The 72,089-nt window shown below is 31.5% G+C and overlaps 2 protein-coding genes across 6 annotated transcripts in view; one reads left to right on the top strand and one right to left on the bottom strand.

The window, feature by feature from the left end:
- The window catches only part of LOC108903703 (zinc finger protein 665), a 21,703-nt gene extending 11,915 nt beyond the window's left edge, over window positions 1–9,788 (top strand). For all 5 annotated transcript variants that reach the window (XM_018705969.2, XM_018705968.2, XM_018705970.2 and 2 more), the window contains 5 exons: window positions 1–75; window positions 2,260–3,004; window positions 4,860–5,095; window positions 5,178–5,429; window positions 7,994–9,788. The exon at window positions 1–75 is cut by the window's left edge and continues 265 nt beyond it. In XM_018705969.2, coding sequence (XP_018561485.1) covers window positions 1–75; window positions 2,260–3,004; window positions 4,860–5,095; window positions 5,178–5,429; window positions 7,994–8,697 — 2,012 coding nt within the window. In that variant the 3' untranslated portion in view covers window positions 8,698–9,788. The remainder of the gene's footprint in view (window positions 76–2,259; window positions 3,005–4,859; window positions 5,096–5,177; window positions 5,430–7,993) is intronic.
- A 12,680-nt stretch (window positions 9,789–22,468) lies between these two features.
- On the bottom strand, window positions 22,469–62,689 carry LOC108903702 (major royal jelly protein 1-like). Its single transcript, XM_018705967.1, has 2 exons — window positions 61,937–62,689; window positions 22,469–25,137 (listed from the first exon to the last, which is right to left on the bottom strand). Exons 1-2 carry the CDS (start codon window positions 62,544–62,546, stop codon window positions 23,804–23,806), a joined length of 1,944 nt encoding a protein of 647 aa, XP_018561483.1. The 5' UTR covers window positions 62,547–62,689; the 3' UTR covers window positions 22,469–23,803.
- Between the last annotated feature and the right edge of the window lie 9,400 nt (window positions 62,690–72,089).

The following is a 72,089-nucleotide window of genomic DNA, read 5'->3' as shown; positions in this document are numbered from 1 at the left end:
ATAAGGTTAACGTGGATGATCTAAATCAGTTGTTGGCGTATCACGAGATCTTCGGGAAACTACAGGGTGGGCAAGGTAAGTGTATTTTGCCTAATTTTCAATAATTCTTTAAGTATCATATAAGAGTAATTCAAAATTTTTTAATATAATGAAGGGCTACCTAGCGATATAATCTAATATCGAACAACTTCTATGGAAGGTATGAATAAGTAATTAATGAGCATAATTTATTAAAAAAATATATAGTATCTTTTTTATTATTTAAACGTTTTGAAAGCACATCTCAATTACTGTAAATAGTATTAAGATATAACTGTTTTGTTACCGTTTTTCTTTAGTGTTTATTTCAGTGTTTTTTTTTTTTATAAATCTAGCGAGATAATGAGGATAGTTCAAAATAGAAATAATTTGTTCTATTGCATATTTTTTTTAATTTTTTATTTTTTATACATTGTCAGATGTTTTGCATTTATTTTTTAAATGCAATTTATTAACTAACTTAGAAGCAGAATAAAATTACATAAATTTAAAAGATCCTCCGACTATGTTATAGGTTGTCAAAACCATGTAAATATATATTTTTTATTCATTTATTCCTTAAAGTAACAAATTTCTTAAAGTATTTATTATTCAGGGAGTACATATCGATTTGGATAACATGAAATACATATTAGGAATTTCATAAAGCCTGAACTAACGGAATTTCTCTAGCTTTCATGCAATTTTTATTTACAAGATACTGTCACTGGATCGCTTAATACGCTACTGTGGTATTTTGATTGTACAGTATCTATTTGCATGCGAATAACATGTGTTGACTATTGTTAAATAAATTTAATTCAGTGCAAAAGCGCCGATGGGGGTTTTGATGGTTTAAATTTTGTGTTCAAAAATATTGAAAATTATTTGAGTCTTGTTTAAAAGTAACTCAAAAATTAAGCGAATAAACTAATTACTTGTCAATAGACGATATGCTGTACAAATATTGTTCAAAGTTGTTCAAACGAAGGTCAAAATTATGTTGCCAAAAACGCCACACCACACATTCACTGAAAACCGTTGCTAGAACCGAGATCTCTGTACAACACGAGGATTTGCGTCACACCAATAGTTAATGTTGTGAAAATCTAGTGTGCCGTCTCCAGTAAAACAACATTCATCTGTAAAAAGCACCTTGCTTGTAAAATCCGGATCTTGTGCTATTTGATGTAGAAACCACTGGCAAAATTCCACACGGAGCTGAAAATCATTGTTATTATTTATTCCCTGAATTCCTTTGCACATGATAGGGGTATAATAATAATTCCCATAGTAACGCCACAAGGTACTGTTAGTTTAATATGTCAGTTAAGTAAAACTGCAGCACACAACGCATGTGCACAAGATGCACAGAATCGGCTTACATTTAAGGTTAATTTTCTTAATTAATTTTCTCGAAAACGGAAGCATTTAAAGCATCAGTTGCTTAATAAAAGTTGCTCATAGATTACACTTTTTTCAGTTAAATTATTAATTGTTTTTCGAAAAATCATGTATATGATGTACGAGTATAATATTGAAAATGGGTACTCTCAAACTAAATAATAATGGAAGAACCTAAAAGAACTGCACAAAAAACAAGCATAGATTATTAGACAAAAAATAAAAAATTAAAGTGTAAAGAATAACATTTTTTCCCATTTGGTGAAAATTTTTTGATTTCACTATAATTTTTTAAATTGTCGTGCTTTGTTAGATACTGACAAAAAAAATTGTAAAATGATCATTGGAAAATTTTACCAATTTTTTTTATTGATGTTTGATATATCTGGATTATTTAAAAAGGTACCTGATGCCTTGATAGCAGTAAAATTGCCCATATATAGTATGATTTTTCCATTTATCTCCAAGAAAGCATATCAAGAACACATGTTTGAATAGTCTGAAATATAAAAAAAATTCATGTGAAAACTACTACATTCACTCCCAAAATTACATCCCTGTATTTTAAAAAAAAGTAAGGCATATACTTGCTGTTGTGGACAACTAAAAATTTAAACTTGTACCATTTATAATTTAAAAAATTATTTTTTATAAAGCCTTATCTTGAAAACGGAACGCTTCTAGACACATATTTCCTTAATTTGTTATGTAAAATCTGCCGAGCATTTTAGTTACAATTAGTATTTAGCAGTCATTATCAGTCCATTATTTTAAAACATCGTCTTCAATTTTCATTTTAGCGTTGAGAGATGTAACCTGAAAATTTTCCTTTTTAAGGGGAGGTGTCCAACAGCAACCAAAATATGGTGCAAAACAATTCGAACAACATAAATTCCTTACAAAATACAAGTGGCCTCGCTATAATAACTAAAGACGAACAAGAACCTTCTACGAGTAACCTCAGTGAAAATACCCCCACCGTCGGCTCCCACGTTTGTGATCTTTGCGGGAAAATGTTTCAGTTCCGCTACCAACTCATTGTGCATAGACGTTACCATACCGAGAGGAAACCGTTCACTTGCCAGGTCTGCGGTAAAGCTTTCACAAACGCCCAGGAACTTAGTAGGCACGGGAAGTGCCACCTAGGCGGTAGTATGTTTACGTGCGCCGTTTGCTTCCACGTGTTCGCCAATGCCGCATCCTTAGAACGCCATATGAAAAGACATTCGACTGATAAGCCTTACGGTTGTACCATTTGCGGGAAAAGTTTCGTTAGGAAGGAACATTTAGACAACCACACGAGGTGTCATACGGGAGAAACTCCATACAGGTGTCAGTATTGCGCTAAGACTTTTACGAGGAAGGAGCACATGGTGAACCATGTGAGGAAACATACCGGGGAAACTCCTCATCGGTGCGAGATCTGTAAGAAGTCTTTCACGAGGAAGGAACATTTTATGAACCATGTGATGTGGCATACGGGGGAGACACCTCACCACTGCACCATATGCGGTAAGAAGTATACAAGGAAGGAGCATCTATCTAACCATATGAGGAGCCACACAAACGATACGCCTTTTAGGTGAGTGTATTTTTGTATCATAGGCTGTGGCTGTGACAGCAGATTCCCAAAACTTTTTTAGGGTAAAACTGGAAATATACCTTTTTTGGTTTAGTGCTTCAGAGTATTAAAGCTGCTGAACAATTTAGTGTTGTCAGTGCCAAAGTTGTATAAGTTATTTATTTATTTACATGTCGGGCCCTATTTTTATTTTTTATATAAACCACTAAAAAGAACGAAAACTACTAATGCAATTAATAAAAAATTTGGAATTAGAATCAATAGGGTCTATTGTGTAAGCGCCTGGGTTAAATTTGACGGATGGTTAAAATTCTGGATTTTAACGTTTTCCTCTATTCTGTAAAATTCTTTTTAGCGAACTACATAGTTAACAGTTAAAATTTTAGCGTGTCCGTTAAAGTGCTCGTAGTTATTCCGAAATTGTAGTTCAAACGCGCTCAAACCATTTCACAAAGAAGAAGTCGACAAAGTATTGATATTTAACTTAACTTTTTATTGTTCCTGTCTGAACCCATTCATTATTTCTTCTCTTTCATTAACGTTGACAGATAACTTTACTGCGGGTTGGCTCACTGAAAAATTGTATCCGTGACCAACTGAGAGCTGATAACTTCCTTGTTCAAAAAAATTCAAACTATTAAAACTTGACCGTGTGGAGGAATTCTGGTTGCTCTTATAGGCTGTTTTAAGTGTACAGTTAAGCTATTGATTAGTTGCTGACAAGAATGTTTATTAAGACGAAACAACTTTAAAAATGTTACGTCTGGCAACTGGAATGGATCATTATTGTCACAAAGTTGCCTCTGATATAGTTTGTTTTCTCTTCTGGAAGGAAATAGAAAATCGGATTATCTGACCTCATTTTGATAATTATATGAATTTTTCAAAGTAAACTTACATTTGTCTATTATTCTCGTCAATTTCAACAAGTACTAGGTGAATAAATCCATCGAAGCCATATTTTATCTCTTCAGATTTCAATTTATACAAAAAAATCTAGTTTAACAGCACCAATTTAGGAACTTTTAAAATTTACTTTTTAATGTCTAAACTTAACGGAAATGCTTAAAATTTTACCGAAAGGGTCTGCCAAGGGTCCTTATGTTTTTTAACAATTTGACAGTTGACAGCTGCCAAGACGGTGTCATATTGACGAAGCGACTTGAGATCTTGGTAATGTTGCTGGTAAATCACCGATTCCGAATCTGATATCAGAAATACCTCTTGACAGTTGACAGCTGTCTTATTGATGCTATCAAAATGACAATAAATTTGTTTTTCGAGAAAGTCATTTCCGAAAGTTATTTGGAGTGGGGATTCTAAATTTGACATTGAAAACAATTTTTTACAGCCGACAGTTGTCATATTGAAACTGTCAAAGCGAGTGATTTTTAGAGAAAAAAAATATATAAATAAATATTAATGTTGTATTTAATTAAAATTATAATTTATTAAGGAAATGATATTTACTTTTATTTTAATTAATTCATTTGTTCTCAAAAATATTTCTGGGAGCGGGAATGAAAAGGAACCTGGGAATAGTAACGAGTAGTTGACTGAGGTTCAACTTCTCGCCATTTCAGTGAAAGCACATTTAACTTGAAATTGAAAAATATTAAATTGGTTTAAAGTCATTGTCGAAGTTTATTTTATTTATTTTAAAGTGGTAAATAATTGTCACCATGCTGTTATTTATATTCGTTTAGGTTATGTTATTATATTTGAAGTGATGGCAACAATGCAGTTACTTTCGTTTTGATTAAAGGCAGCTGCCTTTACTCAGAACAAAATGTAATTACACCTGTAAAATACTTGTAAACACGTTGGCCACTTGCTTATGCTGAATCTTTCTTAGGTGTGAGATCTGTGGGAAATCGTTTACCAGAAAGGAACACTTTACGAATCACATCATGTGGCATACGGGAGAGACACCTCATCGCTGTGATTTCTGTTCAAAGACTTTTACTAGGAAGGAACATTTATTAAACCACGTTAGGCAACATACAGGGGAATCACCTCACCGGTGTGGATTCTGTGCAAAATCCTTTACTAGGAAGGAGCATTTAATTAATCACGTTAGGCAACATACGGGTAATTTAGAGTTTATTACATTTTTTGGAATAACGAAAAAAAAGAATTCGTTTTAAAATTATGTGTTTATTATGTTTTTTAGGCGAAACTCCGTTTAGGTGCAATTTCTGTCCTAAAGCGTTCACGAGGAAGGACCATTTAGTTAATCACGTCCGACAACATACAGGGGAGTCGCCGCATAAGTGTACCTTCTGCACTAAATCCTTCACTAGAAAAGAACATTTAAACAATCACGTGAGGCAGCACACTGGGGAATCGCCCCACAGATGTCATTTCTGTTCGAAATCGTTCACTAGAAAAGAACATCTGACCAACCACGTCCGAATACATACAGGTTTGCATTTTGTAAATTATTTTATTCATTTATTTTTAACTTGCGTTGCAACATGCATGAACACAAAAACTGTTCCAAAGTCCAAGATAAGGATATTTAATACGGTGATATACAAGTTGAGGCTAAGTTTATCAGTATGACCTTGCAGATAGGGACTTGTTATTTTCCAGGTACTTCGAAAGTAAGAACTGTATCATCCCTAGACAAAATAATTTTTAACTTTTGTTATGGGAAAGAACTGTGTGAACTAATGCCGTGATCAGAATTTAATTATAGCATCTGTCGAGTAGTAGGTCGCTCTTTGTCAGTTAAGTCATACTGAATTCTTAGGCATTGACCCCTCTGGAACAGTCCGCTCTGGGCAATCGCTCCCTACGCCCTTATGAAAATACGTCGCTGCACTTCGTTATTATTACGTCTCACCCAGTCACTTTATAATGAGACTAAGTTCAAAAATCTGTATGTGTTTGGTAGTTCTGCTGAAGAATTATCGTAGCTGTTTACTAGTCAGTCAAAAATTATCTCGTCTAGTGGCGAGACAACTTTTGCTCATAGATGTAATATCTCACTCTTTTTGCTTTTGATAAAAAAAAAGTAAATGAAAAAGTTCGGTTATCTTTAATCCGTAAGATCCTGTAATTTATTTGTGGTTTTTTGATGTGACAGACGTATTTTTTCACCCGCTGGTTTCAGGTACTAGACCGCGGCAAGTGGACGATTACGTGGACGATACATTAACTTTGTGTAAGCCTTTGCAGTCCCCACTCTATAGTTTGTCTCGTACAAACACGTTGGAATGCGTGCCCTTTTTATGCAGTTGTTTATTTTTATTTACACGTTCATTTTGTTGTGTTATTTTTTTTGACGATTTATTAGGTGACTGCATTATACAGGGTGTTACGGAATTCGCGGACACAGACTGTGGGATCATATTAAGCTAAATAAGGTGATAAAAAAGTGATTTTTCAATCAATATTTTTCGAGATATAGCAGTATCAAATATCCAAATATAATAAAAAAATATATATAAATTTAAAAATTTCCACTGTCTTGCTGATAAACGTGCTTCAGCACGTTCTGCTACTGCTCGAATGGAGTTGCTTATCATCTCTGGTGTTATTTGCTGTATTGATTAAAATAGGCGGTTCTGCAATTCATTGAAGTTTGTTACTGGAATTCTGTACACCAAGGTTTTTAGGCATCCCCAAAAGAAAAAACATATGTCGTTAGGTCTGGAGCATGTGGTGGCCAACAAAAGGAACCCCCCCGCCCAAGCAAACCCCAGGGAAAGTATTATTTAGGTAATCACATACAATTAATGTGAAATGGGGACCTACGCCATCTACATAAAAATCATATTTTGACGCACATTTAGGGGTGTCATCCATGAATTCCAAGAGTTGTTGCTGTAGGAAATCGAAATATGGCGTTTAAACAGTATGGCATAATGTGGATGAACTAAAAAGTGTTTGGAATGATTTAGTAATAAATTATTCTTACTTAACACTCTATCACCTAATAATCCACACCATACGTTTAAACTAAAGCGACGTTGGCGATTTCTGGATCTTGTTAAATGTGGATTTTCATTACCCCAAAAGGGTGTATTTTAAAAATACCATCTTGTGTAAACAAACTTTCATCGGTCCACAGACACTTTTACTATACTCTAACAAATGTCAAAGTGTTGATAAGGCTTTCTGAATTGTCATCAATTGTTATATTTTTTAATTGCTATTTCCAACAATACAACAAATAACGCCAGATATGCTATGCAACTCCATTCGAGCAGTAGCACAATGTGCTGAAGTATGTTTAGCAGTGGGTGGTGAAAATTTTGAACAATTCGTCTGTCATTATTTTTTATCAAATGATTAAAAATCGAAAATTTGTATTATTTTTGGATATTTAAAACTGCGGTATCTGTATCTCGGAAAATATTGGTCTGATTGAAAAATAATAGAGACATTTTTTTATGACCTTATCTAGCTTAACGTGATCCCACAGTCCGTGCCTGTGAATTACGTAACACCCTGTATAACATTCTAATCAACAGCGATGATAGTAACATTCTGACTTGGATGAAAATGAAAATAATGAAGAAAATTATGATGTGTATGAGTCAAGAATGTATTTTGTTTTATATATTTTGAATAGAACAGATTCTTTTTTTTTTAAATGCTTTTCTTTTCTATTGTTGAGCAGTCCTAGGTGCACAGTGTGACGCGTTAGCAGCCAAATAATTTTTTATTGACATTCTGCAACAGCACATCCGCGTAACATCTTTATGGTTCAACTGCGAAAAGCGGACGAACAGGCATAGGCTGCCCAATGCCTCACACGCAGCACGGAATGCAAATCCACGTCCTGCAGTGAAAGGGTTAAATATCTTAAAAGATATATCTGAGAATTGTTTACTTTATTTCAATGGTCTGTTGACGATGTACCTTTTCCTAATTTCGTTTCTTGTTTATCTTTGACCATTTTTGATATCTCTTCCAAGATAGATTTATCTTGGACAATGCTTAAAGCATCATAAATCTGTTAACATTTTGTATTTTCAGGTGAATCTCCTCATAGGTGCGAATTCTGCCAAAAGACGTTCACTCGCAAAGAACACTTAACCAACCACTTACGGCAGCACACTGGTGAAACGCCTCATTGTTGCAATATCTGCTCCAAGCCCTTCACCCGCAAGGAGCACCTGATAAATCACATGCGTTCGCATACTGGCGAACGCCCCTTTGCCTGCAACGAGTGCGGAAAGTCGTTCCCTCTGAAGGGAAACCTCCTCTTCCATCAGAGATCCCACAACAAGGGCGCCGCCGCCGAGAGGCCGTTCCGTTGCGACCTCTGCGAGAAAGATTTCATGTGCAAGGGACATTTAGTGTCTCACAGGAGGTCGCACAGCGGGGACAGGCCTCATGCGTGCCCGGACTGTGGCAAAACTTTTGTCGAAAAGGGCAACATGCTGAGGCACATGCGCAAACATACGCCTGCGGAAGTGAACGATCTCGCCAACCCGCAAGTGAATCAGGTGCAGGTCCAGCAGCAGCAGGGTAATCCCCAACAGCAGCAGCAGAACTCGCAGAACAACTCGGGGAGCATTCAAATACCACAAGTGCAAGTGAGCCAGGCGCAGCAGCAGCAGCAGCAACAGCAGAATTCTAGCAGTAGTATCGGGCAGACCTCGCACTTGCCCATGCACCCGCCTAATAGCCATCCCGCTGTTGTGCCTGCAAACGGTAACGTTATGCCCTCCTATTAGGTAGGATCTGTTTGGGATTAAAAGTTTTTTGTTGATTATTCAGTTTTTTAAGTGCAGTACTTCTCGTTTTTATTTAGATAAATTTAAATTTCTGTTGCTGGGAAACGTGCATATAAAAGTTTTTAATTTCTTGATAATACGATATAAAGAAATTTTATTCTACACTTTTTACCAGAGCATCCTGGTTAAAAAAGGGTAAAGAATGAGACGGAAACAAATTCATTGAACGAGATTTTCTCTAAAACTATCACTGATGTATTGTAATTAAATCAATATTTTTTTCTTGCCATGTCAAGTTTTTGTAAGAGTTTGGGGCAAATGAATTTGTTCGATAACATTCGTTTATTATACATATACAATACATACCATTAGGTAGCTCTGAAATGACTATATTTTGCAGTGTTATTCAATGCAATAATAAATTACAAACAAGTTTGTCAAATTGTATAAATTCAATTTTTATCTTCACCAAGAACCAATAATATAGAGCACGTTTCTCTTGAAATAAGGAGAACCAAAGTGAGAACGAAAGTTGCTGGTAGCATTCGCAGAAACAAACAAATGTCATTGCATTGTATATTTAGATCTTATTTTTCGTACATAAATATTTTTTTTCAATTTTTTTTTTTTTTTGAGTTACGTTCTAATTACTTTAGTTCGTATTTTTTGTTCCAATTTAAATCTAAATCTTCTGTAGATTTGTAAAGGTAATAGAAATAACTAAGTGTTGTTCCAAAGAACGAAAACGAGAACGAGTCACTGGCTAAAAGACAAAAAACGTTTTTCTTAAACGAAAATCACTTAGAAGTCACATCACTATGTCTGAGAACGAAAGTCACTAGTTACATTATTCACAAAAAAGCAATAATCACTTAAAAGTATTTAATAAGGTTAATAAAAAACAAAAATGAGAATGAAAGTTGCTGGTTAATATTCACAAAAATGAACAAAACGAAAGAAGTTGAAATTATTGTATGTAAGATGTTTATTTCTTACCATATACTGAAAAGAGAGCATGTTTTGTTATTTTTTCGTTCTTATAAAATATATCTTGTTTTTATTTTAATTTTTCTAACATTTTGATTCTGCTCCTATTTTTTATTCATTTTTTTTAATTTAACATTTTGTTCTTTTAAGAAGAGACAAAAAAGTTTCTCTTAAAACGAAAATCACTCTGAAGTTATGTCTTTGAGAATGAAAGTCACTAGTAACATTATTCACAAAAAAGCAATAATTGCAGTTAAAGGTCGTTAATAAAAAATAACAATGAGAACGAAAGTTGCTGGTTAACATTCACAAAAACGAACAAAACAGAATTAGTTGCAATTATTGTATGTTAGATGTTCATTTCTTACCGTATACTAAAAAGAAAGCATGTTTTGTTATTTTTTTGGTTTTCATAAATTATATCTTTTGTTTCCATTTTCATTTTTCTGTAACATTTTAATTCTGCTCCTTTTTTTATTCATTAATTTTTTCATTTAAAATTGTTCTTTTGAGAAAAGACGCAAAAAATGTTTCTCTCAAAACGAAAATTACTGAAAAGTTATGTCGATGAGAACGAAAATGACTAGTAATGTTATTAAAAAAAAGTAATAATCGCAATTACAGGTCTGTAATAAGGTAAGTGCTTACCATATGCTAAATGGTGTTATTCCAAAGAACAAAAAAGAGAACGAAAGTTGCCGATTAACATTATTCACAAAAATTAAAAAACAACTAGTTGCAATTATTAAATGTAAGATGTTCATTTCTTACCATATATTAAACAGTGAGCATGAATTGAATTGTATATTTCAAAAGTAATTCATTTCCTTTTTGTTCCTATTTTCGTTTTGATAAATAATGTATTTTGTTTTTGTTTTAATTTTTCTGTAAGATTCTAATTATTTCTGTCCCTATTTTTTATTTATTTATTTTTTAATTTAAAATTTTTTTCTTTTGAGAAAATACACAAAAAACGTTTCTCCTAAAGCAAAAATCACTACAAAGTATGTCTTTGAGAACGAAAGTGACATTACTCACAAAAAAGCAATAATTGCAGTTAGGTCTGTAATAAAAAGTTCAATGTTTAGCATATATTAAATCACGCAGTATGTTCTCAGAAATAATGTTACAAAATTATTTTTATTTTAATTCCAATTTTGTTCTTTTGAAAAAATAAATGTACGAAAATGGAACTCACTACTAACGTTAACGGCAAATAAAGAATATGAGAAGGAAAGTCATTGGTAACATTCACAAATAGAGAACAAGATACAAGCAAATATACCATATCCTAAATGGCGTGCATACAGTTGAGTAATCGTAATGTGTTATCATCGTTTAGTTTTCATTTTAATTGATTAATGTTTTAATTATTTTAGTTTCGGTTTTCATCCATTTTCAATTTGGTTCTACAAAGAACGAAAATGCGGAAGTCTGTCTTTGATAATGTTATTCACAGAAAGAAGTAAAACAATTCCAGTTTTGTTCTTTTGAGAAAATAAATGCATAAAAATTGTTGCTCCTAACATGGAAATTATTAGAGGCATTACTCCATTTTCGTAGTCGAGGGAACAAAAATCTGCTTCCAATTCTTGATATAAAACTACATACACTGTGATGAATCTTTAAATTTTTGCATTTAGATCATTTACTAGAAGAAATTTTCCACAATTAGAATGTTCTACTTGTTAAATTTCACACTGTTGGACATTTAATACTTTATCTTTGATTGAGGTGAATTGTCACTTCAAACATTTTTCTGTTACATGTGTCTGAAAAACTTTTAATCCCAAACACGGTGAAGTAGGGTTAAACGAGTATTTAACGTGTGATATAGATTTTATTGTTAATACTTAATATCGCGAATATTTTAAATTTCTATCAGTATTTTTTTTTTGGGGTTTCTAAACAGACGAAGGAATTGGATAAAATTACAAAGGTACTGCCATCGGTGATATTTTTCTTAAACTCTGTGTTTAGAAACACTACATTTGACGCCTACAATAGATTTTAGGGTACTGTAGTGAATAAATATCTAGTACAATATCTGCTTTTAATATCACAAAACTTGTATTGCATTTCCTTTTCTAAGAAGCTACTTAAAAAAAATGTGCAATATAAAGATTTATCCTAGGCAGTAAATAAAATAATTCATTTAGTTGTAATTTTTATACAGAATAGTTTTTATTTTATTTATTAGAATTTTTTATTATTTAATACCGTCGTCTAGCAAGTTATTAAATTGTAATAAATTTTAACGGGAACAAATAATGAGATATATTGTTAATTCATATCATATAAATACTGTACATTTTGTAATTTAAAAATAGCGGTTTTACAACTTGTAGCATATTTGATGTACCATAACGATTACCGTTAATGTTAACTAACAACCGATTAGATCAAAAATGCTAGAGGTCCGAATAAATTAGGGGTAGCTGTCAATCGAAATGTTCAGGCACTTGATCTCTCGCATAAACATTTAAGAAATCAAAATTTGAAAATATTTATGGAAATAATATCACAGAATAAATTTTTGTTGTAATATCGCAGCAGTTAAAATTGTATTTTTTGGCGGAGGTCTCAAAATAAATAATTACAATTTTGAAACTATGAAAAAAAAACGGTAAAGGAGAAATCTTGTATTGCCTGAACAAACAGGTAAAAAATTATAATTTTTTCCCTGTAAATTGACAGAAAAAATGCTGTGACTGACTATATGTTGTTATTTATAGGTTTTATATTGAAATTTTTTACTATTGCTTTTATTTATAGGGTGCAATGAAAAGACCTTTTAAAGTAAAAAATTCAACTAGTTGTTACACGTCAAAAAAAAATTAAGTTGCAAACGATCTGTTTTTCAATTCGATATCTTTCAAAATTTTTTGTTAGAAAAAAAAATTAGGTCTGTTAGTGGTTGATTGAAATTTTAGGATTACTGATGCTGATTAATTTATATTTTTAATATTAATTTTTGAAATAACACATTTGTGGATATTATCATCATACATATACAGGGTGATTTACTTAAGAATGCTCACCATTCACATGTATTCAAAAATGCAATAATATAGAGGTGTAAAATTGGAAAATATGAATACCCAGAAGAAATCGATTTGGTGTAAAATTTTGTTTTAACCAATTTTTTGTGTTACTAGATCTAAGAAAGAAAAATGATAAAATCTCTGGTGCGGTCAGGTACAAAATTGGATAAATTACAAAAAAGTTACTTTACAATAGGCGCATTTGAATGATGTCTTCAGTTTTCATTTTCTATTGGAATTTTTGTTGCCTAACATAGCCAACTATGCAAAAGATATTTTTGTTTAAATGTGGCTGAACATTTTTTGATATACAGGACAACAGGGTTTGTCTAATTGTTGACGTTGCCCACAGTTTTGGAAGTTAGGTGATCAGGGGGCAGTATGGTCAATGCCGTCGGATCTAAACGTGGCGGAGGGAGAGTAATTTGGTGGCTCTAAGGACTTCGATTGCAATGCGTCAAAATTCGTGGGCAAGTTTCAGCTTTTACTTTGACGTGTCTGATGGTGTAACTAGCTTATAAAATCAATGGTACCTACAAATATACATACACAATAAAGAAGTTGATTATTTTCAATAAAAAATCTAGAACATTAAAAAACCACTCAATGCAGGATGTTAATTTAAGTAATGCTCGAAAATTTAAATTTTGTAATTACGAAATTATTTAAAATGAAAAATTGGAGTTTTTCGGAATTTTTTTAGTGACCTAAGAAAGTTACAAAAGAAAGGCATCTTTTAAGAGCACTCATTGTCACGCAACTTTGTTTTAATTTAACCAAACCTACTGTTTCTGAGATTTTCTTTAAGTGAATAACCAGAGTTTAAAAAATGTGTAGGAGGTATTGCAATATTTCACTCATAAAATTCTGCAGGTGATTCTCTGAGCAGTGACTTGGGACACCATTTTTTGGATAAAGAGAATTTTCATGAAAAAATTTTTGATGAAATTTGTAAAATAAATTAAAATAGGGGTGGGCATCCTGGTAGCTCCAAAAAAGAGTTGCACCTATGTGTTCAAAATATTTTTATTTTTTTTTTTTAGTTTTAGTTTCAAATTAAAATTTAAATAGATATAACTTTCAAGAAAATTTTATTTTGTGAGAAATAAAAAATGCCTAATTGTTGACTACAAGAAAAAAAAATTGTACATATACGTGCAACCATTTTTGAGATCCCAGAGTGAACATCCCTTACTTTAAACTTTTATTTCACAAATTTAATTTGAATTTTTTTCAGCACAAAAATTCCTATTTATGGGACTACAAATTACCTTGAAAAAATTGTATGTTAGGCCAACCAATAGAGTGAAAAAAGAGGCAGTTTTTACACTCAAAATTTTACACAGCAAATTTTATGTATTACCTTTCGAAAAATACTTAGTAAATTAAAACCCAAGTGATTTCCCCAACAAAATCGTGAACAATATTTTTTAAATAATAAAAACTGCAAAAAATTTACATTTTTTGTTTTTTTTTTATAATTATCGAAAAATAATGATGGAATCATCTTACTTTTAATAGGACTTTTGTAGAGAATAAAAAAACCTATAAAATGGTTTTTTCTGTGACCCGATCGGTTCATTTTTTTACAGAGAAATTCCGAAAAAACCTCTAACATAGACCTTTTTTCAAATATTCATAACTCCATCAAATTTGAAGCTGGAAAAATAAGCTTGCAGAAAATGACAGATATGTAGTTTAATCGTGCGTAAGATAGTTTCTGTCTGATGCATAGTTTTTGCACAATTGCATTATAAACAAATTAGGGTCTTTTTTTGCACAGCGTGGCGATTTATCAAAAATGGTCCAATTTAAATTCTGAAAACGGCATCTGAAAGTAGACGACAAAATCTCCAATCTCTCGGGATGTTGCCCGAAACGATCGAAAGTACCCAAATTTGTTTATAATGCAATGGTGCCAAAACTATGCATTGGACAGAAACCATCTTGTGCACGATAAAACTTCATATTATTATCTGTTATTTTCCGCAAGATTGTTTTTCCAGCTTCAAATTTGACGGAGTTTTGAATTTTTGAAAAAAGGTCAATTTTAGAGGTTTTTCCTCTAAAAAAAACGATCGGGTTGCAAAAAAAAACCATTTTATAGTTTTTTTTTTTATTTTCTACAAAAGTCCTGTTGACAATAAGACGATTACATCATTATTTTTCGAGATATTATTAAAAAACCAAAAAAGTTAAATTTTTTGCAGTTTTTATTGTTTAAAAAAAATAAAACCACTTCAATTTTTAATAGTCGCCACTGAATTCTCTGAACAAAAATAAGAAAAAATATGCATGAATATAGGTTGGAGAGAACTTCATTTCTGCGATACAAGGATTCAGTACATCGAACCCCTTTGGTCCTTCCAAATTTTTTTGTTGAGAACATTATCTCTTTATTTTATTGCTTATCTATATGGCTTTTTAGTTTTGTTATTTTTTTATATCTGGATGATATTCATCAAAATGTGTCTTAGTCACTTAGGTCGCATTTTTTATATTACAGTTTCCAGTAAAACAAATTTTTAAAAAATTGCATTTTGAGCGAATCAATGAATTATGTCTGCACTTTTTTAAATTATTAAACATTCTACCTGATTCGGTGATTTCCATCCATCTTTAATAAAAAATAAGTAAATTTCATATAATTCCAAAAAAATTCGCTAGTGTCTGTGATATTTTGTATAACATATATCCACAAATGTGTTAAAGATGAAAAAAATTAATCTGAGAGCTAGACTTGATTGAAAAAGAAATATGGATTGGAGATAATATTGATGCATTTTTTTCTTATTTAATTACATGGTATTAACCATCGTTAATATATATAGTGTCTTAATTAAATTAACTATTCTTTTTTAATAGTTTAACGTAAATCGTTTTTAATAAAGTGATAATATTATAGACAGATCGATACTTATTTGTTCCAAAGAATTTCCGATACATAAAAGCATTAATACATTTCTATAGGGCATACATGACTGCTAATGAACGAATTTGAGCAAAGCTGTTAAATAGCTTTTTAATTTTTAGGGATTAAATATTTATTTTTGCACTTTCTGTTACTGAATAAATAGCGACTACTTTAAAATTAACAGCTTGCTATTAACCTGTATATAATTTAGGGAATAAAAATAATAAATATAAATAACATAATACTTGTGTAAATTTGATAGAAATCGTAACAATTATTTTTGTAATTGTTACGCGGTTAGTTATTGAGAAAGTTTGTAATAATGGTTACAGATACTTTTGTATATTATTCGACTTGTATATTAGAGTTATATGTAAAGTGTCTGTAATAATTGTAAATACGTTTCCAAAGTACTAAGTAAAATTTATAGATATTATATACATATATTATATACTTATTTAGTTTTATGTTTCAGATTATTTTGTAATACAACCAAATGTATGTTTTTTTTTAATAAAATTCATACTTTTATTGGAATCGATAGGGAATTTTTCATTTATAAAACACTTTTATCGAAGGATAATTTACAAAAAAATACTTAATGAGTAAATTAATTTATCTATAATTATTTTATAAATAAAAGGATTTTTAAAAAGTCGACTTTATTTATTTTCAACACAATGTGCCATTTTTGTAACATTGTGAAGTTATCACTTCGTTCATTCGTCGGCAGCGAAGTGTGTTGGATCTTGAGAGTAACAGAATTACGAACACGTCAATATGTAACACTACTACCCATAAAATTAGAGAAATTCAATAATTTAATTAAAAAATTAATATTATCTAGTTCTTGACGTAAAACATAAATCAGTACTCAATAAAACAAAATACACAAATATTCTACAACTTACTGTCAAGATCCAATATTGTGCCCGAAAAAAAAACAATTAAATGTTGCATAACTGAAACAAGTGGCCATGGAAATTTTCTTTCTACAAAAATGGATTTGTCGTATCTTCTTATCCCCCAGTACCAAATTTCAGCTCTTTCTGTTGTGAAATAAAGACACTAGATGGCATTTTCTAAAATCGCTGTTTTCAGTTTTTTCACAATATTTCGGGAACGGCAGCAGATCTTTGATCTGTTTGGTTTATTTTAATGGCCCTGAAAAGGTGTAATTTTTTCTAATTTGAGTCACCCTGTATATCTTACCGTTTCCCAAATGCCAATGGTGAGCCATGAAAAACGGACCACCCTATATACAGGGTGTCCCAGAATAACGTGTACAACGAAGGACCACAGATTGGTGGACTCAAAATAGGCAGATTTAGGCTAATTCACCTATATCCGAAATCGCTTCGTTTAGCCGCTAGATGGCTTCAAAGTTCGTGAAAATTTTTTGAATTTTGTAAATAACGAATACGTATTAAGCGATTTTGATTATTTTTGGGGTGTGGACTTTTGCTTTCAATCTACACATTTTGGTGTTGTGTTATACAGAGTGTTTTTAAAACCTGCAATTCCTACAAAATTAATGTATGGTTATAATATCTGTTCATAACTTTTTCCTCTTCCTGGCAATAATGACAACTATTTTTTATCTGATAGGTGATACGATTTGGAAGTTTTTGGGCCTCTTGTAGAATTTTGATTAAATGAAGGGTTTGGGTTCAAAAAAATATTTTTTAAATATCCACATTATCATGCCACCCATATTATAATGGTTAATAAATTGTTAGTAGGCACTGATTTTGTAGGTTGACTGTAATTTCACTCTGATCTTTAATTCATTGTACCTGAGAATTCTTAGTTTTACAACGATGATATATCACCTGTTACTTCATTTTTCGATATGGATACACACACATACGACGAATTAGAATTATTTACAACATGCCTAATTTTATTCAAAAATTAAAAAAAAACATTCAAATACAACGCACTAATTGCATTATTATTGACCTTGTTATTCTACTCAATAGACTGAATGGCGAATTTTGTTTAGAATTTTTGCAAAACACTACCCAAGTTATTGGAAAGTGTGCCGTTATTGCTCAGAGCTAACGTGGTTTATGCATGATGGAGCTCCGCCACATTTCACTGTCAATGTCCGGCAGTATCTGAATCAAAGATTCCCTCATCGATGGATCGGTAGAGGGAATAATGTTCCTGTTAACTGGCCTGTTCCTTCACCAGACTTAACACCTTGCGACTATTATCTTTGGGGTACTTTGAAAACAACAATGTATACTTCCACATCTAACACTGAAGAAGAGTTATGGGAGGCATATCCAAATTGCTATAAATGTTTTAAAATATTGCCCTCAAAAACTGCAAATGGTGTCTTTTAACTTTCTTCGCCGAATTAACCTTTGTTGTAGAAACAATGGTGGTAATTTTGAACAGTTTTTATAATAAGTTGTACTAAATCTAATAACATCAACTTTGTTACTTTTATCTCCAACATTTGTTATTGTATTTGATTGTTTTTACTAATTATTTCAATAAGATTAGGCATGTTGTAAATAATTAGTTGTCTTTGTATCCATATCGAGGAGAATTGGCAGGTACAGTGACTTAAAGATCAAACTGAATAATAAGATAAGCAAAATAATGTAGACATTTAAAGAATATTTTTTGTGCCCAAACCGCTCATTTAATCAAAATTCTACAAGAGGCCCAAAAACTTCCAAATGGTACCTATCACCTATCAAATAAAAAATAGTACCTAGTCATTATTGCCTGAAAGAGGAAAAAGTTATAAACGGATATTATCACCATACATCAATTTTGTAGGAGCTGTAAGTTTTAAAAAACACTCTGTATAACACCAAAATGTGTAGATTGAAAGCAAAAGTCCACAACCCAAAAATAATCAAAATTGAATAACATGTATTCGAGTTATTTACAAAATTCAAAAAATTTCACGAACTTTGAGGCCATCTAGCGGCCAAACGAACCTATTCGGGTATAGGTGAATTAGCCTAAATCTGCTTATTTTGAGTCCATGAATCTGTGGTCTTCCGTTGTACACGTTATTCTGGGACACCCTGTATAGGCCTACACTACTGTCAAGCTAGGGTTAGACAGTGATGACCGATTACGGTGTTAAGAAGCGAAGAACAACAGAGTTAGCGAAATGGTAATTAGAAATAAGCAGGGTATAGATTAGGGAGCAGGGATCAAGCTAGAAAACTATAGGCTTGGTTACTATCTCTACATAAAACAAGAAATATAACATAAGAGGGCTTCTCAGGACTGGCGACCGGCTGATAGGGCTGAAAAGAAAATCGAATCTATCACATTAAAATTGTCCTCTTAGCTATTTGCAAAAACCTCCAAAAAATTTTCTTTCCTGAACTTACAGCGGAAAATGTAGAAGATTTCGGGCGACATTGGAATTACCCACATTGTGTTGGTAGCATAGATGGAAAGCATATTAGAATCCGTTGTCCTGGCAACACAGAATTTTTGTTTTTGCTATTCTGTAAATTTACTTGCTCTTGTTGACCACAATTTCAATAAGTTCTTGGCAATTATTGATGTTGGATCTTTTGGTATAAAAGAGGCTGATGTGGGATTTTTTGCTAAATCTCCCATTGGAATAGTCATTAATGAAACACGCAACTTCCCACTCCCAGAAGCTATGTGTGATAGTAATATTAAAATGTAGGTACCTTATGCCGTGGTAAGAGATGAAACCACAGAAGATTTATTAATCTTCAGTGATGAAACGTTTAAACTGACTAGACCTTATTCTCAATACCAAACAAAAATTGATTGAGACATTTGTCGAATTCAATTTCGGGATATTAAGTCTGCCCGAAGAACCTCTAAATTTTCAAGGTCATGCGTTTTCCTAGCACTTCTGAATTTCAAGGAACAATCCATTTATATAAAAATACAGACTTTCACAAGAACAATTTTTGAAATTTGATACCTTTTTGAAATAATATATATTCACGAATTATTTACCGACGGTATAAATAAATTGGAATAAACTAAATATATTCTATTAAATTATTGAATACTGTTTATAAACAAAATAATCGTTTGTGAAGTTTACCAACGATTCAACGAATTTTAATTTTCCTCGCTGTGTTATGATTTTTTCTTTATCTTTATATCCTATATACGTGCAAATCCGAAATCGGGGACCGTATAGCTAATTCCCGGTACAATCACAGAAAATCCTGGCCATGCCTATGTGGCAATCCTATATAGATGCCATGAAAAAATATATATAAATAAACTTACCAAATTGACAAGCTGCAGTCAAAGTTCTCAGAGTTTTTAAAGTTGAGGTCAAGTTTTTAAAAATATTGTCACGGGTATCACAGTAGCACTCATCACTTTAATGTTATTTTTGGAAAACTAAATCAATACGACGTTGTTTCGTATTGGCAAACATTTCAATTACTTTTTCATTGAAATTAATGTCATTTTTAATTAAAGTATTCTCTATAGACAACATGGGAAGTACCGATAACCTGTCCTCACCCATTGAATTTCTTAAAAAGTTTTTCACTGGTTTCAAAGTTGAGAAGCATCGTTCCGCCTCTGCCGTTGACATTGGGATTGATACAATCTCCAGTAATTTGATGGTCTCTTTAAATGTTTGTTCGAAATTATTAACTCTAATCATATTTAAAAAAGCTACAGCCGCATTGGTTTCACGAAAATCAGGCCTCATATAAATGATAGTCAAACTCAGTTCGCAAACGTTCAACTTCAAATACTGGATATGCTGCAACTGTAATCTTGAATACATCATCGGGAAATTTTTTGGAGTACTTATAGCAGATTCTGATTCGAATTTAAACAGTTCTTCGCCTCTCTTAATAACAGATTTAATATCTTTTCGAATTTCGAACACAATACATTTTTCTTGTTTGTAGCTGGTTATACAAAAACAAAACATGTGATGTTGCTGAAGACAGCCACGGATTCAGATTCGGGAAACGAATTTTTACACCGGACAGTTTATTATTGAAAATGGCCTAAAATTTTTAATATTATTCTGCTTCTTTAAGTCTTCACAAGTTAAATTATTATATGTTATAAAAAATAAAACAAAGTAAATTTGTTAAGGTTATTACTTTTTAACCTATCACGTTATTTCACAAAAAAATCTAAGGTTTTACAAATGTTACAGATTCAAATTGAGATTTATTTATATCCTAAGGAATTGTAGGTACATATCGTGGAAACGGAAATATTCTGGATTTAGGAGGGTCAAGCGATTTTTTACTCTTCAGGATCGAAAAAAAAAACGTAGATCCCGCAAATACGCCTGTTACAGATTGAAATGTATACCCAGATTTACTTATGTCCTAAGGAATCAAACATATCGAGGAAACCGAAAAATTCAGAGGCTACGAGGGTCAAACGATTGTTTTATTCTTCAGGGTTAAAACAGCCGTGGATCTCGCAAATACGACTGCTTCAGATTGAAATTTATACTGAGATTTACTTATGGCCTAAGGAATCACACATATCGTAGAAACGGAAAAATTCAGAGGCTACGAGGGTTAAACGATTTTTTTTCTCTTCAGGGTTGAAACAGCCGTGGATCTCGCAAATATGACTGCTACAGATTGAAAAACACCGCATGCCTACCGCTCATAACAGCCACGCCATCGTAAGCTTGAGTAATCAATTTATTATAATATTCTTTCAATAATGGGTCAAGAACGGAACGAATAGAATGTGTTAAAGATTCAGCACCGTGCTTTTCTGGATTTATGAATCCCCAAAATCTTTCCATAAGACTGCCTTCGTGTACGTAACGCAAGACAACAACCATTTGAAATTTTGAAGAAATATCTGTAGTTTCCTCTGACAGCAAGATAATATTTGACGAATTAATTTCAGTTATTATGTTGTTTCTACACACTTCAAGCATACACTGTAGTAGATCATTCTCCATATTTTTGGAAGTTCCTTTAAAAATAGTAGCCTTTTCTAGATGGTCTTTTGATATGTCGTCAAGATCTGCACTAAAAATTATGAGTCCACGAAACACACCAGGGTTGTCCGAATTTTCTGTCTCGTCGCCGTCGTGTCCGAGAAGTGCTAATTCGAAACCTCCGCAAAATTTTATGCAATCTATGATTCTAGTTAAAACATAACGATTTTTCGTTACCTGTTCATTGTGTTTCCGTATATTTTCCCAATATGGAGAATCTAACTGACTTCTTATGTTTATTTTACCTAAAGACTTAATGACTTAAATCTTTCACACCGTATATTGTCCATGCTTTATCCCCACCGAAAACAAAACAGTGCATTTTTTATATCACACCCGCACACCCACTTTTTGTGTATACACTAACTTCAATATTTAATTGTAGTGTTGGCCTACCTAATTCTTTTATTTTTAGTTTATACTCATAAGGCAGAGAACCAAATAAAGTTTTTTGTAAAAAATCTCTAATTTTTCGAAATATATTTTAAGATCTATAAATGCATTGTTTTTTTAAATTTATTAAGGTTTCCACATTAAAAAATTGGCGAAATTCAAAATTACAGGAAACTAAGACAATCCATTGATTAAAAAAGCATGTGAAATTCGATTACAAATAATTTCCTGTATAATTGGAAGTGTTAAATGGAATAAGTGGAATATTCTAATGGTTAACTGAATACTGTGAGATGCCCTGTTCATACAGAAGAAAATCTTTTCAAATAACATTTTCACAACACAGAACTACTGAAAGTCTCAATAGTTGTAGTAACATATATATTTGGGTTTTCTATGTAAATTTTATAATAAAAGTATAAAATACAGAAATTACGTATAAGGTGAAAATATAATTGACGGAAATGCTAGCTATTTAAACTTTATTTTATATAAATATTATATAACAAAATATACAGTGTACACTAATAATTACTTTGGTAAAATACATATTTAAAGATAGTAAACGGCTGCATCTTAATTTAATATTTCCATATGAGTTAGTTTTCTATAAGAATATGCGGCTACCATCACAAAATATCTAAAACGTTTTAAAAATAAGTAAAATAACTTAAACTAGTATAATTATTTTATTCCTATTTTACAGAAATAGCACACTTACATATTGCTTATATACCCCTGATATTGGAACTAAAACTAGCTAATATAAGACAAAAGAAAAAACAAATAAGATAAACTATCTTCCCAAACAATTTTTATTTTCTCACATATTGAAATATTGTTCCATTATCAACTATATTTTAATATAAATTTGTAACCATGAACACCTGTACCTAATAAAAACAAATGTCAATACCTATTTATTTAAAAAGACACATTTTTCTGTACAAGTATTACCCAATTAAATTTGATTACAGCATTAAATGAATTTTATATGACAATACACATAAAATTATTTATCATTTTTAATTTTATACACGACGCTTATTAGGTAGGCAACATCTCTTGTACCTATAATAAAAAATAATTTTCTGTGATGTCGATTTAATTTCACCTCTTTACATTTTGCACCATAAAACAAGTAAAATAGTTTCTTATTTGTAGGATTTGTAAATTAAAATTAAATATGCACATTAATGTACTCCATTAAAAATACTGTTGTCAACAAGATAAGTGACATTGAAACTATTAGTATACCATCACATAACAAAAACTCACAACTTGTAATATTATTTTACCAGCGAACGTTTCTACGTTTTAAATACAATAACCTCGAACGTATCTTTAGACCATAACAGCCTCCAATTTTGTATAATTATAATGTTCAGTCAAATTTATTTTGTTTTGTGTTCAAACAAAAGTTCCAAAATTACGGCAATTACAAATTTTCTATTTTTATGGCACGCCAATGGTTCAGTGAAACTCTTTGTTAATATTATTCAGTAATTACTTGATAGTTTAACAAGATAAGCCACTATTCTAGTGTTAGGTGTTAGTATTAATTTTTTTGTGAAGGTACCTTGATCTCCGGAAGGTAACATTGTATTTATGTTTTTATCTGTCATTATGTTGACAATATTAAACTAATAAATATTCTGTAAAAAAACCTTACTGCCGATTGCTTGGCGTATCTTGAAAAGGTAAAGCATTTCTAACAACACCCATTCCTTACTTACTGGCCCTATTGATCAGACAATTCTTCTTATAACAAGTAGTATCACATTTTATTAATAAATAGAGTCACAGAGCGAACAAGGCACCAGCAAACAAAACTCCTACGAATGTCGCAACTAATTTAGTGGTTCCAGAAGTGCCTTCGTTCAGCTTCCGTGACATTTCAGCATTAGCTGAAGCTATTTCATTTTCAGAATCATTACGGACAGTACTAGTTTGGTTTTGCTCCATATGGTCATGATTCATGTGATCATGGTTCATGTGATCGTGGTCCATATGATCACTGGCCGGGTGGCTATGGATCGGTTGGTCATTCATAGGTTGCTCGTTCATGGGTTGATTATTCAAAGGTTGCTCATGCATACGTTGATCATTCATAGGTTGATCATGCATAGGTTGGTCACTCATAGGTTGATCATGCATAGGTTGGTCATTCATAGGTTGATCATGCATAGGTCGATCATTCATAGGTTGATCATTGACGATTCCTTCTTGATGGTTATGCTCTGTCTCATTCACCATTGTGGTGTCATTTGAATGATCTGCTGTAGGTTCTGGCGTCGGTTCTGGTTCAGGAGTGTGTTCAGATGTCGAAACAGGTTCAGGAGAAGGTTCAGGAGCAGGTTCAGGGGCAGGTTCAGGTTCCAATTTGCCTTCTGGTTGTGGAACTGGTGTGAGGTAAGGATCCTGGTCGGTACCAGGCAACATGTGGGGTTCGGGCAAGTCAACAGGTGTTGTACTGGTGGTGCTTGTATTCTGATCGAACCGGTAGTCGTACTCTTGGTCGTACAAATAGCTCTTACCGCCGACATGGGCAGTGATGAGCCTGAAATTTACTTCATCTAGATTGAGTTTGTCGTATATAAATTTGTTGAGGCGGTTGACCAAAACAGTGATATTTCCAGTTTGATCAAAGGTGAAGGAGTTTGGCCATTCGAGGAAGTTGTCGTCTCTGGCTATAACCTTCTGGCCTGATTCGAAGGAAGTGTGTGAATCCCACCTGGCTATGCTGTAAGTGGACAGCAAGCTATAGTACAGTATTCCTTGGTTGTCCATGATCATTCCGATGGACTGAGATGCTTTTAAGCCATGGTCTTTTAGTTCCCCTTGATATTCGCCATCATTCATGCCATTTTGTTCGTTCCTTAAGACTGTTGTGTTGACTGAGTAAAGATGTAGACTGGACAAGGGACTGAAGAAGACTTCTCTGTCTTCGTTGACGATGATGCGGTCGTCGCTGGTGTGGATTTTGGGACCGAGGGCGATACCGGCGATGTTGATCGGGTCAGAGACGATCGTTTCTTTAACTCTGAAGGTGGTTGCGGTTGGTTCAGCCTTCATAGTTTTTGAGTGACGGATTTTCCACGAGTGGTGGTCCTTGACAGAGAACACGATGATTCCTGGAAACAGAAAAATATATATTTGCACACTTTTTTACTTCTGTATTAAATTTATGTAAACATAATAAATGTAGAGAATAACAAAATGATTATTTATGTATCAACTGCGGAAAATGTAGTTTTTTAATATTAGTGTGAGATACTAAAGATTTTTAGATCTAGTGCGAAAAAGTGACAACTGGAATAAATAATGAAGTTAGAAAATAACACTGTAAGGAACCAACTTTTATTTATTACAAATAAATGTTAATAAAACAATTTCCTGTACTTTAACAAGTAATAGTTAGGTAGTTATCCTGTGAAGCTTCTACCGTTAAGTGTTGGGGTGTTATTTCAGGTTTCACTGTTGCATAGACTTTCTCCATTGTCTTTGGCTTCATTCCATGTTATACTTTATTTACTGTCAACATTTCTTCTGGTTCCAAGTACACCTAGTCTTTCCTCTTCTTTGGCTTCTCATCCAACATCTTAAAATTGTTTTATTAAGTTATTTTTTGGAAGATGTCCGATGTCTAATTCCTATTTTGTATATGAATGCTGCCGCTCCTAAGGTTATACTTATTCCAACATTTCTTGACCATTCTTCAACGCCATTAATTCCCCTTATCTCTGCCGCAGTTATCTTAGATTTTAATTTCTCCGCGACTACACAGAATTCACACCCATACAAGAGTATAGACAGGAAAACTATTGTATATTTTAATGTCTGCATCTTCCCTTATTTCTTTTATTAAAAATATATTTTTTAATGCATGCATGCGTGAATATCTCGTTTCAAGTTGTTTCTTCCAATTTGTTAGAGATCTTAGGTAGGTATTTCAAATTTCTTGTTGTTCTGTTAACAGTTATTACGATAATTCAAATTCAAATCAAATGTACCAGATGGTAGCAAAGAATATATATACGACCCTGTTGAGAATTTTGGAAAAAGTTTGGATTTGATCTTTTATCTTACTTTTTAATACTTTAAAAGTGCAAAACTAATAAAGAACAATTCAAATCAATGTTCTGTATTATAAATTAACTTCATTGGTATTACTTTTTTCAGAAATGCGATAATTATTATTAAAACACACGGAAGTTCGTTTTTCTTTTTGTCTAAATTTGTTTCTACTACCTTCACTTTAGTCTCCAGAGAGTTTCTTATCTCTCAACTTTTCCAGCAACCAATAAATTATGTAATTTGTGCAAAGTGTTTTTTGGCACTCTATTTATTGCCAACAATTTTCACGTCACTTGCCAGAAATTCTTACTTTTTACACTTATTATTGTATAATAGTTGTTTGAGATATAAGTGTAAAAAGTGATTCTGTATTGCACAAAGGGTGTAGTTATGAATACGAGTGAAGGGAATGTTTTCAAATTTCGTGTAAGGGAAATAAAGAGACTGTTTACACATGTGACTTACAATGATTTGTCTTTGATCGTTCAAATTTTCCTGAGAAACTCAATTTTTATTAAAGAAAATGAAAATTACAATTTCAATAAATATTATTATTATTAAATTTATTGGAGCAATAGAATTCAGTTTTAAAATAACGTTCTCTTCTAATGATGCACTCTGGACTGCGATATAACTTTCTGCCAACGTAGAATTTCCTCGAGAATTTCCATGTAAAATCTAGTTTCAAAATTGATTCATATTTTCCACAAAGTCTTTGATATATCCCTCAGCTACAGAAGACGAACGCCACCCACCGTGTCTTTTAATATACTATTATATTAGTGTCTATAAAATATTTAAAAATTGTAGTAAAAGTTATTATTGTATGCATGGTAGTAGAAAAGAATCAAAAATATAATGGAGTTTACTTTAATTCTTACTACATGATTGTCATTTATGGTGTATAGTTACCGGGTGATTCATTAACAATGGGAAAATCGAAAGCTGAAGATACTACACGTGAAATGGTGACCATTGGCGCAAACATGCCTCATCCGAAAGTTGATAGTTTCGGAAATACAGGGTGTTGAAAGTTAAAATTTTAAATCGTTTTTTTACGATTATCCTGAAAATATGTAGGTTAGGAACTTGAAAATTTGTGAAACTATATTTTTTTGGGCGACGAATAAGATGCGTGTTGTAATTTCAGCATTGCTCGTAGAGGGCGCCACTTACGACCAATTTTACCGAAAATTTAGTTAATAACTTTTTACCCTGTATGTCTAACATGAAACTTGAGTTTGAGAGCAATCATTTTTCCATTAATTGTGTATTCTTGTTTCATTTCGGTATCTCGATCCGTTTTCGAGATAACGAACACTATATTTTGATAATAATTAAAAGCGAAACAAACTTTATACGGTTGTAGAAGTTCCACTTTATTTAAGAAGAGACATGTGGTTCATGCACGACGGAGCTCCACCGCAATTTTCTTGGCCAGTGCGTGCATATTTAGATGCAGTTTTTCCAAGTCGCTAGATTGGCCATGTAATCATTTTTGATTGGCCATCCAGAAGTCCGGACTTCAATCCTCTTGATTTTTATATTTGGTCTCGAATGAAAGATATAGTTTACAAAGAATCTATTGGCTCGTGTGAAGAGTTGTGGCAAAGAATACAAATCGCTGCCAACGAAGTCAGACGCAATCCCAATATGTTGTTTCAAACTCGAAGATCTCTCAGAAAACGTGTAAAGTGTATCAGTGTCAACGGTGGATTCTTCGAACAATTACTTTAAATCATAATTACGTATTTTATTTGTTTTATTGTTAATTGTTGTAATAACATGAAGAAACACTTGGTTTGTTTCGCTTTTAATTTCTCATATTATCAAAACATAGTGTTCGTCAAATCGATTTTTCTCGAAAACGGATCAAGATACCGAAATGAAATAAGAATACCTAATTAATGGAAAAATGATAGCTGTTTCAGCTTTTGAATCAAGTTTCATGTTAGACATACAGGGTAAAAAGTTATTAACTCAATTTTCGGTAAAATTGGTTGTAAGTGGCGCCCTCTATGAGCAATGCTGAAATTACAACAAGCATCGTATTCGTCGCCCAAAAAAATATAGTTTCACAAATTTTCAAGTTCCTAACCTAACTATTTTCAGAATAATCGCAAAAAAACGATTTAAAATTTTAACATTCAACACCCTGTATTTCCGAAACTATCAACTTTCGGATAAGGCATGTTTGCGCCAATGGTCACTATTTCACGTGTAGTATCTTCAGCTTTCGATTTTCCCATTGTTAATGAATCACCCTGTAAGTAACTATATACCATAAATGACAATCATGTAGTAAAGAATTAAAGTAAACTCCATTATATCTTTGATTCTTTTCTACTACCATGCATACAATAATAACTTTTACTACAATTTTTAAATATTTTATAGACAGTAATATAATAGTATATTAAAAGACACGGTGGGTAGCGTTCGTCTTCTGTAGCTGAGGGATATATCGAAGACTCTGGAAAATATAAATCAATTTTGAAACTAGATTTTACATGGAAATTATCGAGAAAAGTCTACGTTGGCAGAAAGTTATATCGTATTTCCGAAACTATTAACTTTCGGATAAGACATGTTTGCGCCAATGGTCACTATTTCACGTGTAGTATCTTCAGCTTTCGACTTTCCTATTGTTAATAAATCACCCTGTATATATCATGCAACTATTCAATTCACTGTAGTTGATAGAAGATTTATAAAACACAATAAGGATAAATAACAGTGAACTTGAAACTTTCAATGGCGTTTCATATTAAAAAAGTAATAATATGCAATTTTTGTTCCTTTCAAATTAAAAATATATCTTCTTGTTTTGGTTATATAAAATCAATTTATTCCAAACTTTTTTAATTGCATTCGGTAATTGATATTTTCTCATTATAACTTAAAAAGACATCATTGATCCTTGACCATTCAGTTTATAATGCTTGAACGCAGATATTTTTTTAAATTTTAAGGTAAACATAATTTATTTTGATGAATTCAAATACAAATGAAACTGTAGTATCCGAACAACAAATTATCAACTATTATAATTTAATGTGCGGTAACGAAACCTTGCTGTTTAATTAGTTCGAAAGATTGTGCGAATTCGAACGTGACAATTGCTCTGTTGCGGTCAACTACCTCTAATTAATCCATTAATTACTAACTGCAGAATGAATTTCTCGAAAAAATAGTACTACTGATTATTGTAATAGGATTAATGGAGTCTGTTTGTCGAAGTTACAAAAAAATATCCTTCGCCGTTTTTTAAGATAATGCTAAGGTTGCTTGGTGTTTAACTTAATGACAGTAATTGCGTTTCAGTGAAGCGATGCTAGTTGTGGGTTTAAAAACAATCGAATCGTCAGTTGCTAACGATAAAAAATTGTGGTGTGAGGTACAGTAGTAAAAGCGAATAATATCCTGTTCTAAAATTAAACTCGATAAACGTGAAGTACTTATTATTAATTATGTGAAGACTGTATTGGAGGTCACGTTTCATATACAGAGTGTTTTAATAATGTTTATTTTTAAGATCTTCAACGCTTTAGAAAAATAATAGAAACGCTGATATCCAAGGCCTATTCTAACTATATTAAAAGTATTAGAGAAGGTATTTCAGGAGATAATAAGCAATTTTGTTACTTTATTACAGTAAAAGGGGAATGTTGATATCTTGATTTCCATTTTATGTTCTTCATTCTGTTTATTATTAAGTCAACTAAGCATTTCGGTTTAGTGGCGTGTAATTAAAAAAAATATATGTTATTTTAATGTTGGTTGTCGAACAAAATTATTGGAAAACAGTTGCTGCTGTTGATAAGTTAAATGCCTAGCACTTTTGGCACTTATTTCTCGGACACCCTATATAGTAAATGTTTTTTTTACAATACGACCCTAGCGTTTTTACACCAAATAATATTGATGATGATAATGGTTTGATGATGATGATGATGATGATGATGTTCTCTAGTAGTTTTAATAATTTACTATGTGTTGATGTCAAACACTTCACTGAAGATGATACAATCTGACCAAGATGCTCTAGGGCAGGGGTCGACAAGTAATTTTAGGTGGAGTCCGGATACTTTTAATAATTTTTAAAGAGGTCCAGAAAAAACTCATATGTTTTATTTTAATTTGCACTCACAAAATAATATGAAATACAATAGATAGGCATATTTGTATTCAAAAATCAATGGGAGAAATTACATTTGCGGTCTTGAGTCTGTTTTTTTAGTAACCTACTAACCATTAAAACATGATAATGGTGGCACTCAAACGTATTGTTATCTATAGAAAAAAATATTTTTAAATAATTTGAGTAATTATACTTTCAAAAAATTTTTGGCGGTCCAGTTTTTTACCTTCCGCGGTCCATTAGTTGCCGACCGCTGCTCTAGGGTTTTTGCAACTCCTTTGCTAATTATTAATTTATCGTTACGTACGTCGCACTGTCCTTACTGTTGGCAAGTAACTACAAACTTTGCTAGTCTACCCAAGGTGTTTGAGATTACATTCCAATGTAATTATATCTAGATGTCCACAAAAAATTTAAAAAAATGTATTCCCACCTTATCCATATGGCTTCATGGAAAAGCGTTCAACAATAACTTAATCTCAAATTTTCTGACAGGTGGACCGTTAATTATACAGGGTGATTCAGAACTTATCCAAAAAAAAAATCTGGATGTACAGGGGACCCTTACAAATACAATTTTGTAAAGAAAAAATCAAAAAGGTCAGTTCGAAATTGATTTAAAAATACACTTCTGCACGGCACTGGAAACTGGTCCACTGTAAAATCTGACCTCGCACAATGCGACCGGTATGGCGGCGTGATAAAAACGGACAAAAACTCTCGCAAGGAAAGAAATATGTAAATAGAATTTTATCGCACCTATTTTATATCGGCAAATTCAAATACTTTTGCCTTTCTTAATTATTATTAATAAAATTAATTTGTGTTTTTAAATAATAAAATCATTTGACATACCCGATGCTGCAACAGCAATTGTTCAAAATTTTATCCACTCACGTGTAAACACATTTGGGTCCGTCTTACTCACTTCCTACGAACTAACACAAATGATGTCTTGCTTCACCATAACACAAATACTTCACCATAATACAAATGTTGTCTTGTTTCACCATAAATTAAAACGATATCCATCAACTCTGCTATACACGCAAGCCATTTTTGACACTAACTACTAAAAAGCTGATGTAAATACCACAGATAACAGGTAAAAACTATCGCATCGACGGATTTCAGTATTAGAAGTCACATGGCTCTCCACGCGTATTGCGAATGACGCTAGAGACTACAGTTGTCCAGCTATGTAGTGGTTTAATGTGATATAACTTCAATAATTTTTTTCTCAGAAACTATAAGGATTTTACAAAATTTTTTTACAATATTGACTCCATTTCTCATGCCGCATCTATTCCCAAATTTTTTTGGATAAGTTGTGAATCTCCCTGTATAATTATCCGATAATCTATTACTTATTGAAAAGATCGACTTTATTTGACTTATTTGCAGTTGAATATGGTGTTCCTCAGGGGCCTAACCTTGAACTCCTATTATTTTTAATATTTATTAATGACCTTACAAAAATTATTAGTAACCTATACATGTATTTTCTTATTTTCTATATAACTCCTAGTTAAGGTAAGGTTAGGTAAGTTGGAATATTCTATTTATGTTATTTTTTTGCTTTTTTATTTCTTATAGTAGGTATTTGTTTTTGTTCATAAATTTTGTATCCTGTATTTTTTTTCTGCTGGGCAAATAAATTATATTTCATTTTGATTTGATTAGTTATTAAATATTAGTTATGAAGTTAAAAGATGTTTTATTCATTGTAATTTTTGGACGTGAACAAAATTATTGACAAGTCTAGTTAGTTGGATGTCTGTAATGTTTATGACTTGTAAGAACTTATATTTTCATTTTTTTTTGTTGAATATGCAACACGATATACTGGTAGGTGAAATCGTAAATCTTTCCACTACACAGACAAGACGTGTCTTCATAGTTGTTTTTATTCCTAAATCAGGTGTAGTTTATAAACGAGGAACTTCCGTACTTCCTCTTTAGATAGTATTTCGACATACGTGATTACTGAGGAATATTTCAGGCTACAACATATTGAAATATTCGTATAGTAAATGTACTGGGTGGCCTAGAATTAATTTTTGCCGCCATTATAGGAAAACGGAAAGAGCAAATAGGAAAACGAAGGTGAATATTTTTATGGCATGAAGTATTTGACTTGAATTCGATCTTTCGATTCTTTTTTAAGTTTTACTCGAAAATCAGGCTTTTTTCGAAAAACGTAAGAGAGTAGTAATTTGTAGAAAATTGAAAGATGCATCCGAAAATATCATGGTCGTTACCGTAAAGCAGTGGCGTACTATTTTATTTAGAAAAATATGCCACCGATACCCAGTACCTCCGCCACTGGAACATGTAAATTTTAGGAAAAGTCCTCAGATTTTAGACAATGTTTACATAAATACATGTGCCCAATTTCAAATTATTTCACTTACTAGTTTTAAAATTATTTAAAAAAATTAAACATATGTTTTGAAGTTTAACACCCTGAATCTTTTTAACGAAGCGTCCTAGATAAAAACTTTATAGGAAATACTCCCCTTAAAATTCACCAAAGAATACGAGGTTTCATTTTTAGTCACCATTTGTGAATCACCCTGTGTAATAAAATACTATTCATGTTATTTTCTTAGAAATTATTCTTAATCTTTTTCATAAATTTCTTACGAGGTGATATACATATAGGTTCAATGACAAAATAATGAATTATCGGAATTGTTATTAAAATATTTGTTGAGGAAAATTTGGATACATCCTAAACGTTTTGCAACTATATAGGTATAGTATATTAGGAAACAATCAAATAAAACATCGATCTAAAAGAACATAAAATTTGTATATAAATATCAAATTACATAAGTTGTTTAAAAAACACATCCTAGACAGAAACCTGTACAAAATATGAGCAAATGCGAAGCAGTTATAAACGTTAACAGTTCAAAACTGACCTACATTGCAGCCTAGTCGTCTCAATTCAATTAATTATTTGGTCTTGAACACCTTGTATAAAAATTCTTTATGGTAAAAGTAACAATACCCTCGCGGTTGTTGCACCGGCCAGTTAAAGACACAGTTCTTTTATAAATATTTATGTTTATTCCATATCGGAGTACTATACGGTTTCGCGAGTAGATTAAGTTATTGCTTTATCGATTTTGATATAAGAATCACTATACCGATAAGAAAATATTTATTTTATTCAAGTTCATTGACTATCTACACTACTGGATTATTCCTTTTGTGTTCCTCCCAAATAAATCAGCAAATGAAAACCATAAAAATATTCATGTTAATTAATTAAATTTTAAAATTTACCGGACTTTATGAAAGTAAGTCCATGATAATAATGTAATATCTTCAATTTTTTTATAAAATTTTTTGTTACAAACTAAATATAAAATAATTTGTCTAAGAGCGTTGTAGTAATTATCTTGAGATTGATATTAATTTAGCCTGAGGGCTTCTGGCTCAAGGGATGAATAGGGGTAATATAATCCAGTGATGCCTGTGGTGCATACAAGATTTTATTTTCCACGAAAAATAGATTTTTTCAACGAGAAATATGTTATTTTAAATCATGTATCAGAAGTTTCTGATAATTCTTTTATTATCAAAAGATTTATCTCTTACATAAAGTACCTAGTTTTGGTGATGGGTGTTTTTGAAGGATTAAGAAGGGATGAGCTTATATACAAATTATTGTGGACAACATGCACGATAAAGATACATGTACTAAAACTACTGTAACAGGTCCGAAAATATGTTTCATTTAGATTAAAAGAATTAAAAGAACGAAAGTTTTTCTTTATATACGGAAACAGTTGAAGCACGTTCATTCTCTTGGTAAAAATATAAAAGGAAGTGTGCCTTCAATTATTACAAAATACTTGAAATTAGAAAATGTAAATCACACTTTAAGGACAATTTCAATAACTCTTTTGGTTGCGGGTCGTTCGAAACTAAAAACGTACGGGAAATGGAAAAGCGCATCTGACAGAAGGCATAGAGAGCATCTCCTCCGAAAATGGAGTATCCACTGTGACTTCAGATTCAATTACGGCATCAAGTGAAGCCTCGTTGGGTTATCAAAGTATCAGCTTTGTCCTAAAAAGTTTCAAGAAACAGGGAACACTTCGGATCATATAATTGATTGTTAAATACAAATAGCTATTTTTTCCGAACTACATTCAGACATACAATATTATAAAAATTAAATAAACAAGGATGCATAATGCATGAATGGTAACCGTATTCAAGGCGACATCAACAAATGATAGAGAAGTGAAAAATAAGTGTTTTAAATAGAAGTGGCACCAAATTAATTTATTCAGATATTTTTAAAACATTTTCAATTGTGTCCCATTTCTTTTGGGAGTTACCTACCTACCTTAATTTTTTCAAATGGTACAAGTATTATTGACTTTAACGTTGAATTTCAGATGTATTTCGATAAACCAATAACCAACATATGATAACAAGAAGCGGTTTTAATGTTTCATATGTTCAATGAACAAAAAAACCTATTTTTTGAATACTACATTACTGATTTCAAATAACAAATCACGCATATTTTGATTCTTTTTATGCCAAGTCTACTATATACCATATTTCTATTATTATATTCCGTATAATAACACAATTTTCAAAACTAAAACGAATAGTGAAAGTGATGTCCAAATATCGTTTAAGGTAAATATTAGAAAAATAGTTACGAAGACTTGCAAATAAATTTCTTGTCAAAAAGTATAACATTTTTATGAATAGTATTAAATATAAATACTAGTAATAAAATAATTAACAAAAAGAAAATATACGAAACTATTAGATAAACACTAAAAAGTCTAAAGTAATAATTATTCAATATAATATCTACCATCCCTCTAAGTCTAAGTAATGCTTGTTATAAATTCCCATAAGCGAAAGTCAAATTTTATTACATCTACGAGTATCTAGCCAATTATTGTGCCTCATCCCAGTTATGTGGAAAATTATAATTTTAAAATAGGCCCTAATATACCCTGATTAGATCGAAAGAGAATTAAATTTTACATCTGTCTGTGTTAAATTTAACATAGTTTCCATTTACGAAAATTCACGTTCCAGAAAATTTTAACTATCTACCATTACAACTATTTTTCTGTTTGAAATGCATTATGTACGTTAAGTTAGTATAAGATAGATTTTATCAAGCTTGAACGATTGGTGGAAACCACATCTAGGCGTCACATTTAGTTTTGGAAATGATTAATATTTTTGAGGAAGCCGCAAACCCAATAAAAAAAAATAATAACATCAATTACTTACTTTTTAGACGCAATATCTGTTTATCAAAGGTTTTATAACAAGGTTTTACATTCAATAAGAAATGAAAAATATGCGATAATATACAGAGCGCGACACGTGAAGAAATGAAGTTAGTGTTACCTAATTTTGGATTTTCTTCTTATTCTGGATGTTTCCTGCCTTAAATAGGACCCACTATATTTGTAGTCTATCAAAATTTACTGAAATACTTTATTACTATTTATTTCTTTGATTTCATTAATAAAATTTATAATTTCGTTGATTATCTCGAGGCTAGAAATGTATATAGATAAAATCTCTAGAAACATATTCCTTAGACTAATAATCATAATTTTGCATGACCCTGAGGAAATAACCACACAATCCAATCCATGTTCTACCTGCGATAGACCTTTTAGTCAGGTGAGATCAAAACATATGTAAAACTAACGCCGCCGCCTCTTTTTAAAGTTCAAAACGTTTAGTATTCGAGAAAGACGCAGACAGTGCAACGTTTTTATTTAAAACATGCATTGAAATTGATTAGCGGAATTAATTTCAGTCACGTATGAATTCCAGAATACTTCCATTGTCCGTTACGCAATACCTATATGGAAGCAAATATACTGTAATTATATTTTCATTCTCTTAGAAAGTTTTACTGTAGTAGAAACGCCAAATATGTATTAAACACGGTTAAATTATAACAAACGTTATATATTTACGAGGTCTGTTCAAAAAATAACCAAACTTTATTTTTTAAACTATATTATTAATTTTATACATTATTGTTCCTTGTCTCCTTCAAATTCCCCTATTCATAAACTTTTCCCAGCGGTATTTCAATTTCGCGTAGCAGTCATTTGAAATGGCCTTTAAAGTCTGTGACGAATTTGCTTTGATGTCATCAATAGTCTGAAAACGGCGTCCTTTCAGCACTGATTTTAATTTCGGAAATAAGAAGAATTGCAAGGGGCCAGGTCTGGAGAGTAAGGAGGATTCTTCAAGCAGTTGCCGACAAACGTCCAGACGGTATTTTTCTGTTGTTCGGTCATCAAACGATGCATATTCAATTTTTCAGTAAAAATTTCATGGTATGACCCAATTGAGATGCTAACTTCTTCTGCAATTTCTCTGACAGTCAATCTACTAGATCTTTGACTTTCTGAAAGTGGGGATCATCACTTGGAATCGAAGGATTTCCTGATCGAGAATTATCTTCAATTGACTGACGATGATCATGACAATCGTGAAAACCATTCGTAACATTGCGTACGATCCAGAGAACATGTGGTTACAGAAGAGGTTATGCACAACACAATGCTACCAACAATATATCATTAAATATCTGAATTAGCGCATAATTCAAAAAGTTCGGTTTTTTTTTTAACAGACCTCGTATAGTAAATTTAATAGCTGCTTATGCACTGTGGTCATGGCAATCTTAATTTTATATTGTTTAAACTATTAAAGCTAGTATACGACAATGAATATCATTGCAATAAGAAAAAAGAGACGATTCCAAAAAACGGAAAAAATGCATTTGTCCCATTTATAAAAACCCTAATTTGTTTGTTTTTCTTTGAAATCTGCCATTTTCTACTAGATATAAGGCCACAAAGGAAAGGGTGGTAGAATGATGTGTAAATATCCTTATTTTATATTCTTCAAAGCTATTGTATTATGTTCTGCTTATGTGTAAATTGTGACATTTGTTACCTTGAAGTAATGGCTAAAGGCTTAAATTTATGTTTCTAAAATATCCTTGTTGGTTTTAAATACAGTTTATACAGAGTGACAAATAGAAAATATGGTTGCACACCGTGCTAGTCTTCTTTTTTACTGGTATTCCAAATAGTAGAGTAGATGGGCAAAGGAAAAAAAAAACGGTTTAAATTTTTGACATTGTTTATTACACATCCTGAGCCGAAACTAGTAAATATGAAACGATTGGACCTTTGTCTAAGCGTCGTTGCTCTTCATTACAACTATGCAACTTCTACTCTTTTTAGCAATTTTAGGTCTTGTAGTGCTCTCTGTGTAATCTTACTTTACTTTATCATGTCTGTTCATCTTTGAAGAAGACTTCCGAAGTACATAGATCTAGAGATGATAGCGAGTTAAATTAAAGGCGTTCTTTTTTTTTACTTAATAAAAAGGTGAAGATGTAAGCAGTGTTTCGAAATTTCAGAGTGGTTGTTTAAAAATTCGATTCGTTTTATTTGTATTTCTAACTGCACCGTTTCCCATAATATTAGTTTTGCTATTATTTTTTAAACATTCTCGTAAGATCATGTGGGAAGTATTACTTAAAATTTCTAGGAATCTGTTTTGTCAGTTGACTGTGAGTTCACAAGCCTTTTAATCCTTACTTTAATTAACTTGGCTGTTTCAAGGATGTTATAATTTCATGTAAATATCCTTGCTTGAATAAATAAATTACTGCCATATTAATTTTGCTGTCAAATATGGATATGTTCCATAAATCTGTTTTAAAACGCTTTAATTATCATTAATAAAAAATATTATTTAAAAACACTAAAAAGCTGTTAACTATTTTAAACCTTACATTCGAAAATCATATAAAATTTAATTTCTTAATACATAATCCTCATTAACTTTAGCTCCATTGTACCTACCCTTTTCGAGGATATCAAAAAATACCTTTTGTAAACTATAAGTTGTAATCTCTCAAGTAGGTTTGATAAGAAAGCAGAGAAACAATTTTGTGACATTCTTAATTTTATAAAACACGATTATTTCGGAATTTGGTGAAACTATGTAGATACAAATAAAAATGGTATTCAAAAATATTAGATAAGAAAAATTTATGCATGCAATTATCTTAAGAATTCGAATGCAATGACTTGCTTTTAGACATCATTATCAAATAATTCCAAGCTTCCAAAATATGTCTCATTTATTAAATTGCTTGTTAAGCAATTGGATTCGATATCTTTACGAATTTGATTTAGGCAAGCTACAGAATTAACTTTGTGTTAAATTTAAAAATAAAACACATTTAAACCAGCTCGTAACATACAATTAAATATTTAAATTTGGTTTAATTATGCAAAGAAACACTTTTCCGTAAAATTTTACAAGAAAAGATGTCAAAATTAGTATACCTATATTTAAATTCTTCGTATAGGAACTATTTGTTCTAAACTTTGATGAGGAATTTCCTAACGAGCGATGGCACTTGTTTTTGTAACATACATATCTTGACTATATTCTCTTTACATAGGTAGAAAATCCTTGGAAGTAGATTAGGAATGGAAGGAAAACAATGTATTTGCTTGTTTGATCAAACATAAACTCTAAAAGGATTCCATATTTGTGCATATTGATCTTTGATGACGACATTTACTCATTATTCTCATTGCTAAATCCAATACAAATAAAATCCTCAATCAATATTTTCATGTGGATATAAGAATAACGCAATCATTACGCACGAATTTGCTCACGATTTGCAAATAATGCGATTAATTGGCGATTTCTAATGATTTTCTCTGTATGTTAAAGCAATATATATTCTTACGTAAGTGATATCTTCCATTTTCATAATACGAGTATACCTAATGAACCGAATTTGAAACGTTCAAGTCAAAAATCTCGCCCGCCACGTGAGCGACGTTCACACGCATGCGCGGACTCGGCGCGCAGCGCTCCTCCCGGGTGCAGGCCGTTAGCTTTTACTGCTGCTAGCGCGTTTATTATCTACATGAACTATCAATGTATCTTAATTGTCTCTAAAATCTCGGTATACGTACGTCCAATAGTTAATTAACAATTAACATTATAAAAAAGGTTATCTTGAGAACAAAGAGGCGTAGGTGATTCCTCTTTCTAAATTACTGTAAAAAAGCTCTATTTAATGCAAAAAGAGCGAATTCCCGAGCGGCTTTTGTCTGACCTTGAGACAATTTGTTTATAACGCTGTGTTGCACGTCCTACTTAATTTCAACTTTTTGAAATTTTTCTTTTTCGATACTTTTCTTTGGATCAATTAGAACATATATGTTCGATAATAACTTCTCAAATGAACGTTTAGTAATTAAACAATTAGTTGCAAAAAGCAAAAGAAATTAATTAACAAATAGCTGCAATTAAATCGGCATTTGGCACACATGTTGGCCATTGGATTGAACGTCTTTTCCATAAATTTCAATAACATCCTTCGTTTTTTTCAATAATAATGCGCAAGTTTTGAAAACTGATATTTGCGCGTTCGATCTTTCTTTTACAGTTAACAAATTAGTGAAAAATGACTTTAGGTAAATAATCTACTAGATAAATACTAAATAATCCGAGTCTAGATTTTCGTGGACAATAGAAAAAGTGAAAAGACCTGTAAATTTGCTTTATCTTCATTTATTTCGAGTTACTTTTTTGATATTATCATTCTACATATCGTTCCTCGTCATAAAGTGCAATTTTTTCAAGTTTTCAGGTTTTATTCGACTGGAGTATATATCCAACAGTAAACCCAATTTTAGTTGTCTATGAGTATACAGGGTGTTCCACTTAAGAGGGATTCTTCTGTAACTGTGCAACTGTAAAATTAAAAAAAAATGGTTTTAATAAAAGTTGCCTGGAATCGTGTGGGTCATGTAAAGAAAATATTTTTAGCTTTACAGGGTGTTCCATTTCGGCTGGGCGCTACACAACTTTGTTATTTTAAATGAAACACCCTGTATATTATTGATTTTTTTAATTATTTGGTTAATATTAGGTAGAGTTTATTAAAAGTAATGTAATTATGAGTAGCCTCATCGGAGAACATGACCCGTTTCAAAAAATCATCATCTTGATTAAACATCTCAAATGCCCACTGACAAAACTCCAGTCTTCGCTGAAAGTCTATTTTTAGCATAGGCTTAACTTTTAGTAACTCTTGGTGAAATTGGATGCGATAAGAATGTGTTGTGTTGTGGTCTTGTAAAATCCTATACAGGTTCGGAAAGTCCCCATGGAACATCGTGAGAGCGATAAAGTAAGTCATAGAAATCCGTGCGATAGACAAGGATGGTTACATTGAAGACGTTTCATAATCTGAATAGTCACTCCCACTTCTAACCCGAAACGGGCGGCGGCTATTCAGATTCTGAAACGTCTTCACTATAGCCATCCTTGTCTATCGCACGGATTTCTTTACTTTACTTTGTCGCTCTCATGTAAAGGCAGATGGACCATGTGGATTTTCCAGCCCTGTATATATCGACGTTGTACTAATACAATTGCAAGGCCTTCTTGATGCTGTTACATAGCTACTTTTTCGGACCTGATTTTTCTGGAAAACTGTTAGAGATAAGTATGGACAACCTTATATCAGTTGAAAGGGCATTCAATTTTGCATTCACCAATGACAGTTAATATGGGTCATTCCATTTGAAAAAGGTCTCAGTATTTCCGAGTCTGAATAACGTGCCTACACGTTTTGCTCACAGATAACAAGATAGAGTAATTTATGCCAAAAGGAACTGTGAAAACTGCAGGTTTCTAACTCTTATGGTTTAGATGTTATCTAGCCTCATTTAAAGAGTGATTTTTTTCAAAAACAACTGATTAGAACGGTAAGTTTTAAACACTGTACATGTTGTTTAAACTCTATCAAGGAATTTAAAAACGCAATAATATACAGGGTGTTCCATTTAAATGACAACGTTATGTAGCGCACACGCGAAATGGAACAGCCTGTAAAGCTAAAAATATTTTCTTTACATGGCCCACATGATTCCAGACAACTTTTATTGAAACCTTTTTTTTATATTTTGTAGTTACAGAGTTACATAAGAATCTCCGTTGATAGATATAACTAGATCCAGAGTACCTATAAAGATAATGATGTATGTGGATGCTTCCATATGCGACAAATAATTGCAATGTAAGCTTAATAACTTATTCCGTAGCCGTTACATAAAATTAATGGTTTTTCTATTGCTCCGTTGGCAGCGTCCAAAGAGAGCGTATTGGGTTCTTTCTATATTATTCTTATCCACTTTAAACTGTATATGTCAATATCTTAGTACGTACATGGGATTATAATAAATAATGAAAAAAGAAAACACAGGAAATATAACTTTATTTGTTACACGTTTCTCGAAATCAAGACCAAATATTATGCAACTATATACGTCTTATTTTTTCAAAGAAGATACTTCAATGTCATAACAAAAAACTGGTATCTAAAGAATATACATATAATTATTTGTTACACAGTTCTCCGAGCCGTTGCTATATTAATAAATTTTTATTCTACTGCTTTTATATTGTTGATGTAAATATATCATCATGGCATCAGTAATTTCAGCACATCGGACACGGTAATAATTCTTCATAGTCATATGGTAGTTTAGAAGAACTAATTACATTTCAATTGTGTGGCTAGGCGAGTACGATCACCTAGCAGGGCCTCATTTGAGTTTGGTCAGGATTATTAAAAAAGAGGAAGGTTTATCAACCTAACAACTCGTTTATAATCTTTGTGGAAACCGGATTTCGATGTTTGATTTATTTTATTTTTTTAATTTTTATTATCTGTATATTATACTAATTTACTAGTTGCTGTTATGATGTCATTAATTACACAAGATCTGACAGTACTGCTAACTCATAATAATTTTGTACCAAATTTTGTGGAATTGTCTTCAGAATTACCGTCTGCCTATTCCTGAAATCACTTAATATCACCAAATTATATAATTTCTGTTGTTTTCTTTTTCATTGAATGATCTTGTTTGCTAGCTAAAAAGTCTTTATAGGTTAGATCACTGCGATACAAGGTTCAGTTATTAACAAAAATTTCAGTGATTTTCATTTAAGCTTTTCATACAGCTTTTTAAATACCCTTTCAAAAACTGAAGGTTCAAATAGTAATTTTAGAGGTACAGAAAAACATACTTGGAAATGTTTTTGCCAACAACTCATGGATCTGTAAGCAAAATACTGCTATGTCCCAAAAATAAGGTGAATTACTTCGCGGGTACTATGAAAGCATAAAATTATTTTTTTATAGGTTGGTAGTACTGTCCTTGATATCTATGCAGAGTTTCACGTCAATATATTCAATTGCTGCGTATTTTTGTAAACATACGAAGTGAGTTTATCGATTTTCACTATGTCTGATTTTGTTGAGCAAACAGTTTGCATTAAATTTTGTTTGCCGAATGAATATTTTGCAGCAGAAACGTTGAGGATGTTACAGAAGGCCTTTAATGATGAGCTAATATCGAAAAAAAAATGTTTACAAGTGGCACAAAGACTTTAAAGAAGGCAGAGAAAGCGTTAAGGACGAACAACATCTCGAACGACCATCAACGTCAACTGATGAAGATCACGTTAATCAAATCAAAGATCTTGTGCTCGAAAGCTATCGAATAACAATAAGTGACCTTGTTGATACTGTAGGCATTTCAAAAAGTTCGGTAAATACCATTTTAAAAGATTTGTTGTGTCTTAGACGTGTCAAATCTCGTTTGATTTAAAAAACGCTCAACTTTTTGGAGAATCAGCGTCGCGTTGACATATCTGAAACAATGATTTCTGGCTACCAAGACGTCATGAAAGGCATCATTACTGGAGACGAGAGTAGGATCTACGCTTCCAACCTGGAAGCAGCCGATCAATCGAGTGAATATCGTGCAAAAGGTGAACCAAGACCGAAAAAAAAACGCCAAAGTCACTCAAAATCCAAGGTCATATTTCTTTGATTATGGTAACGTAGTGCACAATGAATTTCTTCCAACCGGCCAAACTGTTAACAGAGAGTATTATTTGAGTGTTATGCGTCGTTTGCGTGATGCTATTCGCTGCAAAAGGAATTACGGACAGACAACTTTTGGTTTTTGTATCATGATAATGCACCGGCTCACACAGCATTGATAATTCGAGACCATTTCGCCAAAAATTCAACTCATATCGTTCCGCAACCACCGTATTCATCTGATTTAGCACCGAGTGACTTCTGGCATTCCCTAAACTCAAAGCACCACTACGTGGATACCGTTTCGACTCCATCGAAGAAATAAAACCGAATCGACGAAAGCATTAAAGTCCATACAGGAAAAGGACTTTTCAGACTGTTTCGAGAGTTGGAAAAAACAATGGCATCAGTGTGGGGATAACGTTGTATCGGGTGGGGATTACGTTGAAGGCGGCGAAATTGATTTGAAAGCATAAAGACTTTTTATTTTTTAAACTGGTATGGCATCCTAGAACATAGATCTACAGAAAACCAACCCGCAAATATCTCAATTCTAAATCAAGACAGAAACAAGCTATCGGAAACATTTTAGTACATCGAGCACGCATCATTTTCGAGCTAGAACATTTAGAAGACGAATTATAACATCTATGACCTGCTCTTATTGTTAGAGGAAAAAGATATTGAACGAGCCATCAGGAGGATACCTCAGAACAAAGAAAAGAAGCAACGTCTTGTATCCAAGGAAGTACTGAGAAGATAGGCCATATCGAAAGGAAACAACACCTCGAGGAAGATAGAGACAGCCTTTCCTAAGAAGAGCTGCAAGAACGGTATTTCGTGAACATGCGGAAAGGAGTACATATATTAAACAAATGGGAATATACCTTAGCACGTGGTTAAATCAGCACAATTGTTAATCGAAGAATAACAATGTAGAAAAATCAATAGTTGCGGAACACAGTGCAAGACTCAGGTCAAGCGATATATAATTCTGATCAGAGAGAGAGATACAGGAACCAAATCCAGAACAATTGAGACAATGTTTTAATTGAGGCGAAAGGTTAGAAGTACCTGGAATTAGGAAACGATTTATCCACAAAGATGAAAGATGGAAATGCCACAGGCTGGTGACTAGAAACCAAGAACCGGAACGCCATAAACCAACGAACTCAGGAAATAATAAAACAGATGGCATAAGCTCGTTTGAGAGTTTCTTCTGAAAAAGAGAGCGATAGAGAGTCTCTTTGAAAATCAAGAAGTTTAAACCACGACTTCAGCTGTTTGGTTAATCAGTAAAAAATACTTTAATGAAATACATTCCTTATTTACTGAATCTAATTTCTAGTGTTTTTCTGTTGACGAAGATAAAAAAACTGACAAGAGAAAAAGGCAATTTAGTATTATGGAAGTAATATACCAATTTCACTAAACTTGTTAAAGGAGTATCAGGTATTATCACATTTTCATAGCTGCCGAAGGGGAGTACACTGAAGGCGGTTACAATAATATTTAGCCAATACAAAAAATTTTATTAATAAAATATTAGACACCGAGTTTGTTTGAAACTGTAGTAGTTTACATTATATAGTTTTTAGTTTGAAGTTTAAGGTTATTCTATCTATCGTACTCTCTAAATATCTGTTCACGTCAACAAATGATATAACTAATTATCTGTTACAATATTCAGCACAAATGTAGACTGTACGTGTCCACGAAACGCATGAAGAGATCATTACAAAACACGAAAACAAAAATGAGAACTGGCTGACAACCCGTGCGTATAACTTACAGATTCCATGGTCTGCGGACTAACGGGCTAATATAAGTAGTTTTGTGGTAGTGCAGTGGCCTAATTTTTTTAATGCTAAAAGCAATCAGGACAGCTTAGAAAAAGTCAGCGATGTAGGTATTTATTTAACTATACTGTAGAATAATTTTACTCAAATTTCACTCAATTTTACTCAATAATGTATCAATTTCTGTCCACGCCTGATCTGAGTGATATTTTCACTCTATTAGTATGAGTACAACTGAGTGAAACTATTTCATCAGAAATGAGTGAGTTTTACTCAAGTCCGAGATACTGCTAACTATTAATTGAGCTACTTTTGACTCTTCTGAGTATATAAAACCAATTTAGATTTGACTCCAAAAAAATACAAAAAAATTGGTAATAGATGCGGCATGAGAAATGGAGTCAATATTTAAAAAAAAAATTGTAAAATCCTTATAGTTTCTGAGAAAAAATTATTGAAGTTATAGCACATTCAACCACTACATAGCTGGACAACTGTAGTCTCTAGCGTCATTCACAATACGCGTGGAGAGTCACGTGGCTTCAGCGACTCCGAATATTGAAATCCTATTTTGCAATCGTCGTTGCGATAGTGTTACCTGTTATATGTGGTGTTTACAATAGTTTTTTAGTAGTTAGTGTCAAAAATGGTTTGCGTGTATAGCAATTCGGAGTTAATGGACATCGTTTTAATTTATTGTGAAGCAAGACAACATTTGTATTATGGTGAAGCATTTGTGTTATGGTGAAGCAAGACAACATTTGTGTTAGTTCGTAGAAACCCAAATGTGTTTACACATTGGTGGATAAAATTTTGAACAATTGTTGTAACATCGGGTATGTTAAATGATTTTATTATTTAAAAACATAAATTAATTTTATTAATTAATAAAGACAAAAGCTATTGAATTTACCGATATAAAATAGGTGCTATAAAATTCTATTTATTTCTTTCTTTGTGAAAGTTTTTGTTCATTTTTATAACACCGACCGCCATGCCGGTCGCATTGTGCAAGGTCAGGTTTTACAGTGAACCAGTTTCCAGTGCCGTGCAGAAGTGTATTTTTAAATCATTTTCGAACTGCCCTTTTTGATTTTTTCTTTACAAAATTGTATTTGTAAGGGTCCCTTGTACATCCAGAATTTTTTTTTTGGATAAGTTCTGAATCACCCTGTATAGTTAACGTATGAGTTATATTGATATATTTGGAAATATTATTAACTATTTTGCGCAACATCTTACGTATAAGCAAAAAAATGTACAATACAGTTTAGGACTGCCATGTGAAAATCTATGCCTATCGAAATGTCAAAGAACGATTGTTTTCAAATTCGTGACATTTACCTTACAGATTTATGATACATAATTGGTATTATTAATACTGTAGATAGGACGTTGACGTAAGTCAGTTGTTATTAATGTCACCGACACTGTTTATAAACTGTAAATAATTATTGGGTTGTGCTTACTTGAAGTCATTAGAGACTTATGTTTACTGAATCTACATGGTGATTTTTTTAGTTCAGAGATGTAATTAAAAATAATTTGGTGAAGACACATTACAGTACATAGTCATAACACAGGATGTGTCCAATAGAAAAAGCCAAAACTGTTTCAATTGCGCGCTACAAGTTTAAATTGTTTAAGTTTAAATGTATACAAAATATTTTTGTCTAATAACTGCGAAACAATGAGGTACAGATAATAGTAAGACCCTATTATATTAGCTCACAAAATTTTAGGACATAATTTACCATTAACATAACCTTTACAAAAAATATATACAGGGTGCCCAGAATAACGTGTACAATGGAAGAACACAAAATAGGCAGATCTAGGCTATATCCGAAATCGCTTCTTTTCGCCATTAGATGGTCTCAAAGATTGTGAATTTTTTTTTGAATTTTGTAAATGACTCGAATACGTATTAATCGATTTCGATTATTTTTTGGGTGTGGATTTTTGCTTTCAATCGACACATTTTGGTGTGATACAGAGTGTTTTTTAAAACTTACAACTCCTACAAAATTGATGTAAGTATGACGATTGTGAGGGTGTTACTATTTCTTCTATTATAAATATGTGTATTTGCTTTAAATTTAGAATATAGTTCTCTTCTTAAATTATTTATTGTATATTATATGGCTTCGAAAATGTAACATGTATTACTCAAAATATATGTTTGTTACTCTATTTTATTTATTTTTTTATATTTTTATTTTTATTATTATATTTATTTATTTATCATTTCCCTAACTACTACACAATGTCATGCGCTGTCCTGATCCATATTGCCACTACAATAACCTTTCAATTTAAAAAAAACATTTTATTTTATATTTTAAGAGCGTGTACTTATAGTTCACAAAATTTTATTACCTACTAAATCATACTAGCAATTCTACATAGCAGTTGCCAGTGTCGTAGATAAGGGGGTCAACCCCTTTCTCGAAATGTAATAAGTATCTATGCTTATGACTTTTTAAAATATTTATGCATACTTAAAGTAACATTTATGAAAAAAAATCCTTTGTTTTTTTACATAAATTTGGAAGTAAATTGCATAATAGTAATTAATTAAACTTTCCGATTATTTTATAACTATAGTTTGTTAATATAAAAAAATAATAAGAAACAAGCATAAATTAAACATAGAAAATATGTAAACATACCTATTTAATAATATTGGAACTCGAATAAAAAAAAAATACAAAACTGCGAGAGACATGTTTAAGGGGGACACAAAATTAGAAATGCCTAATAAATAAATAATAATAAATATAGTTTTTTTAAGAAAAAGAATACCATTAAGTTTGCTCTGATGGCGTATACTTCAAAACCTATGTTAATCCTCATAGTTTTCTGTCATTTTTTTTATTTATTCGTGCTACAATAACGTTCATATTTTTTATGTTTATTTGTTACTATTTTTGTTTATCAATTTCGTTCAGATTTAGTTTTTTTGAGTGTCAATATTTTATAAATAATTCTTTTCAAAAACTGCACAGTCCTTGAGCGAGAAAGTTGAATATAAAGTTATTATGTAATTTACGCAATATGGAAATTTGTTAAAAGTATTTGTTTCTTAATTGTCTCGCTTTAAGGCTGATAGAACAAGTAAATTCGTCCAGGAACTGACAAAGCGTAATGCTAAACTACAACAGTCTCCTAAAATTTTTAACATTGAAAGATCACGGAGAACATATAAACATCAGAAAATGTATTTGTCCTGTTTTGTCCAGCAAATTTGTATAGATACCCAATAACTGTGATTAATACATGTATTAATAGTTTCTTAAAAGCGAGGTGTGATTATGTTTATAGTACCGTATGAGATTTTCTGTATGTTCAACAGATGTGCAAAATTCAGAAAACGAAGGAGATAAAAATATTTCTTTTTCCTTATTTTGAATGTATTATCAGTTGTCTTATACCCTGAAGAAAACTTATATAACAGTGAAGAGATATTATTTCTAATTTGCTTAGATTTGCTAAAATACTGGACAAAAAATTGCGCATATAGGCGCCCCCCTTAATCAACTACACAAGATTATTATAAAAAATCAAGTGTGGGAGTTACGTCTTGCGAAAGGAGCAGACCTTTCCATACCTAGTTTTATAGTTTTGTTCTATTAAGTTAAATTTTATGAAGCTGTCTTTAAGCGTTCATATTTCGAAAACGGTGGGGACCAAGGTTTAAACAAAGTTTTTTGCTTTTTTTACCTTAAAGTATGTGCACTTTCTCCTGATATGCGGCGTATAAGTAATACATTTTTGTACAATTATACAATTATACAATTTACTAAAGAAATTACATTTCAAGATTCTGTACTATACAAAGAGTGTAAAGCAAGGATCTAAATTGTAAATATTGTATTCATAGGCTATTGACTATGTCAAAAAAAGAGGGTACAAAGGAACTACAACGTAACAGAAATTTTATTGTTTGATATGTTCAATTGACCCTAAAAAATGATAAAACCGCGGAGTGCTACCTTTTAAAGGTGTGCGTTTTTGAGAACGAAGTAAAAAGGTGTAGTCCATTGAAATGTTACATTTTTTTGGGCTTAGCGTACAAAAGTCAGAGCACGCAATTTTATTTTTTGGATGTCAAGAGGGGGTTAGTGTAAAGTTAAATCCATGTTTGTGGGGTCGCAACCCTTGAGCGTCGGCCGCCATCTTGTAAAAAGGGCTGCGATTGGTTTTTATACTACTACTCACTATATCGGACAAACTATTCGTCGCACAGAAAATTTGTAAAGACATTTCTTGTTGCAAATTAAATTCTCTACAAATTTAGTTCCGTAACTTTTAGTCGTAGAACCAAAAATAGCAAAATTATTAACGAAAACTGATAAAAATTTGGGAAAAAATTTTCTTTTGGTCGTTATAACTTTTTTTCTGGTCATTTTACAAAAATATTACATCAGAGCATTTTGATAGAGGGGTTTTCAAGGAACAATTTCCATTACAAACTTTTTTCAAATTTTATTTATTAATTCGGGTTTTACAGCGATGCGAAACTTACTGGAGAATAGTTCCAGTACTAGTAAGTATACATTAATATGAATGATTAGGCATAATTTTCTCTCATCTTTCCATTATTTTTATAAGAAACATTTTAATGATTTATATTGCAATATTAATTAGTTATTGACTCTTTTCCCCACCCCCTACGGGGTAGAGTCTGGTGGCGCGTTTTTTTTACGTCGTATCCCTAGTATGTATTTCCCAATCTACTGTGTCCTCAGTCTCTTTGATGTGCCAGGCTGCGACTCAGGATCTGGTGGAGCTTCCGATATTGAATTGTCGAGGAAGGATGGAGAATGAAGTGGCGTCATTGTTGGCAGTTCATCTTCAAAATCATTTTCCTCGATCAATTTTGATATCTCCATTATGTTGCTGCATGTCTCCCCAGAACAATTCAGGCACACTGCAGAACATTTGAGGCCTGCCTTCCGACATCCACACATTGCTCCACAGTTTCCTTTGCATCGGCAGAATATCAACTTTAGAAGCTCAGGGGGTGCTGGAGGTTTTGAACTTTGAATAGGCATCAATATTTGTCCATACTTTTTCCAGCCCCAGTCTTGAGGGTCGTTGTAATTCCCGAGCCACGACTGGACCTGATGATAGACTCGGAGGCTGTGCAAGCGGGCTGTGTCTTGTGTTGGAGGAAGTGAAGACAAATTAAATGTATTCTTTGTCACTGACTTGGCGAATCGTTTATATCTAAGACTGTCCAGAGAATCATCATCTTTATTGCCACCATATAAAGAGATGAAAAAACGTTCGCCAACGGCAGTGAGCAAAGTAGGGTCGACTCTCTCATTGAGGAATAACGCTGTTCCACTAGCTAACTCAGGACGTGTCTCCAGTGTTGCGAGAAATTTCATTTTACCGATGTTGTAAGCTGCTGAAGTTGTGTCACATCCTGAGAAGGCATGGAGAAACAACAGATTATCCGCAATGACTTCTCCGTACATAAAACTTGACGGACAATATAATTGTTCGGCTGTACGTCCTTTCGATGGTTTAAAAAAATATATATTTGAATGTGTTCTTCCAAATGCCGTGAGCAAGACAAGAATGTCGATATCTACTAAGCTGGGAACATCAGCTATGCGATTAGCAATGCCCGTTGCAACATCGTCGGTACGTTTGTTTATGAGGTCCATAATACTTTTTTTATTACCGTCATTACGTACATTACAAACCCGCCGTTGTCGTCTTTGCTGCCGCTTACTCTGATCCTGAAACGCTTCCGCGCAAATGAAGCAATTGTTCACAAAATCAAAGCTTGTCTCTGGATCTTCTGAAACTGAAGGTGATAAACTGCTGCTGCTGAAACGATGAACGACATTATCCGTTCGACTGTCGCTATAATAATGGTAACATGGTATATGTACAGTGACTTCCGAAACATTTCGTAAAAATTGTTCATTATCCTCATCATTTTTTGTTATTGCTCGATCAAGTAAGGTTTTCACTCCTTTCGCCTTCACAGTTCTGATTTTACTTTCCCATAAAGGTTTTTTACAAATAAAACAATCACTCATGATGGAATAACACTATATGAACGCTTAAAAAAGTCAAAATGCTTATCACAAAATTCAAAATAGCTCTCACAAAACTCAAAATCTTGTCCACAAAATTCAAAATACTGTCCACAAAACTGAAAATACTTTTCACAATTAAATATGTCACGCACGCACGTGGTAGCACAACTGGAAGAAAACTTTGAAGGACGCCTCCTATGCCTAATCATTCATATTAATGTATACTTACTAGTACTGGAGAATAGTGTAAGTTTCGCATAGCTGTAGAATCCTAATAAATAAATAAAATTTGAAAAAAGTTTGTAATGGAAATTATTCCTTGAAAACCCCTCTATCAAAATGCTTTCATGTATTTTTTTTTGTAAACTGACCAGAAAAAAAGTTATAACGACCAAAACAAAATTTCTTCCCAAATTTTTATCTATTTTCGTTAATGACTTTGTTATTTTTGGTTCTACGACTAAAAGTTACGGAACTAATGTAGAGAATTTAATTCGCAACAAGAAATGTATTTGCAAATTTCTGTGCGAGGAATAGTTTGCCCGATATAGTAAGTAGTAGTATAAAAACCATTCGCAGCCCTTTTTACAAGATGGCTTCCGACGCTCAAGGGTTGCGACCCCACAAACATGGATGGAACTTTACACTAACCCTCTCTTGACATCCAAAAAATAAAATTGCGTGCTCTGACTTTTGCAACCCCAAATGTAACTTTTCAATGGACTAGTGGTATTTTCAGTTTTTTGAGTTTTACTCGAAAACTAAACATTTTTCATTATAGTTGTCAACAGAAAAGTTGTAGCAAATTGAATTTCTCATCGAAATGAGACCTTCTGAAATATAAAAAAAATATTTTTAACAAAAATATGCTCAAAAAACGAATAAAAAAACCGAAAAAATCACCTAGAACTTTCACATTCACAAAAATAAATTTATTCAACAAATAATACCGAAAGTGATAAAAATTTTATAAAAATAAGAAAAAGTATCGTTGGTTAAATTGACATATCTCGGTTGATTTTAATTGTACAAACTTCTACCAGGCACCATTTTAAAGGTCTTGAACCAGCTTTCATTTGAATATGGCATTACATATACCTAAATTAACTCAGAAAAAAGTTATAAGACGAAAATCGTCAAAAAAGGGCAAAACTTGGCAAGAAATCCAAAAGTAGCCAACTTTGATCCAATGTATCTCGGTTTCTATTAGTCGTAGGTACTTATACTATATTATAGGTAAACGCTTATTTTAAAGGAAAAAACATTAACTTTTTTTTCTGTGAAGTAATGCTTATACCTAACTCCTCTCAGAAAAAAAGTTGTGGGCCCAAAACCAAAAAAAAACGCATTTTTTCGGGTTTTTTACTCGTTTTTTGGACATATTTTTGTTAAAAATATATATTTTTTGACTTAGAAGGTCTCATTTCGATGGTAAATTCAATTTGCTACAAGCTTTTCTGTTGACAACTGTAGTGAAAAAATGCATAGTTCCGAGTAAAACTCTAAAAAACTGAAAATACCACCTTTTTATTTCATTCTCAAAAACGCACCCTTTAAAAGGTAGCACACCGCGGTTTTATCATTGTTTAGGGTCAATTGAAGATATCAAACAATAAAATTTCTGTTACCTTGTAGTTCCTATCTAAAGTACATAGTCCTAGCCTATCATATGTATACCAAAACCCTAATCAATGGATTAGTATTTAAACTCTGTAGATAAATAGTTTTTAATAATGAATGAAACACAAATACATATATTCTTCCATGTCCCATATTCTGCAAGTAAGCCATAACTCTTATTTTATACAACTTTTATCATCTGTTTTGACATAAATTCTTTTATTTATTGCAGCTCGACAACATATTTTTTTTAATGTTGCAACAGTAAATTTCTTAATGTTAACAAAATTGATTCTATAAACTTGCTACTCGAAAATCATTTCTTATAAAAACAATTATATAACACATTTTTGTTTTTATACTCATCCATTGTTGCCCAATCCGGTTATTATATTTACGTCACGATCGCGATCGCTTTGAGACAATATCAATTCACTTAAGAAAAAATGACCAGCATATTTTATAGGCATATTTTGTACATCTAAAGTGTTGAATAATCTCGTCCTTGATGACGAGAGTGAAACGTAGTGCTTGTTGACGAGTTTTCTATAGTGATACGCACGTTACTTCAAAGAACTGTAGTGTGGTAGTAGTAGAATAGTGGCCATAAAAAATAATAAGTGGCTGATGTGTACAAGGAGATTAGAGGAATTTTTTAATTAAACGTGTTTGATGATTCCAAAGGAATAAGGACGCGTGATCGTTAAGCCAGTAAAAAAAACTTCTTGTAGAACTATAATACTGCTTTTATCATTAGGTATATAGCACTCAAAGCAAAATTGATTAATATTAAAGCCATTAAACTTACTTGTAAAATTGTAAGTGGAAAAAAGTGTTTAAACACAATAGTACTCCAAAAATTAAGAAGAGTTCATAGAAACATTTGTTCAGAAACGCTCCTTATTGAGATACAGGGTGTTAAAAGATTTAGTAAAAAATCTAGATTTGTTTATGTCCTTCCAAAGAATTAACCAAATTAATTAAAATTTGTTACAGGTATTACGTAATACCTAAGTCTGCAGAATTTGAATGTGGTGATGATGAACGAAATAATTCCGACGTAAAAATTTTGGACTATCATTTAAGGCGAAAATTTAGAACAAAATATTTTTTGAGCAATAGCATTTTCTGCAGTGCAAGTCAAATTAAAAAGATACCTACTCTCTTTTTTCAACAGGACTCATCGTTGCCGAGAAATTGCAAATTGTATTTTTAAAACCATTTTTGACGGTATGCATATGACAACATACATTTCTAGTAGTTCACTTTTGCATGTTTTGTTCACTGGGGTGCAAAGAAAAGTTATAAATTCGTTTCAGTCTCAAAAATTAAAAAAAAAATACATGACAAATATAATTGAAACAACATTTTTATTTCATGAAAAATATATTATTACGGAAGGTGTCCTCTTTGCATGCAATGCATCAAATAAAAAAAGTCTAGCATATTCAAGTCTGGAGATCTAGGCGTCCATTGGACATGTCCACTATCTCCAATTCACCTTCATTGCCAAGTTTATAGGTACTCCCGAGTCGATAATGAAAAATGAGCACCGTATTGCCTTAACCAGAAACCACGCACCATTTAACACTAGTTGCAAGGTGTTCTCCAACTTCCTCCAAAATTTGCTGTTCTGCCTTCGGCTTGTAAACAGATCCAGGTCTTCCAAAGTCGCTGGCGTTTTTGCGAAATTTTCCACCGTGAAACCTCCAATGAAGACTGATGAATGTCGGAGAAAAAGGAATTTAATGATTAAGATAAACTTCGGCCCACAGACGACAAGTGTCAATTTCATTACCACTGGCACGTCCGTACATGAATTACATGTCTGTCATTTCTGCATTGGTGTACAGTGGCATTATTTATATAATATTAAATAATTTATTAAGCAAAAATGTCAAATTTGGTGTTGTTATGAATATCATCAAATTATGTGCTAGCATACCATAAAGAAGGGTTTTACAATCACATTTTACAATTTTCTCGAAAACGGAGTCTTTTATAGAAAGAAAATAATAGTACCTTTTTAATTTACTCTGCTCTTTCAGAAAATGTTGGAATTTCTGTCCAAGTTTCATTGGCTTAGGTCCACTATTCAAAAAGAGATGACAATAGCCCAGAATTTTCGCCCCCTCGATTTATCTCATCTGGCATCGTCATATTTAAATCATTTAAACTAATTAACTGGATCCAGTACCAAACAGTACTCTTTGCTTTTAACATCCTGTATAAATTTATATAATAATATTTTTATTTATCTAATTGTGTATTAGAAGAATATTAAAGCAACCATAAAATATAACATATTATAAAAGTTTCATGATTGGTGGTATATGAACAGGATCCAAACATCGTTAATAAATTGAATAATACTCATAGTTATTTCTGTTTTATTATAACTATACAGGTTGTTACAAATTCGCTTCTCACTACAGGGATCTCGGAACGGTAAGAGCTACGAAGTAGCTTAAATGGGGGCAAAGTTGCGTAATCAGGGCACCAACAGCCTCTAAAAAATCAAGGTTAACATGATTAGTTTTCGAAATATTTGAAAAAAAAACGAAATTTTGGAAATCCGTTTTTGTTAAATAATAGCATAATGTTGCTCCTCTGATTACGCAACTTTGCCCCCATTTAAGCTACTTCGTACCTCTTACCGTTTCCGAGATCCCTGTAGTGAGAAGCGAATTTGTAACAGCCTGTACACGTATTAATCACATTTTTCCAAGTAGTATTTTGCCAATATGCAAATAAAAATATTAAACAAAATGATTTTATTTAAGTCAATGCATTAACTAATTTAAAAGTTAGTAAAGGTAGTAAAAATAATAGATATAGTTTTAAACATAACTGTTCTATCTTCCAAATTAATTGTAAAATCACAATGTTTATACAGTCCGTACGATATTTGTTCCAAGAAAAGAATAAGAATAAGTTCTGTTATCGAAATTATTGTGACGATTTAACGCAGCAAGGGCGTGCCTTTTTTCCGCCAATGACTTTCTATCTTAGGTGTCGAATGCGGTTAATTTCAAGAAAGTGATGCAGGGGTCTTCTTGGAATTCTATCTCAACAAATATCGCACGGACTCTAACGTCAAATACATTGAATCATCTAATTTTGAATAAGAAATAAAAGAGAAATAAGCAGAAGATACCAGTCATTTCAAAATTGAAAGAAATGTGCATATGGTATTTCATCATCTTCATCTTCATCTAGTGGTTGGTCCTTGAAAAGTCCCATAGCACTGCGGCCTAATTAGGCCTATTGTGCGTCCCAATACCAGTCCTATTCGGCAAGTAGATTTGTCCTTTTTACAAAGTCCAAAGCTTCCTTGCTGACACTTCTCTCAATTCCTTGGGTTCCAAATAGGGTCTCCCAAGGAGCGCCATTCTGTTACGTGCAAATCCCGGGCATTCGCCCAGGATATGCAGAGAAGTTTCATCCGCCGATTCACATCCTCGGCAGACCGGACTGTCTACAAGCTTTAGCTTTAGCATATGGTATTTAAAAATGTCAGTTTTTTTCTCTTATTGATCGAATTATATAATAAGCAGTTGCATAAATACCATATCTAGAGTAAAGTGATATTAAAGCATTTTTGTTTTCATGTTTTTATTAGAAATCCTGCTACGTAAAATTTTATGATTCAACTGACATTTGTCACATTTTAATTAGCTACACTGTTTTAGTAGAATTATCAAGAAAGCTATTACGTTACATTAAAGTAAAATATTTTGATATTTTTCAAGGTCAACAACATAACAAAAAAAACTGGGTTTTTACACTGCACCATTATGTAAATATTACGAATTAATTGAGTTGTTCAGAATTCTGAAGAAAGACTATTTATTTGTTGTTTTGTTCTATTCGTTTTTCTGTACGAGTATTTTAATTTTCTTTTTGCGAAAATATTTCAGTACAACAATTACCTTTTGACCTTCTATTAATTAGATAGACCAACTTACTGTATGTCGATGGCAGTCATGATTTTAATAATCTTACGTAATATAGTTATACAAATATAGATGTTACATCTACAGTTACATACTACCGCTAAGCATGATCTTAATAAGTTTGTTCTGTCGATTTCATCACATATTGTGTAATATTCACATTTTAAGTAAATACCTGCATGTGAAAGTATTCGAAAATGTTTAGCCTTATTTAAATAAGGATCACCTGTGGCGGGTTCTTAATAGTCGTTTTCGAATTTTAAATTCGATAAATTAGTTTTTTTTTTAATAAAAAACATACATATCATATTTAATTTTAAAGGGCGATGAACATTATTTTTTAATGTATTTAATTTATATATCACTGGAATTTCGATATAAACAAAAATTAAATTGATTTAGAATCTTAGTAATATTTATGTATACCTACTTGATATTTTAAAAATAAATATCTTATAGGTTTCTATGATTAATTATGTTTACTAAAGAATAATGAGCATGAATAGAGGACGTTTCGTTTCCAAGGTACAGGGTGTTGAAGTTAAAAAACTTAGTTGTAGTTGAAGTATATACGAGGTCTGTTCAGAAAATAACCGACTTTATTTTTTTAAACTTTATTATTAATTTTCTTTCTGTTGTTCGGTTATCAAACGAGGGATAAATTTTGCTACAACTCGATGCATGTTCAATTTTCCATCCAATTGAGATGCTAACCCCTTCCGCAATTTCTCTGACAGTCAATCGGCGATTTCCACGCACTAGATCTTTGACTTTCTGAATGTGGGAGCCATCAATTAAAGTCGAATGCCTTCCTGGTTAAGGATCATCTTCAACTGACTGACGACGACCACTTTTAAATTGTGAAAACTATCCGTAACATTGCGCACAACCCAAATCATCGTCTCCATGAGCTTGTTGCAAAAGTTAAAACGTTTCCGTGAATGTTTTCACCAGTTTTGCAAAGCAAAATTTTACGTTGCACCTTTGTTCCAGAAAATCGCATTTCAAAAATCGTCACTAACACTTAAACAAGTTGCACTCAATTAACAATATGCACTGAATGGTGGTTAGGGCCTACCAACATAAGTCGTTCCTGTGCGCAAATACGGCCTGCTTGATAATAATAATATGCCGCCTCCTCTCCCGCACAAGTCTCCGACTTCTGGGCTAATTCTCGTGGTTAGAATGAGGAGTAGAGATATTATTGTTATTATTGTTATCCACGGATGTTTTACTATAAAAAATGTTCTTTCATTTCAAACCGACAAAATGCACTATTTTAAACAAAAACACTAACTTATGATTTTTATGTTCAGAGAAAATATATTACATAAATGTTAGATACGAAACTTATAGTTATCATCTAGATGTACCATATGCTGATATTCTTACAGGGTGTTTTTAAAAAAGAGTGATAAAGAAAACATATGATTTTTTAAATTGAATACCCCGTATATTATTTCATATTTCATTAGAATGTTGTATGTAATAGTACAGTCATATAACATTTGATGTATTATATATATATAAAAAAACTATAAAATTAAATTGCTGTACTAATTTAGGTAAAAATTTTTAGTTAGTACGTAATAAATTGTTTAAAATAAAAATGAATTGCATAAAAATGTGTTTAAAATTCAAACTTATAAATCAAGGTTGGAAATAGATATAGAATCAGTTTTTTTTTGAAAATGGTGGATCTTATAATTAAGAAACAAGATAATATTTTTTGCATTAAAATGTTTGCAAATTTTAAATTTAGCAATTTTTTTCTAGTAATTTTAACAGAATCTTTACCTGATAATAGTAGTCTTCAATATTACTCATCATGTAAAATTAGAAAATAATTAATTGTTCTCTAACTGTCCAAGCTATGATCACAACTAAGTTTATTTCATTTGCAATATCATTATCTAATAATAGCTCTTTTATTCAGACAAGTACAGTATAATACAATATAAATTAGTTAGCTTATATGACACTAAGCTGATGGTAAAATATTTAAGAGAGAGACGCAGATTTATGTATGTAACTAACTATGCAAAATACGAGTATTTATGTAGACTATCAGAAAACCTGATTAAAATTTAAACAATGGAAATAGTGCTTGATATCTTTGTATTATTTTCTAGCACAAATGCATTTTATGTCTTAATAAACACATTTCGATTCCCAGATTGATTTTATATAGCTTCGAGTAGGTAATTCTCAGCAATATGGTGTACAAACTGTAAATATAAATAAGTATAGGTTGATAAAGTGTTAAGAATATTTAGGTCGTCATATATCACGCTCGATTTTACAGTTTTATATAGTAGCATTGTTTTTTAATGGAACATTGTTTCATAAAATACGATCACATTCTTTTTTAAACATGTCGTACAGTACACAAAAGAAAGTAGGTACGTGTAAGTTAAATTATATTGTTACTGTTTTTCTAAAAATACACTTTAACATCAAAAGTATCACGTCTAAACATACCTGTATACTGGTTTTTCCGGACTAATGTTTGTTAAACTATTATTTGTTTTTTAAATATTTAATACGTACAGGGATTTTCCAAAACCTTCAATATAAAAAAATAACAAATAAAATTCTGCTTTTACATGATTTCTTTATTTTCTAAAGACAGATTAATTGATGTATTACTTTTATTGTAATAAATAGGCAATGTGAAAAATAAGAAATATTTTTTAATTTCGTTTTTGGTAGACATGTTACAATGTCCTGAAATTACCGTGCAATATCTATCATCGCATTTTTCTATGTATTGTTATCAATAATAAAAACATGCAATAATGTAGGTACATACATACATACATACAATAACATAACTTGTTTGATTTTATAGTTCTTAAAAAAAAACATTAGAATTGATTATGTTTGTCTTGTATTTTATAGGAAGACGAAAAATATTTTAACTGTTAGAGTCCTGAAGACGTACTATAAACGACAAGACATCGACAAAGTATAATAATGATTTTTTTGTATACTTCCTAATTTGATCTAGATCAAAAATGAAAAAAGTAATAACCGGATGTCATCTACCAAGTACTTATATTTATGAGTATATATTTTTCTAAATATTTGTTAATATTTTATCTTATTTTCCACAAAATCTTATTCCAAATTCAAATTTTCACATACAATTTCTAAATTGCGGATATATCGTTTTTCGGAACAATACCAATTCAATAGGTTTATAATTTGTAACAAAAAATTTTGGACCAGTAATACAAACAATTTTTAAATCATAATTTTACTCACAATCCACGTAAACTAACGAAATTATACGAAGGTATACCTACCTTCGTACAGTAACATTTTATAAAATTTTTAATTTTTGGATCAAACAGTAACAAGGCTAACAAAAATGTTAGTACAAAATTTTATCAAAGCCTGACTAAGGGCGTCCTGCCTAAAGAAGTAATTAGTTTCACACCAGTACATTTAAAACCTAACAGCAATAATCAGTTTCAAATTTCATTATTTTATTTTAAGTCCCACGTGATCAGACTTCTTCTGGCGCTCACAATCAGTAAATTTGATTTTCTTAAGTTGGTGTGTCAGAAATTATCAAGGAAAAATTATTAACTAGGATCTTAGATGAAATGTCAATCCAGATATAAAAAAATTAATAAATCACTGAAATAGTTTGTATTTTATTAACATTGTTTTCATTATCTCTGAATGAAAGTGGATTACAAAAGAGCCTATATTTTTTAAAGGATAACCTTCCTCAATAAAAAAATACTTTTTCAATATAAAAATTCAAAATATCTTAGAGTATGATTTTTGCAAGTAAAAATGTTTTTTTTTCTATTGAAAAAAAGTAGCACATTTGACAGATTAAAGTTCAATGTTTGTAAATAAATCAAATATGTACCCCACTGAACTCATTTTCTGTCTGTTGGGAATTTTGTGTTAATCATTGACTCCCTTGTAAGTTTGTTTGCCTAACAGTCGCTATCACGTGGGACTCGAACATTTATGAAGGCACTGTATAAACTTTCCCTCTTATTTTTAGTATGCACTGATAAAATAGTGAAAGATAATTTTGGGACCCTTTGTATGTGACAGAAACTCTTCAAAAAAAATTTTTTATGGCTAATGTTGAGTATTTTTAATTTAATTTTCTTAAGAATGTATTTGAACAGAACAAAACCTGTTACTCAATTTTGGTGAGCTTTTTTTAAGGGGTGGGTGTAATTTAATGTAACAAAATTTAAAATTTTTTCGAAAGGTAAGTAAATTTAACCAAATATCAACTTGTTAAAAATAAATTACTTTTTAATCATAGTTATTTTCCGTTGACATCTATGATGAAAAAAATGGACACCCTATACGTATTAACTGTTGGAAAGGATTGATTGTTTATATGTTTCTTAATTGATATATTATTGAGTTCTAAAGATAAAATCAACTAACATATTTCTAATAATTTTTTAATTAATTATTTTGTAGAGGACGGTTTATATACCTATTGGTACTTGAAGAAGCATTTTAAACACTTGAACGAGATAGAATTTTCTAGTAAGAATGACACTCTGGAAATGGAAATTGAAAAATTAAAAATAAATAAATACATGGACACATCGTATACAGTGCTATTTTTTGAAACCTGATATAGGGCCAACTTTGCTATTTGAAGTGATAGATTAGTACTTCCAAATGCAAAGTTGTAAGAAATAACTTGATTACAAAAATTTACAAAATATTCTTTCCGGTGTTGCCAGATTTCTGCAGTAGCTACTAAAACTATACTTTTTTAAATGGCAACACCGTATTTTTCTAACATAATTTGACAAATCTTCAAATTCTAAATAAAAAATGTTATGTCACATTTCCTTATTTTTCCATGGCCATCTAACTGTTGATTTTTCTGATACCAAATCTTATTTGTTGTTTTCTTTTATTTATTTTCTTTACCAAATAACAAAGGACTTTTCGTTACTTAGGTATGTGGCATTTAGAGAAATAAATTTAAGTATATCAATGATACCAAAAATTAGGCGTTTGCAGACTTATTTTTTTCATATTTTGAGTTAGAGAATCAACTGTAGAATATTTCAACACTGTATATTAATGGTACATTTTAAACAAAGGCTGACAGTGTCGTAGAAATCAGCATTCTTCAAGGAAAACCAGTTAAATGATGGAAATTAAAATATCTGATAAATAATTAACGGAAATACTTAAATATATTAGTTTGTTATGTCAAACGTAATCACTATAGCTAAATTAAAATGCCTATCATTAAATGTTAATAGACTGATCTGTTAGTTTTAATTTTATCACATTTATAAAATACCTGGATCTTTCCTGCCGTTATCGGTGATATAGGCGTATCCACCATCAGTATTATCAACCACGATGTCGTAGAGAAAACTCGAGTTCTGACTCGCTACATTTTCCGGGAAAGTGTACGCGGTAGTGGTCATATTTCTCTTGATATCATAGATAACCAACTTCGGAGGACATCTGTAGGTATCCACAGGACTAAGTGTTTCCGTCTTGCCCCCGTCTATAATCCACATTTGTCCTTTGGGATCAACTTCGACATTTTGCACGTTCTGCAGAGCGTTACAGTCGTCCAAACTGTTCATTTCCCATGTGGGGAAAGGCTCCAAGAGAGGAGAAGTGTCCTTGGTGATCCCCGCTGCTATCCTGGCGAGCGTGGCGGGAACGCCGCTCTTCATCCTGGGTAGGGTGACGTAGAAGTAGTCCTCGAAGTGGGTAATGCCCGATATAATATTGTTTTCGGGGATGTACAGTCTTTGGGAGACCGCCGTTTGGTAAGCCTCCGCACTGGGCCATGTGAAATTCAAGTAGCTCCATTCCCGGGAAACTTTGAATTTGCCCGCGCTTGTTACGGATAAGGCGCAAGCTGTGAAAACTAGAATAGTGTTCCTTAGCCACATTTTTAAGAGCGCACTGTATGTGTACACTACGCGGTTTGCGGGTTGACTGAAGAAACGTTTTGCGTTGCGAGTTGTTTTATAACATCGGTGGATTTACTAACCATGCTAATGGATGATTCTATATAAACAGGTTGAAAACATGACGTCGATCACAAGACTGAATTTGCAATAAAGAGTGCGGTGGGAATATATTACGGCGGCGGTAATTATTTTTTATAAATTATTTATTTTTATGAGCGATTTTCTAAGGAGTTTGCGTCAGTTTTGTAATGTGCAGTATTTTATATTTTATAGGGATAACTACATACGCAGTCGAGATCTGTACTAAGATCGAATAATTAATGATTTTGCCGATAGGTGATACATTGTATTAATGTTTATGGAATATTTTTTAAATATTGCTGTCCATGAACATGGAAATACCTAATATTAGACATTGGTGGAAAAAGTTGTTAATCATCCTTTCGAAATATGAAAATAAAATGAAATAGTTTCAGTTTATCCTCTGTATCTGAATATTTTGTCACACTTGGAAATAAAATTAATAAAAAAATGTACGTGCCTAAAGGATCAGTCAAAAGTTATTCTTATGAAAATAGCAATACAAACTGCACAAAAGTTATCATTAAACTTGCGAATATTAGAAGAAAAGGATTCACTAAAATATTATAAGGTTATATAATTAAAAGGTGATAGATGTGTTTCAACTGTGTCAAACATTAAAAATCAAATGATGCCTTTAACCATGGAAACAGGCAAAAAACAAGCAAAATTAAACAATCAATCATATTTAAAAACCAAAAAATAGTGATGTTATTTTATATTCGTCTACTTATAAATATCAATCACATATATTTTTGGTTAGATAAAACTATTTTCAAAAAAATAACCCTTGGCTGATCCTTTTGGCGTGAGAGTTTTTCCGTTACTTCCTTATTTTTTTTTCAATACCCAATAAATAAAAGAAAACATAAAAATTCATCAGCTGATGAAGGAAATGTTACAGTATTTTGGACAAAACCACCCTTGATATAAAAAGAACTTTAATTAACGAAGCAAATTATACAAAAACTCTATGAAAATCCAACCAAATTAACAAAAAAAAAAAAATTTGTAGGACATTATCTTTATACAAACAAGAATAATTAGTTAACATTGAACATCCTGATTCATATCTTAAAAATAGTAAACATCTAAGTATTGGGAAAACTTTCTTTAAGTAATTTTAGTACTAGTTTAATAATTATACTTAATTATGCATAAGTTCATCATTGCTACCATTTTTTTTGGTTATTGTTAAAAAATTTGAAAGAAATATGTATACCTACCTAATTATTTTACTAAACAATACCGTATTGAATTATCCCGTATTTGTTGTTTGCAGATACTGAAAGAAGAAGTAAGTAATAACTGAATAAGTATTATGTGATACCTTTATCGATGCAGGTTAGCATACAAAAATAAACTGCAAAATTTATCTAAAAGGAAGCGTCAATTTTGAGAACGAGAATAAATTCATTTTTGAAACGTAAAATAAATGACATATGCTTATAATAACGCACATATACTTTTTAATATGTTGTTTATTTTTCAGTGTGAGTTTGAAGATGGAAGGAATTGAATTTCTATGTATACTCACTAAGAGGTTTCTCTTCACAGCTATCGTTAAGATCTCTGTTATATTTAGAGTAAAGTGAAACATTACTTGCACTACTTGCAAAATTTGAGATAGATACCTTCTTACTTCTTACATATATGGGTAACTTTTAATTTACTTCTTCTTTATTAGTTGTACAAGTATATGATTCCTTTATGTATTTATTTCAAAGTATTGTTTAAATTAGGCTTTTGATGATAATATATTTTATCTCTTTGTGGTGTCGAGATATTTCAGAAAAATTAAAAGGAATTAATTTAGAGACAGATATTATTCAGAAGTCTAACTACATATGTACCTACAATATTCTTATTTTTCAGTCAATACCTATATTTTCTTTTGCTATTGTTAATGGCAGACATATTGGAGCCTTTCACTGTTCTTCAAAGACTTTTAAAATATTATTTTTTACAATTTTTTTTGTTGTGTTGGGGGAGATCAAGAAAATGTTTTTTTTTATAAAAAAATAGCAGGTTCAAAAATTGCAGTTTAACCTACCTATATTTGACAGTTTACAGAATTGTTAGAATCTAAGTCTTTGTTATTCAGAAACAAATAGATAATCTAATCTAAGATAGACTAATATCAAGAGCAAGAGCAATCAATTTTATTTAGAAAAGTTCTTATGTATTCTATTAAAAATGTGTATTAGTACATACATACTAATGTTGTATTATGATTCTAAACTTAAATAAACTTAAGTAAAATTATGAATAAATAAATCAATTTTCGATTTTCAATCGAAAATATTATTATGGCCATTTCTGTTATGAATTTAAAAATAAAACTAGGAATACCTACTGTTACCATTCATAGTTTGTATGACCTCTAAAACCACTTGGAATTTCCATTGTTTTTGTCTGATTCAAGATATACAAAAAATTATTATTCACAACTTCACCACACACACAATAAAAACCACAAACACATTGCAACTGGGAAGAGTCTCCGGGCAAATAGGACGGCTTTAATGAGTTTTAAATTTTTATAGTCAAATTAGTATTTTCAGAAGAAATAATAGGGTTAGGAATGATGATCTAAAATTGTTCCACTTTTACAATGGGTGGATTAACTCTCTTTCAAAAAAATAAGTCACTGGGATGTGATTATACAGGGTGTCTCACGAGGTATCGCCACTATCGAAATCTCGGAAAGTGCTGATCCGATAAATCTGAAAATTTGGCAACCTAGCAAAGGTAGTAGGGCTAACACATCTAAAATATTTAGAATTTTATGGCACTTCCGGTTATAGAGAATGTCGACATTAGCTTTCTTATTTTAAATGGGACACCCTATATATTATTGCATTTTCAGATTCTACCTGTAATTTAGGGTCACTATTAAATATTCCATATACCTAAGAGTTATTGATTTTGAGATATTAATTTTTAAAGAAAAATTGAGATGTAAAGGTTCGTGGAGATGCTCGTAACTCTTTTCAGGAGCGTGATATCAAGCTAACATTTGGTACCTGTAAAGTTAACACTAAATTATGGTATACCAACAAATTAAAACATTTAATACTCCGTGCTTCATTTTTGCTGTTTCATTTTGATAACTTCAAATAGCTAACTTTGTTAACATAAATGGAACACCCTCTGTCGTATGCAGATTGAAATTTCCTTTCAAGCCATATAAGCATTGTTAGGGTTGCCTTTACTATTTTTAGAGATATTTGCAATTTTCTATTTTTTGGACAGTTTTTCTCGTAGCAGACCTGTTGTCAAATTGGCCATGACCAACTCCAAAAACAATTAAAATAACGTGACATTTATCAAGTTAGTTGTCAAATTATTGTTGTGTCTGTAACAGTTTTTGCCGAAAATTTAAATACAAATGCCTAAGGATCATTTAAATTATACTAATGAGAATTATTTTAATTTGTTTACGATCGCTAGGCATTTTTATTTAAATTTTCAGCAAAAACTATTAGGGACATGACAATAATTTGACAACTAACTTGACAAATGTCATGTTATTTCAATTGTCTTTGGAGTATTTCTGGTCATGGCCAATTTGACAACAGGTCTGATACGAGAAAAACTGACAAAAATACAAATATAAAAGATACAAAGATACAAAAAAATAAAAAATTGTAAATATCTCTGAAAGTAGTAACGGCAACCCTAACAATGCTTATATGGCTTACAAGGATATTTCAATTTGCATACGACAGAGTAAAAAAATATAGGGTGTTCAAGTAAGTTAACAAAGTTATAGCTGTTTGAAGTTATCAAAATGTAACAGCAAAAATGAAACATCTAGTATTAAATGTCCTTTACAGATACCAAAAATCCGCTTGATATCATTTTCCTGAAAAGAATTACTAGCATCTCCGCGGATCCTTGCATCCGTCAAATTTTAATTTAATTAAAAATTAATATCTCAAAATCTATAACTCCTAGGTATAGGGAAAATTTAATAAAGTGACCCTCAAATTTCAAGTAGAATCCGACAATTCAGTAATAGTGTCCCATTTAAAATAAGAAAGTTAATGGCGACTTCCTGTATAAGCTGAAGTGCCATAAAGTTCTAAATATTTTAGCTGTGTTGGCTCTAATGCCTTTGCTAGGTTGCAAATTTTCAGATTTATTGGATCGGTACTTTCCGATATTTCGATAGTGGCGAATCCTGATAAGACACCCTTTATATATAGTACTGCACGCTATCTTCTGTATATTCAACAGGCATGTAATGTTCAGGAAAGGTATTGATGAATATAAGAGGTAGAAAAATGCTTTTTTCCCTTATTCTGAATGTATTGTCAACTTGTAGACAGTTTTATATCCTGGAGAAAACTGGTGTAACTGGTACAGTGAAGAGATATTATTTCTAACTTCATATAGATTCACTGAAAATTTCGCATAAAAACGCCCCCGTTAAGTACATTTCCTGTAAACTCATTTAATCGTGGTGGGATGAAAATTATTTTTTTTGATAAAAGTTCTAGAGAAACAATTTAATAAGATACAAAGTATTGCAATTTTTTAATTTTTATTGCCTTTTTATATTTCTCTCCTGATTTGTATTCATCTCTACACCACCCATCAGCTTACAGATTTCGGAGCATTCTTTTAAGTTATAAAATGATGTATCAAACAAACAAAACAAAACAAACCTTGAAAATATGATATCTGAAGAGTTTACTTATTTAAATCTTTATTTTTTTTTAGCGGAAGCACAATTACCTGCTCCAATTTCTTTTATAATACCTATTTTATCTGACTTATTGAATAGGTATGTGTTTTTTGGGAGCAACGAATCCATTTTACTTCCTTTTACTACTATTGAGCATTGCGTGATACAACGGTATAACACATTTTTGTGTAAACCATCCAACATGTCAATTAACTCGTTAAATTCAGGTTTTATTTCTTTCCAGGCATTAGGCTAGCATTTAAAAGTGTTAGGTAAGAATCAATTAGCTACTTTAGACAGTTAATTATTTGAATTCCGATCATTATTTTAACAAAACTAAATTGATCTAATAGGTACTCGACATTGTATTGTAGATGCTCATACTTTTTTATTGGGTCATTGAACAGCTAGAGTAGCTTTCTTAAATAATATAAACGAAAGTGTTGCCTGGAAAATAATTTATTATAAAAAATAACCTGAATCTGAAACATTTTAAAAGTACACTGAGAAAAATATCATTTAGCCATAAGTCAAAATTAACCTTAACAAAATATCTGCTTTAAAGAGGCTTCAGAAAATATTTTGCTAAGGGAGCCTATTAGGGGTTAAAAAGTTTTCTACTAACTTTTTATGTATTTTTGCAAGACCATGTTCTTATTAGGTACGGTAGTTATAGTGTAATAATATTTTATGACAATACCAGCAATTTTTTTTAATACAAATAAGTGACGTTTTAGATAGTAATAGGTTATTTTTTGTATGCACTTGCTAAATTCATTTATTAAGTTTTGCCTTCATATTTAAAAATTTACAAGTAAAATGAAACAAGATATTTATAATTAGACAGTCTCACCATCCCTCGCTTTTTGCTTTTGCTAAATATAAAACAAATATTAGACACCAATGCTGATAACTTACACTACATTATAGGTACTGTCACTACTTATAGGTACTCCTTCATATGCATATATTAATTTTCTAATCCTTTACATAACACTTTTATATTTTGTCCTTTATTAAAATTTGTGGATATACAGTAAATTTTTAGTTTCAAATCTACAGGACTGTCTTTCTACTCTTTTGTGAAATCTCCAAAAAATCCACTTTAATATTTTTCTACTATTTTGTATAGCGTATAGTATATTAGATGCAAAAAAATCATGCATTTCATTTTTGTGTCACACTTTCTTCAATATTTGAGTTGAGAATAAAATTTTAGTAAGGTACTTTTTAATTAGCTTTTCAATATTGTTTTAGCATTTAGAATTCTAGAGACAATATTTCCATTCCTCTGTTCAATATTAGTAGTATTATTCTACGACTTCTTTTTGTACTTTTATAGCTTTACATGTGTTTATGTAGTATTTTTATTCATGTGCCACATTGGAAAAGTTCCAAGACCCTTTCCTCAATTTTAAATAGTAGAAAAAATATATAGAATGAATTTTTCAAGAGAACCACAGTTTTCCTAAGGCTTTGGAAATTTAAAAATCAAAATTTCAATTTTGACTTTTACTCTACATCATATCCTCAACACATTTTTCCGCTAACTTAATACATTTTTCGTACACTGCCACATGATAAGTATACAAGCAGAAATAAATGAATTCAATGGGCCTCAAACTATTTGCAAAGCTCAAAGACCTCAGATCCTTTCTGAGGTCGTTGGCAAAGCTATATAGAGTAAAAATCAAAATTGAAATTTCGATTTTAAAATTTGTATTAGGACATTATTTGAGGTTATAAACACATTTGTTTTGTAAAAATGTGGTGTAAAATAATAAATAATGGTACTTCTCTCTTGAGTATTTCGTGTTTTTTTAAATTTAATCTAAGATGTTTGTATGAGTCTCATTTTTTCGAGAGGCAGAACTATTTATAAAGAGTGACATTTTTCGATAAAGTCAAAAACAAAAGAGTTTCTCCTTTTGTCAACTCCGTCCGTGGACACACTGTATATTCAAAAGTCTGTAAAATACAATAGTAGAAAAAGTTATATGATGAATTTTTAACAAGTTTAAAATGAATATTTAGATCAATAAGAAATGTAGTACGTAAATTAACAAGACCCTTTCTTCATTTTCAAATATTTTAGAAAAAATATACGGAATGAATTTTTCAAGGCAACCACAAAAGAATAGTTTTCCTAAGGCTGTTTTGGAATTATGTATACAAGTGTCTTTTGGCCTTTCTTTATGTATAATGCAGATCAACATAAGTTTTAGTGAAAATTAAAAAATTATCATGGATATCCAAATACTTTGATCAGACTTTTCTAATTGTAAGTGAACATTCCTTACTAGCGTAAGTCTCCCCACTTTGCTACTATAGGCAATGTAGTTCCTCATGAAACACCCTGAATAACTAGAAAATCATATTGGTTAACCAGATATTATTTGTTTTTTATGACAACCTGTATTTAGAAGAAATTATTTCCAGGAAAATTGAATATAATTTCTGTTGAAAAAATAATAAGCGTGTAATATATATTTGTGTTGCTAAAACAGGTTATTTCAATTTAACATTAATGGAAGAAATCAACCGAATAATAATGAGTACAAGGTTTTGTTATAGTTCTAATCTAGTATATTTTTTCAAATATACTTACGTTAATTATTTGTTTGATTTACATATGATTTTAAATATTTAATGTAATTTTCATTAAGACATTCGACAGAATTTTTAATTTATTACTTTTATATTTCATTTATAAATTTATATTTTCAAAAAGCATAGAATATAGTTGTTTCTTTCTTGTAGCGTTCCATTTTTAATAACCATGAACTGTCATTTGTCACGCTGTCTTTTTTTTCCGTTGGCAACACTTTATCGCACAAATGGCGCTAAATTCAAATCTTGCGTGAATTTTGGGACATGCTTCTAATTTTTTAAATAAGAATACTTTGCATTGAAGATCTTGGTATATAGATGATATAAAGACAAAATGCAATAATCCTCATGGTACTAAATTAATTATAGGGCTTGTTATAGCATTAAATTTAAAATACTTTTTTTGAATGAAATTTAAAGTACTAGCGAAAGTATGTTCATCATCGAATCTTACCAAATTTTGGCGCAACGAAATTCGCCAAGGTATATTGGTACCTTAGCTAAGAATCTGTATACAGTATAACTGTTTCTAATTTATTAGCTACTATTGAAACATTTTTTTATAATTAATTTTAACTCTGACAACTGTATTTGTTTCAAATATTTAAAAAATGGATTACGTTACATATACGTGTTTGTTTTTATAGTCTATCATGGTTCGTGCTTGACTGTTATCATGATTCATTTTTACCATAAAAGTTGGCAACCTTAAATTTAACCAATAACATCAATTTATTGCAATAAAATGGTAACAAATTCTTGGCCAATTTCTTGGATTAAAAATCGTTATCTGTAAAACACGTTTTACTTTTTATTTTTATTTATTTTTAACATGCACAGGTGCAGGATATACTTAAGTCGCTATTTATTATTTGATTTCAATATGCACTTTTTTATTTGTGAATACGAGAGATCACGTCGAGACCAAGGCTAAAGTTTCAGTATTCATGATAATTGCTAGTTATGTAAGTTTATAATAAAATCCTAACAGGTATGTAACGGCATGGTAAGTGAAACCTAGCGCCTCTAGATATGGGTACTTCATTTTATAGGTTAAAGGTCATATCCGTTCGTCATATGTTTAGTCAGTGGATATAAAAATTAACGGCGGAAAATATGAAAAGTCTGCTAACTATACAGGCATGTGTTTTAATTTACATATTTTTATTTAGAAATTAAGAACCTATTTTCCCTAGAAAACATTTTTTATTTGAACAATGAAGGGATCTCATATTCAGAGAAATTTTATTCAACATAATACCGTTCAGAAATTTACATTAACAATAATTACAATAAATATCCAAATTGGGCATTTGCTTTTTAATATACAGAGTGTTCATAAAAGATTACAAGCCACGTGACCATTAATTTTGTTGGAAACAGTAATTTTATTTCCTTGGCGTTGGCAATTAAATTCTGGTGAAATTAAAAATTACTAAAACACTAAAATCAAGACTACGTTAAAACGCAACATTTCGTTTTACCGCCTCATGATTGATGTAATTTTTTACGACATTTCTTCATTCAACCAATCAGCGGTCGGGTTTTCTCGAGTGTAGATACAATGGTTTCTTACTGTTTATTATAAACGATTATGACTGATGACGTTAAATGACTGTGCATTTTCCAGTAGCGTCCGATGCCCGTGTCTGTTACTGCTTCTATTCAATTTTTTGACATGTCGGATTACTGGTAAACTGTAACAGAAACAAAATTTTGAGGTTAATAATATTTCTATTTCAGAACGTATTAGGCCTTTTACTCCAGAACAAGATGCTTCATTTCCGAACTCGAACTTCAAGTGAAGATGGGTCACGGACATATTCTTTGCAGTCTTGCATTGAGCAATTTATGAGGGGATTTCCAGACGCAAACATTAACTATGACACTTTCTTAAACCGGAAATTTGTTATTGTTATTTGTTGTTGTCAAAAGATTTGAAACCAAACACTGTATTTGCGTTGTTAATATACAGCGACAAATAAATCAGTGTCCTACAAGGCATCAAAGTAGTCTGCTCAAACAGGTAGGTATTTTTTTTTGTTAAGTTCGTAGAAATATTCTAAATTTTCTTTTCTGTTTCTAAAGTATTTGGGCATTTTAGGGCTTTCAGTTGGAACAAGTTATACCCATACAAG

This window comes from Anoplophora glabripennis, unplaced genomic scaffold (genome assembly GCF_000390285.2).
Source record: "Anoplophora glabripennis isolate ALB-LARVAE unplaced genomic scaffold, Agla_2.0 scaffold110, whole genome shotgun sequence".
Lineage (NCBI taxonomy): Eukaryota > Metazoa > Arthropoda > Insecta > Coleoptera > Cerambycidae > Anoplophora > Anoplophora glabripennis.
Note: the sequence above shows the minus strand (reverse complement) of the source record. Positions and strands in the feature narration are given on the sequence as shown.

Bases quoted from the DNA above. Each gene is read 5' to 3' on its own strand.
- LOC108903702 (XM_018705967.1), bottom strand. From the start codon at position 62,546: ATGTGGCTAAGGAACACTATTCTAGTTTTCACAGCTTGCGCCTTATCC. The intron at 25,138-61,936 runs GTATTTTATAAA...TTCTGTTTCCAG, and splicing joins TAACGGCAGGAAAGATCCAG to GAATCATCGTGTTCTCTGTC.